The following is a 72,089-nucleotide window of genomic DNA, read 5'->3' as shown; positions in this document are numbered from 1 at the left end:
CTGTGCCGTGCGTGTGATCATGGCTTGTACAGCCCTCTCGCAGTGTCCGGAGCAAGTATGGTGGGTCTGACACACCGGTGTCAATGTGTTCTTTTTTCCATTTCCAGGAGTGTTTTTTGGGATTCGGAGGAGAAAGTTCGTGATTGAAATTTCGTGGGAAGATTCCGCCGCAACTAGAAAGTCTTTGTTTTAGTGACGGCCATCCCAAATCCTCTATCATGTCCGTGCACTCACTCTCTCGCCTATTCTTCGGTAAAATAAAAGGTGCTGGTCTTATTTGAACATTCCCAATGTATTCCGTCAGTCCTATTTGGTAAGAACATCGCATCGCGGCAGTATTCTAAATGAGGAAGGACAATCGTAGTGTAGGCAGTCTCTCCAGTAGTTCTGTTGCATTATCTAAGCCTTCTGCCAATAAAACGCAGTGTTTGGTTTGCCTTCCTCACAATGTTTTCTACGTGTTTTTTCCAATTGAAGCTGTTCATGATTGTAATTTCTAGGTGTTTTGTTGAGTTTGTGGTCTTTAGATTTGTTTAGTTGAGTTTGTGGCCTTTAGATTTGATTGATGCATCATGTAACCGTAGTTTAACGGATTAGTTTTAGCACTCATGTGGATGACCTCGCACTACTCATAATTTATGGTCAACTGCCTATTTTCTCATCGTAATGGTATCTAAATCGTTTCGCAATGTTTTTGGTCTTCTGATGACTTTACTAGACGATAAACAGCAGCATCATCTATAAACAACCTAAGACGTCTGTTCAGATTCTCCCCTAAATCGTTTAGATAAGGAACAGCAGAGGGCTTATAACACAAGGTTGGGGAGCACCAGAAATCATTTCTGGTAAAGTCGATAGCTTCCCGCCAATTACTACGAACTATGATCTCTCTGACAGGAAATCACGAGTCCAGTCGCGTAACTGAGACGATATGCCATAAGCACGTAATTTTGCTACAAGCCGTTTGTGTGATGCAGTGTCAAAAGCCTTCTGGAAATCTAGAAATACGGAATGAAACTGAAATGCCTTGTCACTAGCACTCAGTACTTCGAGTGAGTGACGAGGTAATTTCGTTTCCTAAATCAGCAAACCACTCTTTTAGAGGTAATTCATTGTGTTCGAACACGATGTATATTCCAAATCATGCTGCATATCCACGTTAATGATATGGGCCGGTAATTAAGTGGTTACTCCCTTCTTGTCACCTGTGTACATTTCGAATTTTTGGCGACGGACGCTACGTCGAGCTAGCGGTTGTATACAGGGTGATCCATTGATCGTGACCGGGCCAAATATCTCACGAAATAAGCGTCAAACGAAAAAACTACAAAGAACGAAACTTGTCTAGCTTGAATGGGGAAACCAGATGGCGCTATGGTTGGCCCGCTAGATGACGCTACCATAGGGCAAACGAATATCAACTGGGTTTTTATTTTTAAATAGAAAACCCTATTTTTATTACATATTCGTGTAGTACGTAAAGAAATGTGAATGTTTTAGTTGAACCACTTTTTTCGCTTTGTGATTGTGATAAATGGCGCTGTAATAGTCACAAACATATGGCTCACAATTTTAGACGAACAGTTGGTAACAGGTAGATTTTTTAAATTAAAATACAGAACGTAGGTACGTTTGAACATTTTATTTCGGTTGTTGCAATGTGATACATGTACCTTTGTGAACATAATTCTGAGAACGCATGCTGTTTCAGCGTGATTACCTGTAAATACCACATTAATGCAATAAATGTTCAAAATGATGTCCGTCAACCTTAATGCATTTGGCAATACGTGTAACGACATTCCTCTCAACAGCGAGTAGTTCGCCTTCCGTAATGTTCGCACATGCACTGACAATGTGCTGACGCTTGTTGTCAGGCGTTGTCGGTGGTTCACGATACCAATATCCTTCAACATCGCCATTCTGTCATGCAGTGAAACGTTGTAGTAACATCGGCAGAACATTACGTAGGAAATCAGCATACATTACACCATTTAGATTGCCATGGTTGAAATGGGGGCCAATTATCCTTCCTACCATAATGCCGCACCATACATTAACCCGCCAAGGTCGCTGATGTTCCACTTGTTGCAGCCATCGTGGATTTTCCGTTGCCCAAGAGTGCATATTATGCTGGTTTACGTTACCGCTGTTGGTGAATGACGCTTCATCGCTAAATAGAACGCGTGCAAAAAATGTGTCACCATCCCTTAATATCTCTTGTGCCCAGTGGCAGAACTGTACACGACGTTCAGAGTCGTCGCCATGCACTTCCTGGTGCATAGAAATATGGTACTGGTGCAAACGATCTTGATGTAGCATGCTCAACACCGACGTTTTTGAGATTCCCGATACTCGCGCAATTTGTCTGCTACTGACGTGCGGATTAGCCGCGACAGCAGCTGAAAGACCTAGTTGGACATTATCATTTGTTGCAGTTCGTGGTTGATGTTTCACACGTGGCTGAATTCCGTAAATAATGCAACTATCCTGCGAACGGTCCGAACACTTGGATGATGTCGTCCAGGACACCGAGCAGCATACATAGCACATGCCCGTTGGGCATTTTGATCACAATAGCCATACATCAACACGATATAGACCTTTTCCGTAATTGGTAAACGGTCCATTTTAACACGGGTAATATATCACGAAGCAAATACCGTCCGTGCTGGCGGAATGTTGCGTGATGATACCACGTACTTATACGTTTGCGACTATTACAGCGCCATCAAATCGAAAAAAGTGGTCCAAGTAAAACATTCATATTTCTTTACGTATATGTAATAAATATGGGAGTTCCTACTTTAAAAAAATGCAGTTGATATCCGTTTTAACTATGGCAGCGCCATCTAGCGGGCCAACCATAGCGCCACCTGGTTTCCTCCCTCAAGCTAGACGAGTTTCGTTCTTTGTAATTTTTTCGTTTGATGCTTATTTCGTGAGATATTTGGCCCGGTCACGATCAATGGACCACTCTGTATAATTGTTTAGTATGGAGTTACTGCATCAGGAACGTAATTGGTATACAATCTGACCTTCCTATTGACCAGTCAACACTGCGCAGTTCTTTGAGTTAAAATTAATATTTGATTAATCCCATTTTACGTTATGACATTATTTACTCGAGTTTTGTTTGAGATCATTTACAGTTACTTTTTACCTAGAAGTTTTATTTACTTGATCCGTATAATGTTTGAAGAGTACTTTTTCTTTATTATATTTCATACATCTCGGACCACATACTTGAGGCATGAAGATGCAGCAGTTTCTTCGGGACTTGATTCGTCTGCATTTTCAAGGCTCCTTACCTGTATGGCTCGGGCTCGCACTTGTATTTTCGATTTCTCGACTGGGAGAGACACTGTTAGCCACTGCGACATCAGAAATTCCTCTGTGTCCAACTGGCAAGCAACCTTTTACGTACAATATGACGTAGGGTGAGACAGAACATGTACGCCCTTGTGACGTAACTGTCACTGCAGGGGGACTTGTTTGTTTCAATGATTGATCACATATGAAACGCGCTGGTTTCTGTATGTCGTACTCCATCACCCTCACTACTTCAGATATCAAGGTGACTGTTTTACTGCAAACGGCACGGGGCTTAAAAGTAATCTGGTGCACATTGTCAAACTGAAATAAAATGCCGTAGATAATAGTTACTACGGCAGTAACATTAGAGCGGTTGTTGTTGTTGTGGTGTTCAGTCCAGAGACTGGTTTGATGCAGCTCTCCAAGCTTCTTCCTCTCCCGGTACCTATTGCGACCAACATCCTTCTGAATCTGTTTAGTGTATTCATCTCTTGGTCTCTCTCTAAGATTTTTAGCCTCCACGTTGCCCTCCAATACTAAATTGGTCATCCCTTGACGCCTCAGAATGTGTCCTACCAACCGATCCCTTCTCCTAGTCAAGTTGTGCCACAAATTTCTCTTTTCCCCAGTTCTAGTCAGTGCCTCCTCATTGGTTACGTGATCTATCCATCTAATCTGCAGCATTATTCTGTAGCGCCACATTTCGAAAGCCTCTATTCTCTTCTTGTCTAAACTACTTATCGTCCACGTTTCACTTCCATACATGGCTACACTTCATACAAATACTTTCAGAAACGACTTCCTGACACTTAAATCTATACTCGATGTTAACAAATTTCTCTTCTTCGGAAACGCTTTCCTTGTCATTGTCAGTCTACATTTTATATCCTCTCTACTTCGACCATCATCAGTTATTTTGATCCACAAATAGCAAAACTCATTTACTACTGGAAGCGTCTCATTTCCTAATCTAATTCCCTTAGCATTAACCGATTTAATTCGACTGCATCCTATTATCCTCGTTTTGCTTTTGTTGATGTTCATCTTATATCCTCCTTTCAAGACACTGTCCATTCCGTTCAGCTGCTGTTCCAGGTCCTTTGCTGTCTCTGGCATAATTACAATGACATCAGCGATCCTAATTTTTTTATTTCTTCTCCATAGATTTTAATTCCTACTCTGCATTTTTCTTTTGTTTTCTTTACTGCTAGCTCAATATACAGATTGAATAAGATCGGGGATAAGCTACAACCCTGTCTCACTCCCTATATCCCCAGAAACACACATCACACATGTTAATGCCAGCAACTACTTCTGGTCAAAAAACTCATAATTATATGTGAACTCAAATTACCTTTACAAATTTGTATGTCATAGCAAAAGCAGCAATTTTTAAATTTCTCTTAGTTTTGAAAACCCGGTTTAATTACAAAATAATAAATCATGATTCAAATCCAACAGAAGTGGCTTACTACGGACAACTTTTATAGTATAATACTGTATTTATTGCCATGTGACTTTGATCTTTAGTCAGACATAATGTTAATCACGAGAGATGAATCTTCATTTATGACTGATTACAAGCAGTTTGCTCTTTACAAAGAAACTCTTCACATAGAAATAACTGTTATTGCTACCTGTGTCTGCAATCATCATCTTTAGATGCCTCTTTCTCAAAGTTTTTAGTGTGGCATCATTACGTTTTGAGCCGTTCTCACTCCCAACTATGCGTTTTCGTGAACTTCGCTGTCTATCTGTGTTAGGTTTCCCGCCCTTGTCGCCGGTACATCGTGGTTCTTCTTCCTTCTCCGTGTGGCAGCGCTGTATGTGTATCGATATTTGCGCCGTGTACCATTTGGTGCATACAGTTTCCGGTTACGGGGTCTGGAGTGAGTCGGTCGGTTGTTGCGGATGAGGGAAGTTATTTCCACGCGGTGCAGTCGGCTGGGGCCGCTGGCAGTCCCTGCACAATGTCGGAGCGTGTGTGCAGCTGTCCGATCGCTACGAGCTTCGTGGTTCACCGACCCAGGACGTCAAAGTTGTGGTTTCAACTATCCAAGCCACGTCCATTCGTGTTGTGGTGGTTCGTTTCGGTGGTTTGCTGTTAGGGAGGTTTTCCTGTGAGCAACACTGAGTGTTTCTACTGCTGAAATTGAGCCGCCACGCGGTGCACTTAACTATTTTTGTTGATTACAATTCGAGTGCACCAGTGGAATTTTCTGGCTTGTGGCCGTTAGTGTTCCGGTTACCTGCCCTGGCCACTGACGTAAATTCAGTCAGTGTTCTTTTGGATGAAGTTAACTATATTACCGTGTTTCAAATTGCACTCTACCAGCGGAGTTTTCTGCCTAGTGGCCGTTAGCGTTCCGGTTATCTGCCCTGGCCACTAACGTAATTTCAGACAGCGTTCTTTCCTCACCTGTTGTCGCTGTTCAAAATGGTGTGTAATTTTGACATCTAATACATACTCCATTTTGGATTATCACGTTTGTAGCCTGTTCTGTTTGAGTTCTCATGTACTGATTGACAGGGTGCAAGTCGTTGTGTCGGTCGGTCCATGGCTGTCCCCTGGTTGGGTACCGACGGATCAAGTGTAGTTTGGCTCACCACCTGTCTATTCTAAGTGAACGAGGGCAGACCGACCTCCCTGGAGGCTTCTGAGTGCCACCGGAGTTTATCTGTTTCAGCTGCTTAAAATTTAAGGCTTATGTTTATTTTTTCTTTTTTCTTAAAAAATTTGCAAAATTAATTCTTTAATTTATCTTTCAAGCTTAAACATTGCGGCCTTCTGCCTTTAAAATATTATGGTGATATTTTTTTAAATATTGAAACTTAATTGTGGCCTTCAGCCATTGGTATTGCACCTTGCATACGTTTGGCCTATCTGCTTTGCCTTGAGGCTTTCTACTTAGCCGTGATATGTTTTTTTTTATTTGCTTTTCAATTGCATTTTTATCTTGATGATTTCTTGTTTTTAAACATTGTGGCCTTCTGTCTTTAAAAGTGTATGGTAATACAGGGTGATTTAAAAAGAATAGCACAACTTTAGGAATTTAAAGCTCTGCAACGACAAAAGGCAGAGCTAAGCACTATCTGTCGGCGAATTGAGGGAGCTATAAAGTTTCATTTAGTTGTACATTTGTTCGCTTGAGGCGCTGTTGACTAGGCGTCAGCGTCAGTTGATGCTAAGATGGCGACCGCTCAACAGAAAGCTTTTTGTGTTGTTGAGTACGGCAGAAGTGAATCGACGACAGTTGTTCAGCGTGCATTTCGAACGAAGTATGGTGTTAAAGCTCCTGATAGGTGGTGTATTAAACGTTGGTATAAACAGTTTACAGAGAATGGGTGTTTGTGCAAAGGGAAGAGTTCTGGACGGCCGAGAACGAGTGATGAAAATGTAGCACGCATCCAGCAAACATTTGTTCGCAGCCCAGGAAAATCGACTCGCAGATCTAGCAGAGAGCTGCAAATTCCACAATCAACTGTATGGAGAGTCCTACGAAAAAGGTTAGTTATGAAACCTGAACGTCAACTACCCGAGGCGATGGATCGGCCGCCAGGCAGCCCGTGACAGAGCACTTCATCACTGGCCTCCAAGAAACCCTGATCTTACCCCCTGCGATTTTTTCTTATGGGGGTATGTTAAGGATATGGTGTTTCGGCCACCTCTCCCAGCCACCATTGATGATTTGAAACGAGAAATAACAGCAGCTATCCAAACTGTTACGCCTGATATGCTACAGAGAGTGTGGAACGAGTTGGACTATCGGGTTGATATTGCTCGAGTGTCTGGAGGGGGCCATATTGAACATCTCTGAACTTGTTTTTGAGTGAAAAAAAAACCTTTTTAAATACTCTTTGTAATGATGTATAACAGAAGGTTATATTATGTTTCTTTCGTTAAATACACATTTTTAAAGTTGTGGTATTCTTTTTTGAATCACCCTGTATATTCTAAAATTTTGAATCTTAATGGTAGCCTTCAGTCTTTGGTATGGCACCTTGCATATGTTTGTTACATCTACTTGGCTGTGATATTTAAATTATTTTATTGCTACCTTAATTGGATTTTTATCTTGTTGATTTGTTAAGATTTCTCGTTTGGAGGCCTTCAGCCGTGAAAGAGTTTCATTCGGTAGAGGTGCGGCTATGTGCCGGTTTGGTTGTAACAGTGTTATTAATTTACAATAAATTACAATTATAAGTTCAATCGGACACCAAACTTATTTGGCGCTTTCCACAATCCTAATTACCTGTTCTGCACAGCGGGTTTAGCGGGCGCTTCACGTTTGTCACCGAGCAATTCTGTAAAGAGCTACTCTGAGGACAGTAAACCCTGGATAAACCCACAGCAACCGTAATAACAACACGCAAAACAAGAGCGCTACGAACTTATCCACCAACGTAATTAGTCTCGGACTGACGTAAAGATCGGAACAGCCGCGCGGGATTAGCCGAGCGGTCTTAGGCGCTGCGGTCATGTACTGTGCGGCTGGTCCCGGGGGAGGTTCGAGTCCTCCCTCTGGCATGGGTGTGTGTGTTTGTCCTTAGGATAAATTAGGTTAAGTAGTGTGTAAGCTTATGGACTGATGACCTTAGCAGCTAAGTCCCATAAAATTTCACACACATTTGAACATTTTCGAACAACGGAACTGAAACAAAGCGTCACGTCTTGTTTCAGGCACGGTGGCCCCACCTGAGGAGCGAGACGTCCGCATCGTGGACGGCAACCAGGCGGGGGTCGGTCAGTTCCCACACCAGGCTTCAGTCATCGCCGACGGCACGGCTGTGTGTGCGGGCTCGCTCATCACCAGCGCTGCTGTGCTCACCACGGCGCACTGCACGGAGGGGTGAGTCGAGACACCAGCTCCCGGAACACCTGTACAGGCCGTCCAGAGAGTGGCGTAGCTTTGCGACTCACAAGGGGAGTGTGGGGGACGCGTCTCACCCATTTGGCTATAAGCGGACAGGCGACCCTTTAAAGTTCTTAGAACACTTCGCCTAACTGGCCAGGAGGAGGGAACACGTTGATCCAAATATTTTCTAGTAGCCTACGAAGTACACTACTCTCCACTAAAATTGCTACACCAAGAAGAAATGTAGATGATAAACGGGTATTCATTGGACAAATATATTATACTAGAACTGACATGTGATTACATTTTCACGCAATTTGGGTGCATAGATCCTGAGAAATCAGTACCCAGAACAACCACCTCTGGCCCTAATAACGGCCTTGATACGTCTGGGCATTGAGTCAAACAGAGCTTGGATGTCGTGTACAGGTATAGCTGCGCGTGCAGCTTAAACACGTTACCGCAGTTCATCAAGAGTAGTCACTGCTGTATTGTGACGAGCCAGTAGCTCGGCCACCATTAACCAGACGTTTCCAATTGGTGAGAGATCTGGAGAATGTGCTGGCCAGGGCAGCAGTCGAACATTTCCTATATCCAGAAAGGCCCGTACAGGACCTACAACACGCGGTCGTGCATTATCCTGCTGAGATGTAGGGTTTCGCAGGAATCGAATGAAGGGTAGAGCCCAGCTCGTAATACATCTGAAATGTAACTTCCACTGTCCAAAGTGCCGTCAATGCGAACCAGAAGTGACTGAGACGTGTAAGCAGTGGTACCCCATACCATCACGCCGGGTGATACGCCAGTATGGCGATGACGAATACACGCTTCCAATGTGAGTTCACCGCGATGTCGCCAAACACGGATGCGACCATCATGATGCTGTAAACAGAACCTGTATTTATTCGAAAAAATGACGTTTTGCCATTCGTGCACCCAGGTTCGTTGTTGAGTACACTATCGCAGGCGCTCTTGTCTGTGATGCAGCGTCAAGGGTAACAGCAGCCATGGTCTCCGAGCTGACAGTCCATGCTGTTGTAAACGTCGTCGAACTGTTCGTGCAGATGGTTGTTGTCTTGCGGACGTCCCCATCTGTTAACTCAGGGATCGAGACGTGCCTGTACGATCCGTTACAGCCATGCGGATAAGATGCCTGTCACCTCGACTGCTAGTGATACGAGGCCGTTGGGATCCAGCACGGCGTTCCGTATTACCCTCCTGAACCCACCGATTCCATATTCTGCTAACAGTCATTGGATCTTGACCAACGCGAGCAGCAATGTCGCGATACGATAAACCGCAATCGCGATAGGCTACGATCCGACCTTTATCAAAGTCGGGAACATTATGGTACGCATTTCTCCTCCTTACACGAGGCGTCACAACATCGTTTCACCAGGCAACGCTGGTCAACTGCTGTTTGTGTATGAGAAATCGGTTGGAAACTTTCCTCATGTCAGCACGTTGTAGGTGTCACCACCGGCGCCAACCTAGTGTGAATGCTCTGAAAAGCTAACCATTTGAATATCACAGCATCTGCTTCCTGTCGATTAAATTTCGCTTCTGTAGCACGTCATCTTCGTGGTGTAGCAATTTTAATTGCCAGTAGCGTATTTTGGAACGACTAACTTGTCTGGCATGTCCTGCAATCGTTCTCACAACGTTAATCCATTAATTATAATATAAGTATATACAAACAGATGAGTTTGGAACCCTAGAAACCAATACCAAAAACAATTGTGACACTCTGCCAAAATACGTTGAAAAAAATCCTCAACACAGACCCCCCTATGGAAGATATGATGACAGAAACGAGCACGTACAATCCAGATAGTGAACCTCCAACGCTAGAAGAAGTTAAAGAAATAATCAAGTTACTCACGAATCGTAAAGCATCAGGAGAAGATGGCATCTTCGCGGAAATCTGGACGTTACAAGACCCAGAACTCAGCAAAATCATCCACAGGATCTTGTAAGATATCTGGAAGACCATGAAAATTCCTGACGGCTGGAAAACTGCCCTGACACACCCACTACACAAAAAAGGTGACAAGACTGACCCGAACAACTACAGAGGAATATCCCTACTACCGGTCACATACAAGATCCACTCTAAAGCTTTACTAAACAGACTAGAATAACAGACCGACCACTTGATTGGGGAATACCAAGTAGGCTTCCGTAAATGGCGGTCTTGTGCGGAACTAATTTGGAACCTGAAAATGATTTTACAACACAAACAGAACATGATCATTACCTTTGTCGACTTCAAAATGGCGAACGACTCTATCGACCGGAAAACTCTCTTCAAAATTCTAGCAGAATACAAAGAAGACAACAAAACACGGACTATCGTAGAGCAAACCTTGACCAACACGACTTCCGAAGTAAAGTTCTGTGGGGAACTATCAGAGCCCTTTGAAATTCGCACAGGTGTCCGACAAGGCGATGGCGTCTCACCTCTCCTTTACAATCTAGTGTTAGATAATGTAATAAAATAATGGGAAACATCACAACAGGGGATAACCTACAGATTAAATGCCTGGCTTTTGCAGACGATTTGGCGATTGTCACGAAAGGTATAAACGAACCAAAAGACGCTATTGAAAAACTGCACGAAATCGCTTCCAAAACTGGACTACAGATCTCTTACGAAGAGACACAGTTTATGAGCACAAAGAAACTCTCATCCCTGAACACAAAGTACGGTACGATTTACAAAACGGCAAACTTCAAACACCTCGGTGAAACACTACAAATGAGCGGACATAATAGAGACTCAAACGAAGAAAGGAAAATTAAACTGGACAAGCCATACAAAATAGTGTGGAATCATTACAACAAGAAGTCTATCTCACAAAAAGCCAAATTACGCCACTACGAGACGGTGGTGCTCCCCAAGGCACTATATGCAGCAGAGACCACACTAATCCTAGGGCATACACGTATCAGACAACTATAAAAAGTAGAACGGAAAATACTTAGGAAAATATTTGGGGCAACTTAGAACAATGGAATATGGATCAAGAAACCTACAGAGGAACTATACAAACATACGGAGACAATCACAGAAAAGATTAGAAAACGCAGACTACAATTCTATGGACACATTTACAGAAAGCCATCATACAGACTGACCCAACAGATGTTTGACTAGGTAAGCACTACATACACCAATTGGGTGGCAAAGGTGTAAAACGACCTGAACCAACTCAGCATAACAGCAGACACAATAAACGATAGAATAAAATTCAGAAACATCATTAAGAAAAGTAAACTACATGAGATACACTATGATAAACGAACAGGCGTAAAATGGACCGAAGAACACAAGCAAGATCACAGCCGGAAGGTGAAAGAGATATGGGCAGCCAAAAATGCTATCAAGATTAAGCTGAAGACACGAAGCCGACAACAAGCATGGACAGAGGACCGGAAACAGAAACACAGCGAGCGAATGAGGGAAGTTTGGGCAGAAAGGAAGGCAGTAAAAGGAATTGGCCATGTAGTTTAGTCCAACTGCGCTCTTAAAGGGCAAAACACCAATAATAATAATAAACACTTCAGTTTATATATGTAAAATCGGTAGGTTCTATTTAGTTATGATTGCTTTAACGTCTGTAATTAATCTATTTAAACAGTTAATGTACACAACAGTGTGAAGTCATCAATGAAAATAAAAGGTCAGGAAGTGGTTGAAATCGCAACTATCAGAAACGTATCATTTAAAACAATTCGTGTAAATACATTATATAATTAAATTCTAATAATCATAACTAATGTGAATAAATTAATTGTATGCATGTAAACTGAACTATCTAAATATATTAAGAATTTACAATTAACAATTTAAGTTAGTGGGAAACGAAACAAAATTAAGAAAAAAGTTGCAGTGAGAAGTGAACACAAGCCAACGAATTGCCACTGACTGCTCTTGCCCCTGCGCCACACCAGTTTTCCTCAATTTATTGCTATTTTCCCTCTTTTTATATTATTTTCATCTCTCATGATGAAATCACAGTATCGAAATTATGAAATATATATATTGTTTTCATTTATAATAACTGCAATGTTGTCATTTTTCTGAATTTGTAATCTGATAAAATTCCTTTGCTAAAAAAAGATGAGTAACTAAAAGTCAGCGCTTATTACCCTTGGTTGGATAAAATACGTTTCTTCAGAATAAAAAAAAAGTTAAGCCTATTCTGGACGTCACAGAAGATAGTAACTGTACTTGCAGTGACGTAATTTATTTCTTCTAAGTAAATAAAAGCAGTCTTCTGTAGTCGATTATCATGAAGCAACGTAAATTTCGTCGTCTTCCAAGTGAGTAACAGTCACTGTTCATTGTCTGAGGAAAATTGTAATTGAGGCATTTTCAGGACTAAAAATCATAGGATAAAATGGTTATTTGAGGTAGGACAGTTTAAATACTTCCTTCTAATAGTTTGATTAGCAACCTGATACGAACGCATATGTATGTTTGAATAGTGTGTGAACTACTACTAAGTAGATCTTTCCATAATACTCGATATTATAACTTATGTTTTAACGTAAAAAATAATATCTGTCATAAAACATGTGTAGGCCGTTACCCATACATCATTATCAGAACTTACGGTGAGCAAACGTTTCTCTCATCAACTTTTGTTTTAACCATCAGAACACATAAAAACATAACATTAATGTTATACTTAATAATACCTACGATCAGGAAACTGTAGCCGCGCTCCGTCTATCTGCTGTTGTCGACTTCTCTGACGTAAGACTTTGATGTTGTTATCTGCTGTATATTCCCGACGTTTCGTTATACACTCCTGGAAATTGAAATAAGAACACCGTGAAATCATTGTCCCAGGAAGGGGAAACTTTATTGACACATTCCTGGGGTCAGATACATCACATGATCACACTGACAGAACCACAGGCACATAGACACAGGCAACAGAGCATGCACAATGTCGGCACTAGTACAGTGTATATCCACCTTTCGCAGCAATGCAGGCTGCTATTCTCCCATGGAGACGATCGTAGAGATGCTGGATTTAGTCCTGTGGAACGGCTTGCCATGCCATTTCCACCTGGCGCCTCAGTTGGACCAGCGTTCGTGCTGGACGTGCAGACCGCGTGAGACGACGCTTCATCCAGTCCCAAACATGCTCAATGGGGGACAGATCCGGAGATCTTGCTGGCCAGGGTAGTTGACTTACACCTTCTAGAGCACGTTGGGTGGCACGGGATACATGCGGACGTGCATTGTCCTGTTGGAACAGCAAGTTCCCTTGCCGGTCTAGGAATGGTAGAACGATGGGTTCGGTGACGGTTTGGATGTACCGTGCACTATTCAGTGTCCCCTCGACGATCACCAGTGGTGTACGGCCAGTGTAGGAGATCGCTCCCCACACCATGATGCCGGGTGTTGGCCCTGTGTGCCTCGGTCGTATGCAGTCCTGATTGTGGCGCTCACCTGCACGGCGCCAAACACGCATACGACCATCATTGGCACCAAGGCAGAAGCGACTCTCATTGCTGAAGACGACACGTCTCCATTCGTCCCTCCATTCACGCCTGTCGCGACACCACTGGAGGCGGGCTGCACGATGTTGGGGCGTGAGCGGAAGACGGCCTAACGGTGTGCGGGACCGTAGCCCAGCTTCATGGAGACGGTTGCGAATGGTCGTCGCCGATACCCCAGGAGCAACAGTGTCCCTAATTTGCTGGGAAGTGGCGGTGCGGTCCCCTACGGCACTGCGTAGGATCCTACGGTCTTGGCGTGCATCCGTGCGTCGCTGCGGTCCGGTCCCAGGTCGACGGGCACGTGCACCTTCCGCCGACCACTGGCGACAAGATCGATGTACTGTGGAGACCTCACGCCCCACGTGTTGAGCAATTCGGCGGTACGTCCACCCGGCCTCCCGCATGCCCACTATACGCCCTCGCTCAAAGTCCGTCAACTGCACATACGGTTCACGTCCACGCTGTCGCGGCATGCTACCAGTGTTAAAGACTGCGATGGAGCTCCGTATGCCACGGCAAACTGGCTGACACTGACGGCGGCGGTGCACAAATGCTGCGCAGCTAGCGCCATTCGACGGCCAACACCGCGGTTCCTGGTGTGTCCGCTGTGCCGTGCGTGTGATCATTGCTTGTACAGCCCTCTCGCAGTGTCTGGAGCAAGTATGGTGGATCTGACACACCGGTGTCAATGTGTTCTTTTTTCCATTTCCAGGAGTGTATATGCACATCCGATGGAGCAGCCACAAACATCTTCACTGTAACGGCGACTAAATTTCGGGTTTTCATAATAATAATCAATGTTGACTTTTTGCACAGTCGATCACCCTTCATTTGTTGCTGCGTTACCGAAGACAAGATAGTTAATAACGTCTTTGGATGTTAGTTATTATTTCAGCTTCCTATTTCCGACATTACTATGTATGCGCACTGTTTCTGATTTTGTATTATTTCTGTCGAATTGGAAATGAAATGTTAAATAGCTTTTAAGTCACAATTTACGATTTGTGATATTTCATAATCGAACATTCCATCAACCAGAGATACACTTCGCAACTTTCCTATGATTATCGTTAACTGATACACACGCTATTGTGGAACTCACTTTAGTTTTTCATTAACAACTTTTAATAATAATTAAATTATCATGAATGACTGCTTTTTGTATACAGAGAAAAGGAGGGTCGATTCTACAATTACTCTCAGCAATTACGGCAACTAAAATGTCCGTGATTTTTATAGTTCGTTACTCATAGATATTAGAGCAAGGACTAGGGTCCATTACTATACTTCGTTATAGACATTCAAACTTCGTACGCTTTTACTTTCACAAAGCTTATTGTCCAGTTCCGTTCTTATATTCAATTTAACGTCCTTTCGTGTAGTCCACAGATCCTACTATTGGCTACTCGCCATGTGACAGAGTTTAACAACTGAGCGCTACTTTGTCTTGCGCACACACGCGGTGTGCTACCAACGAGCGCAGAGACCTGCACACCGCGTGTTGTACCCGTCCACCGCATCGCTCGGGGTAACAGAACCAAGTTACGACACCTGAAGATGGGCGTATAAGAGACCGAAACTAGTCGTGTGTTAAATAAAAGAACCTTATTGCTGTAGCGGTATTTTCAACCTCTGTTATAATGCTTAGTTACAGATGTTCCTCTGACAGGACTGTTTGAGTGACATAAGGTAGAATCATGTGGGAAAGCACATGCAATTAGCTCCCACTTGTATGATGGCCGATAGCACAAGTCTCTTTCCCAGTGAAACCCCCTGTTTTGTATCAGAGTTATACTGTATGATCTAAACCACTTCGTCTAATACCTTTAACAGATCAAAATATATAACAGTAGCCTGTAGTCTACATTCAAATGAATTAGGTATATTCATGCTGTTTGTGTAAATATCCTACTGACTTTCTAAACCCTCTGCAAATCCGAATTGTGACAATGAAAATGTATTATCTGATGTAGGTGGTTAAGAAAATGATGTATATTAGCATTCCTAAAATTTTCAAGAATGATGGCAACAGTGAAACTGAACAGAAATTTAATGGTATTCCTTCATTTATTTTCTTTTGCAAAGGGCTATCTTTGGAATAATTGAACCGCTCCGTAAATATACGACTGATAAGTGCTTGATTACAAAAAAAGTTAATATGTTACTAAAATCAGAAGAATACTGTTTAATTAAGTTCGTTAACATTGCTATGTGTTTGAGCGTATCTGTAGGTATACAAAAACACTCCTAATACAGCTTGACAGGGAGAGTTAAGTTTTAAGCTTCTTTTGAAAGTCCCTAGCAGTGACTAACATGAGGCACACACAAAAATTGGTAGCATCGCTAGTCTGCTTCGCAAATGAAGTAGGAAATTTGCTTCCGCAGGAGAAAGAGGTGGTCCATCCGCCTGGGAGGCATTCATCGGACGGCGGCCGAGACTACGGCCTGGATCGTGGAATCTATTTCGGCCGCAGTGCACCCAGAGTACGACGCGTGGTATGCCAGTTACAACGTCGCTGTTTTACTCCTGCCCACGGAAGCTCCTCTAAACCGTGAGTGTCACACAACAGTATTAACGTAGCGTTCGTGCTTCAAAGAGAAAGACATAGTGAGAGAGAGAGACGCACAGAAAGATAGATAGAAAGAGAGATAGACAGGGAGGGAGAGGGAAAGAGAGAAACAGAGAGAGAGGGTAGGAGAGAGAGAGAGAGAGAGAAAGAGAGAGAGAGGGTGGGAGAGAGGGGTGCGAGAGAGAGAGAGAGAGAGAGAGAGAGAGAGAGAGAGAGAGAGAGAGAGAAATGGAGAGAGAGAGATGGACAGAGGGAAAGAGGGAGAAAGAGAGAGCGAGAGAGTGTGTGTGAGAGAGAAAGAGAGAGGGAAAGATGGGTGTGAGAGAGACAGAGACAGAGACAGAGACAGAGACAGAGAGAGAGAGAGAGAGAGAGAGAGAGAGAGAGAGAGAGATGGATACTGCTGAGAGAAAGAGAACTCGAGAGAGAGTTCAAATGGTTCAAATGGCTCTGAGCACTATGGGACATAACATCTGAGGTCATCAGTCCCCTAGAACTTAGAACTACTTAAACCTAACTAACCTAAGGACATCACACACATCCATGGCCGAGGCAGGATTCGAACCTGCGACCGTAGCAGCTTCGCGGTTCCGGACTGAAGGGCCTAGAACCGCTCGGCTCCGAGAGAGAGCGTGGAGAATGAGTGACAGTCACATGATTGCAGTTATGGAAAGTGATGTATGCTGTCTGAGATTCATAGTTTGCTTTTAATATACACCATAGTTGCTTTTCTTTCTGTTCTCGGTTAATTTAATACATTGTATGCCGTTTTTTACTTACGTTACCTGGTTGACTGAAGATACCAGGTGACTTACACCATGTGATCCGGGCACCTGGCTGAAAATGACTTACAAGATAGTGGCGCCCTCCATCGGTAATGCTGGATTTCAATATGGTGTTGATCCGCCCTTAGCCTTGATGATAGCTTCCACTCTCGCAGGTATACATTCAATCAGGTGCTGGAAGATTTCTAGGGAAATGGCAGCCCATTCTTCAGGGCTTGCTGCGCTGATAAGGGTATCGATGTTCGTCGGTGAGGCCTGGCATGAACTCGGCGTTCCATAACATCCCAAAGGTGTTCTATAGGATTCAGACCTTGTGCATCCCAGTCCATTACAGGGATGTTATTGCCGTGTAACCACTCTGCCACAGGCCGTGCATTACGAATAGTTGCTCGATCGTGTTGGAAGATGTAATTGCCATCCCCGAACTGATCTTCAACAGTGGGAAGCAATAATGTGTATAAAACATCAATGTAGGTCTGTGCTGTGATGGTGCCACGCAAAACAACAAGGGGTGCAAGCCTCGTCCATGAAAAACACGACCACACCATAACACAATCCCCTCCGAATTTTACTGTTGGCACTACACACGCTGGCAGATGACGTTCACGGGGCATCCGCTATAACCACTCCCTGCCATAGGATCGCCACATTGTGTACCGTGATTCGTCACTCCATACAACGTTAACGTTTTTCCAGTGTTCAATCGTCCGACGTTTACACTCCTTACACCAAGCCAGGCGTCGTTTGGCATTTACCGGCGTGATGTGTGGCTTATGAGCAGCCCTTTTTGCCATTACTTGTCTGCTTTTGATGTCCTCCTTGCACCGTCCGTCACTCGTTATTTTACTGCCTAGGTAGCAGAAATCCTTAACTTCATCTCCTACTTCGTGACCATCGATCCTGATGGTAAGTTTCTTGCTCTTCTCATTTCTACTACTTGTCGTTACCTTCGTCTTTCTCCGATTTACTCTCAATCCATAATCTGTACTCATTAGACTGTTCATTCCGTTCAGCAGATTATGTAATTCTTCGCTTTCACTCAGGATGGCAATGTCTTCAGCGAATCGTAGCATTGATATCCTTTCACCTTGAATTTTAATTCCACTCCTGAACCTTTATTTTATTTCCATCATTGCTTCCTCGATGCACAGATTGAAAAGTAGGGGCGAAAGGCTACATCCTTGTCTTACACCCTTTTTTATACTAGCGTTTCGTTCTTGGTCGTCCACTGTTATTATTCCCTCTCGGCTGTTGTACTTATTGTATATGACCCGTCTCTCCCTATGGCTTACCACTACTTTCTTCAGAGTTTTGAATATCGTGCACCTTTTTACATACGTTCTTTCCAGGTCGACAGATCCTATGAACGTGTCTTTCTTTAGTCATGCTTCCATTACTAACCACAACGTCAGAATTACCTCACTCGTGCCTTTTCCTTTCCTAAAGCCAAACTGATCGTCATCTAGCGCATCCTCAATTTTCTTTTCCATTATTCTGTATATTACTTTCGAAAGCAACTTGGGTGCATGAGCTCTTAAGCTCACTGTCCGATAATTCTCGCACTTGTCAGCTCTTGCCGTTTTCGGAATTGTGTGGATCATGTTTTTCCGAAAGTCAGATGGTAAGTCGCCAGACTAATACATTCTACACACCAACGTGAATAGTCCTTTTGTTGCCACTTCACCCAATTATTTTAGAAATTCTGATGGAATGTTATCTATGCCTTCTGCCTTATTTGATTTTAAGTCCTCCAAAGCTCTTTTGAATTCTGATTCTAATACTGGATCCCCCATACCTTTTAAATCGACTGCTGTTTCTTCTTCTATCACATCAGACAAATTTTCCCCCTCATAGAGGCTTTCAATGTATTCTTTTCACCTATCCGCTCTCTCTTCTGCATTTAACAGTGGAATTCCCGTTCCACTCTTAATAATATATCACCCTTGCTTTGATGTCACCGAAGGTTGTTTTGACCTTCCTGTATGCTGAATCTGTCCTTCCAACAATCATTTCTTTTTCGATGTCTTCACATTTTTCCTGCAGCAAGTTCGTCTTAGCTTCCCTGCACTTGCTATTTATTTCATTCCTCGGCGACTTGTATTTCTGTATTCCTGAGCTTTCCGCATCATTTTTGTACTTCCTACTTTCATCGAACAATTGAAGTATTTCTTTTGTTACCCACGGTTTCTTCGCGGTTACCTTCTTTGTACCTATGTTTTTATTCCCAACTTCTGTGATGGCCGTTTTCAGAGATGTCCATTCCTCTTCAACTGTACTGCCTATTGAGCTATTCCTTATTGCTGTATCTATAGTCTTAGAGAACTTCAACCCTATCTCGTCATTCCTTAGTCCTTCCGTATCCCACTTCTTTGCGTATTGATCCTTCCTGACTAATGTCTTAAACTTCAGCCTACTCTTCATCACTACTGTATTGTGATCTGAGACTATATCAATTCCTGGGTGCGCCTTACAATCTGATTTCGTAATCTCTGTCTGACCATGATGTTGTCTAACTGAAATCTTCCCGTATCAACCGGCCTTCTCCAACTGTACCTCCTCCTCTTGTGATTCTTGAACAGAGTATTCGCTATTACTAGCTGAAACTTGTTAAAGAACTCAATTAGTCTTTCTCCTCTTTCATTCCTTGTCTAAGCCTATATTTTTCTGTAACCTTTTGTTCTACTCCTTCCCCTAAAACTGCATTCCAGTCCCCCATGACTATTAGATTTTCATCCCCCTTTACATACTGCACGACGCTTTCAGTATCCTCATACACTTTCTCTATCTCTTCATCTTCAGCTTGCGACGTCGGCATGTATACCTAAACTATCGTTTTCGGTGTTGGTTTGCTGTCGATTCTGATAAGAACAACACTGTCACCGAACTGTTCACAGTACCATACTCTCTGCCCTACCTTCCTATTCATAACGATTCCTACTCCCGTTACACCATTTTCTGCTGTTGTTGATATTACCCTATCACCTGACCAGAAATCCTTGTCTTCTTTGCACTTCACTTCACTGACCCCTACTATATCTAGATTGAGCCTTTGCATTTCCCTTTCCAGATTTTCTAGTTTCCCTACCACGTTCAAGATTCTGACATTCCACGACCTGATTCGTAGAACGTTATCCTTTCGTTGATTATTCAATGGCAACCTCCGCTTTGGCTATGCATACGAGTTGAGAACTGAAAATATAACGAACAAGAAGCACTACCAGTAAGCAAATAAGCATTGGTTTCGGAGTTCTAGATTCATTTGTTCTCGATACAGATATACTAAAAGTGGAATTAAATGGATTATGAAAGTATCCTTTTCACATCATCACTTACTGGTTTTTCGAAATATATCAGCAAACAAGTAGTTACTTTAACGAGACCTAATGTATCGTATTACTAGTGCAAGTACACATATAAAAACAGAAAAGCTTTCAAAATTGTCTTCCTAGAATTATATTATTCACACAAGCACTGTAATTTTCAGTATTTAAAACGGTTGTTGCGTGCACACGACAGAAGTAATGAACAAGAAGCAATCGTAAACAGCAGTCTGCTAATGTTTCGGGCTATTTAAGATGGCAGGAGGTCCCGTCCACTCTGGCTTCAAAACAACGTACAGCAAAAGTCCATAGCGCCATTTGCCTTCATTTTTTTTTTTACCACCGTGGTGTTACTCTATCAGAGAGTCTGCCTGCAACATTTATCGTCTCTGGGTCGGGAGCTGCGCTCTGTCGCAAATATTATACTGGTGTTGCGCATCTTATGTCGTCTCAGTTAGTCACAGAAATCGCCTCAGCTCGCGTCATTCATACCACAGAAAAAAAAGTTATTTTGTGTGCTGACATACATTCGTACCCATTCCCCTTTCTTTGCCAGTTGGTATTTCATTCAATGTCTTTAATTAAACATTCTTTTCCACATTTAGAGAATCCAAATAGAGCATGACTTGTAACTTGTTGTTCTCAAGGTTTCATCAACGTGGTGGCGCTACCTTCTTTTTCGGAAGTCAATGACACCTTCGCTGGACAGACTGCTTTGGTCAGCGGCTGGGGACTGATTGGCAGCAACGGTAAGTGTACTGCCGTAGTCATTTTGAGGCACCTGTCTAAATACAGCAGACTAGAAGGCTGTACCAGTAGGGCAGAGTACATATGAACACACCTGATTTTAATGCTCAATACTTCAGTCTAGAGACTGATTATGAAGGAACTCATACTGGACTCCGCTGTGAACAGATTTCGCCATTTTCTACAGTGTTTGTTGTTGCTGCACATGAGGTTGCTTTCCGTGCAGCATTTGTAAATATTTCTAGTACTATTAGGTTCGTGTATAAGTTCGTAGCATTTTTGTTTTCCATGTTGCGATGTCAGTTGCTATGTGTTTATTTGTTACTTGTTATTTTTTATTTGTAGTTCACCATTGTTATGTGCGTTTACATGTTATTTCCTCATTTGAAGATAGTGTGCGGAGCTGTGAAAACTAGAAAATGCAGTGCCAAGTGGAGAAATCAGAATATTTCCGATTTATTCTTCTGTTTCAATTCAGCAGAGGGGTGACAGCAGCAAATGGGCTAGGAACATTTGCCCCCTTTATGGGGATAATGCCATTGGACAGAGCAACACAATAAAATGATTATTTCGCCTTAAGGAGGATCGTTTTGACATTAGTGACTCTCCACGTTCAGCAAGACCTTCGGGGTATAGCATAAACGCACCAATCCACGTCAGTGTACTCGAGAAATGGCAAATGTGACAAACTGCGCTCATTCCAGCGTCGTGCGACATCTGCATTCGATGGGAAATGTTCAGAAATCGGGTGTATGGTCACCGCTTGTTCGAAGCCAAAATCACAAAAATAAGGAGGTGAGCATATATGCAACTCTGCCTGTTCGTCATCTGTTGGCTCGTTAACTACACCAACTATCCCTGTCCTCTACCATCACTTTTGACGAGAAATGGTGCCTTTATGGCAACATAAGGAAAAGAACCTTTATAGCCCGCCAGGGTAGTCGGGAGCCCTAATGCGCTGCTCCCTGGACTCAGGTAGACGCGCCGACCCCGGGTCGAATGCGCCCGGCCGCGTAACGACGAGAGCCGGTATGCCAGCCAGCCTGTATGTGGTTTTTAGGCGGTTTTCCACATCCTGGTAGGTGAATACCGGGCTGGTCCCCATGTTCCGCCTCAGTTACACGACTCACAGACCTTTAGACACGTTGGCACTATTTCGTGGGTTACATTAGACGCAGACAGCTGGGGTACACTACTTCCTTACCAGGGGGCTTGGGGTAGCTGCAGGAAGGGCATCTGGTCACACTCTGTCACTAATACCGCCACATCCATAGTAACAAGGCCGACCCCGCGTTGGTGCAGGATAAGGGCCAAAGAAAGAAAGAATGGAAAAGAACCTTTATGGTATCATAAGAGAAAGAAAGGAACGATTGAGCCCAAACAAAGCAGAAACTGTCCATACAAACACCTGCGCTGATCCACAAAAGGTAATGTTATGCCTCTAGTGGAACAGCAGCAGTGTGGCGTACTACTGATTGCTTACCCAAGGTGTAATCATCAATGCTGATATTTATGATCAATCACTCAGATCTCTTGCAGAGCAATCCAAGGCAATGACCAGGAAGACTGCGTGAAGTCACGCTAAAACATCATACGGGCGTTGGCTTGGGGAGTGATTGCACACTCACTTTATTCATCTGCTCTGACGCACTCAGATTTTCACCTTTCCCGCTCTGTACAGAACAACCTTCAAGGAAGTACCTTTCCGGATGAAAACGCGCTCCCAACATAGGTCGACATGTTCTTCACCTCACAACCACGTGATTTCTACAATAGCGTAATCGAAATGTTACTCCAACGTTGGCAGGCTGTTGTAAATAGTAAGGAGAATATATTACTGAAGACTAAAGTCTCTGTTATGTGTTTTTGTTGTGTTTTCTCAACTTATCAAAAACGCTACAAATTTATGCAGCAACCAAATATATATGTAAGCGATGTGTAATGTATTAAAGCTATTTGTAATATATAATTAATTCTTCAGTTATAGAATTTCGTGGCAAATAAAATTCTTAAATTTTGTGAAACTACTTACATAACGTGTGGGCGATTAAATCATATTTCTTCGGTAATGTACTACCTTGTATGTGGGAAGAGAAGAAGGACTGTTACCAGGGAACATGTGATGTTTACAAATTAATGAATTAATATTTTACCTGTCTTTGAAATGAAAATTTGTGTTACTTTTCAACATGATCAGTTTCAAATTATATTGTGGTCTTGATAATGCTTCTGCTCAGTTAAGTTCTTTCACGAGTGTCAGTCTTGAAATTTTGGCAAGAGTGCGTCTGTGAAGTTTGGAAGGTAGGAGACGAGATTTGGCGATAGTAAGGCTGTGAGCACAGGGTGTGAGTCGTGCTTGGGTAGCTGGGTCGGTAGACTTCTTGCCTCAGAAAGACAAAGGTCCCAACTCGAGTCTCAGTCCGGCACACAGTTTTAATCTGCCTCTATGTTTCATATGAGTACACACTTCACTGCAGAGTGACAATTTTGCTCTGGTACTAAATACAGCATTGACAAGCTTTTGTATGTCGAAACGCTTTCAAAATTTCGGTAGAATATTTGTTAATAGGTACATGACAATGTTGTACTTTTTTCACACTTACAAACACCTTTATTTTGCGGGGCAAATTTTGTAATTTCAATGAAAACTGCAGCAAATACAAAGCGAATGCCATTATTTAAAAATGGAGTAGGAAGATATATTAAACTTTTATATCAGGGCTGCCTAGAGCCGAAAGTCCGAAAATTGTTCCACTCTCCCCTACAAAAGTAATTGTGTTTTCTATCGTTTGGAAGCTTTTGTGTTCCATGCCAGAGTGAAATTTTTGTTGTGTACTTGTGTATACTGCAAAGCATGACACTGTTGCGCATGTCTGATTGACTTTCATGACGAAATATGGCTGACAAATGTCATATCTACAGTGATGATCGTCTGCACGTTAGTAACAACATTCATGTATCGATTAGCAGCGTCACCCAAGGCGGAGTGCCCTAAAGTTCACTTTTTGTGGAGTTAGTAGTTATTTGATGTTCTGTAACTAGTGTATAGAAGTACTGTCGGTTTCGCCCGCATGTATCGGGTGAACGTTAATAAAACCGACAAACTGCAGGAACGGTTGGAGGAAAAAAGGTTCTATGAACATGTGTCCGGAAACAGACGTTATGCATGCAACGACAGAAAATCGTCCGGGGACACAGTACAGAGCTGCATCGCGTCCACGTCACGACAGTGAGGTGGGCTATGCGAGAAACGTTCAATGAATTCGAAAGTAAAGTTCTATGTACTGACTTGGCAGAAAATCCTAAGAAATTTTGGTCTTATGTCAAAGCGGTAGGTGGATCAAAACAAAATGTCCAGACACTCTGTGACCAAAATGGTACTGAAACAGCGGATGGCAGACTATAGGCCGAAATACTAAATGTCTTTTTCCAAAGCTGTTCCACAGAGGACGACTGCACTGTGGTTCCTTCTCTAGATTGTCGCACAGATGACAAAATGGTAGATATCGAAATAGACGACAGAGGGATAGAGAAACAATTACAATCGCTCAAAAGAGGAAAGGCCGCTGGGCCTGATGAGATACAGTTCGATTTTACACAGAGTACGCGAAGGAACTTGACCCCCCTTCTTGCAGCGGTGTACCGTAGGTCTCTAGAAGAGCGTAGCGTTCCAAAAGAATGGAAAAGGGCACAGGTCATTCCCAGTTTTCAAGAAGGGACGTCGAACAGATGTGCAGAACTATAGACCTACATCTCTAACGTCGATCAGTTGTAGAATTTTGGACCACGTATTATGTTCGAGTATAATGACTTTTCTGGAGACTATAAATCTACTCTGTAGGAATCAGCATGGGTTTCGAAAAAGACGATCGTGTGAAACCCAGCTCGCGCTGTTCGTCCATGAGACTCAGAGGGCCATAGACACGTGTTACCAGGTATATGCCGTGTTTCTTGACTTCCGCAGGGCGTTTGATACAGTTCCCCACAGTAGTTTAATGAACAAAGTAAGAGCATATGGACTATCAGACCAATTGTATGATTGGATTGAAGAGTTCCTAGATAACAAGTCGCAGCATGTCATTCTCAATGGAGAGAAGTCTTCCGAAGTAAGAGCGATTTCAGGTGTGCCGCAGCGGAGCGTCGTAGGACCGTTGCTATTCACAATATATACAGGGTGAGCCACCTAACATTACAGCTGGATATATTTCGTAAACCACATGAAATACTGACGAATCTATTCCACAGACCGAACGTGAGGAGAGGGGCTAGTGTAATTGGTTAATACAAACCATAAAAAAAATGCACGGAAGTATGTTTTTTAACACAAACCAACGTTTTTTTTAAAATGGAACCCCGTTAGTTTTGTTAGCACATCTGAACATATAAACAAATACGTAATCAGTGCCGTTTGTTGCATTGTAAAATGTTAATTACATCCGGAGATATTGTAACCTAAAGTTGATGCTTGAGTACCACTCCTACGCTGTTCGATCGTGTGTATCGGAGAGCACCGAATTACGTAGGGATCCAAAGGGAACGGTGATGGACCTTAGGTACAGAAGAGACTGGAACAGCACATTACGTCCACATGCTAACACCTTTTTATTGGTCTTTTTCACTGACGCACATGTACATTACCATGAGGGGTGAGGTACACGTACACACGTGGTTTCCGTTTTCAATTACGTAGTGGAATAGAGTGTATCCCGACATGTCAGGCCAATAGATGTTCAATGTGGTGGCCATCATTTGCTGCACACAATTGCAATCTCTGGCGTAATGAATGTCGTACACGCCGCAGTACATCTGGTGTAATGTCGCCGCAGGCTGCCACAATACGTTGTTTCATATCCTCTGGGGTTGTAGGCTCATCACGGTACACATTCTCCTTTAACGTACCCGACAGGAAGAAGTCCAGAGGTGTAAGATCAGGAGAACGGGCTGGCCAATTTATGCGTCCTCCACGTCCTATGAAACGCCCGTCGAACATCCTGTCAAGGGTCAGCCTAGTGTTAATTGCGGAATGTGCAAGTGCACCATCATGCTGATACCACATACGTCGACGCGTTTCCAGTGGGACATTTTCGAGCAACGTTGGCAGATCATTCTGTAGAAACGCGATGTATGTTGCAGCTGTTTTGGCCCCTGCAATGAAGTGAGGACCAATTAGGTGGTCGCCAATGATTCCGCACCATACATTTACATTCCACGGTCGCTGTCGCTCTACCTGTCTGAGCCAGCGAGGATTGTCCACGGACCAGTAATGCATGTTCCGTAGATTCACTGCCCCGTGGTTTGTGAAACCCGCTTCATCGGTTAACAGGTGGAACTGCAACGCATTCTCTGTTAATGCCCATTGACAGAATTGCACTCGATGATTAAAGTCATCACCACGTAATTGCTGACGTAGCGACACATGAAACGGGTGAAAGCGGTGACGATTCAGTATGCGCATGACACTACTTTGACTCAGTCCACCGGCTCTCGGAATGTCCCGTGTACTCATGTGTGGGTTCATGGAAACAGCAGCTAACACACCAGCTGCACCCGATTCTCCTGTGACGGACTTGTTACGGACCCGTTTGCGTGCTACGACCATACCTGTTGCATACAGTTGGCGGTAGATGTTTTGCAATGTGCGGCACGTTGGATGCTGTCTGTCCGGGTACCGTTCTGCATACACCCTGCAGGCTTCAGCTGCATTTCGTCGACACTCGCCATAGATGAGTATCATCTTCGCCTTTTCAGAGTTCGAATACATCATGGTCACAGTTCCTACAACACTACACTATCACAGACGTCTGGTAACACGGTGTACTACAGTTGGTCTGCGTGCGGAGACGAATGCAGAATAACAATAGCAGCAAGCGCTACATGCGGACACTGCGACAGCTAGACCAAACCACAACAGTGCACTACAGCCACACTCGTAAACACGGTCGTCATCGTAAACATGTCCCTGCAGATGCTGCTCGCCGACCGTGGCCCGCGTTTGTTACAACACGCAACTGAACGTCGGAGGTTTCAAGCGTCAACTTTAGGTTACAATATCTCCGGATGTAACTAACATTTTACAATGCAACAAACGGCACTGATTACGTATTTGTTTATATGTTCAGATGTGCTAACAAAACTAACGTGGTTCCATTTAAAAAAACGTAGGATTGTGTTAAAAAACATACTTCCGTGCATTTTTGTATGGTTTGTATTAAACAAATACACTAGCCCCTCTCCACACGTTCGGTCTGTGGAATCGGTTCGTCAGTATTTGATGTGGTTTACGAAATATATCCAGCGGTAACGTTAGGTGACTCACCCGGTATAAATGACCTTGTGGATAACATCGGAAGTTCACTGAAGCTTTTTGCGGATGATGCTGTAGTATATCGAGAGGTTGTAACAATAGAAAATTGTATTGAAATGCAGGAGGATCTGCAACGAATTGATGCATGGTGCAGGGAATGGCAATTGAATCTCGATGTAGACAAGTGTAATGTGCTGCGAATACATAGAAAGAAAGATCCTTTATCATTTAGCTACAATATAGCAGGTCAGCAACTGGAAGCAGTTAATTCCATAAATTATCTGGGAGTAGATATTAGGAGTGATCTAAAATGGAATGACCATATAAAATTAATCGTCGGTAAAGCAGATGCCAGACTGAGATTCATTGGAGCAATCCCAAGGAAAAGCAGTCCGAAAACAAAGGAAGTACGTTACAGTACACTTGTTCGCCCACTGCTTGAATACTGCTCACCGGTGTGGGATCCGTACCAGATAGAGTTGACAGAAGAGAGAGAGAATATCCAACGTAGAGCAGCACGCTTCGTTACAGGATCATTTAGTAATCGCGAAAGCGTTACGGAGACGATAGACAGACTCCACTGGAAGACTCTGCAAGAGAGACACTTAGTAGCTCGGTACGGGCTTTTGTTGAAGTTTCAAGAACATACCGTCACCGAGGAGTCAAGCAGTATAATGCTCCCTCCTACGTATATCTCGCGAAGAGATCATGAGGATAAAGTCAGAGAGATTAGAGCCCACACAGAGGCATACCGACAACCCTCCTTTCCACGAACAACACGTGACTGGAATAGAAGGGAGAATCAACAGAGGTACTCAAGGGATTTTCCGCCACACACCGTCAGAACACATTGACACCGGTGTGTCAGACCCACCATACTTGCTCCGGACACTGCGAGAGGGCTGTACAAGCAATGATCACACGCACGGCAAAGCGGACACACCAGGAACCGCGGTGTTGGCCGTCGAATGGCGCTAGCTGCGCAGCATTTGTGCACCGCCGCCGTCAGTGTCAGCCAGTTTGCTGTGGCATACGGAGCTCCATCGCAGTCTTTAACACTGGTAGCATGCCGCGACAGCGTGGACGTGAATCGTATGTGCAGTTGACGGACTTTGAGCGAGGGCGTATAGTGGGCATGCGGGAGGCCGGGTGGACGTACCGCCGAATTGCTCAACACGTGGGGCGTGAGGTCTCCACAGTATATCGATGTTGTCGCCAGTGGTCGGCGGAAGGTGCACGTGCCCGTCGACCTGGGACCGGACCGCAGCGATGCACGGATGCACGCCAAGACCGTAGGATCCTATGCAGTGCCGTAGGGGACCGCACCGCCACTTCCCAGCAAATTAGGGACACTGTTGCTCCTGGGGTATCGGCGAGGACCATTCGCAACCGTCTCCATGAAGCTGGGCTACGGTCCCGCACACCGTTAGGCCGTCTTCCGCTCACGCCCCAACGTCGTGCAGCCCGCCTCCAGTGGTGTCGCGAAAGGCGTGAATGGAGGGACGAATGGAGACGTGTCGTCTTCAGCGATGAGAGTCGCTTCTGCCTTGGTGCCAATGATGGTCGTATGCGTGTTTGGCGCCGTGCAGGTGAGCGCCACAATCAGGACTGCATACGACCGAGGCACACAGGGCCAACACCCGGCATCATGGTGTGGGGAGCGATCTCCTACACTGGCCGTACACCACTGGTGATCGTCGAGGGGACACTGAATAGTGCACGGTACATCCAAACCGTCATCGAACCCATCGTTCTACCATTCCTAGACCGGCAAGGGAACTTACTGTTCCAACAGGACAATGCACGTCCGCATGTATCCCGTGCCACCCAACGTACTCTAGAAGGTGTAAGTCTACTACCCTGGCCAGCAAAATCTCCGGATCTGTCCCCCATTGAGCATGTCTGTGACTGGATGAAGCGTCGTCTCACGCGGTCTGCACGTCCAGCACGAACGCTGGTCCAACTGAGGCGCCAGGTGGAAATGGCATGGCAAGCCGTTCCACAGGACTACATCCAGCATCTATACGATCGTCTCCATGGGAGAATAGCAGCCTGCATTGCTGCGAAAGGTGGATATACACTGTACTAGTGCCGACATTGTGCATGCTCTGTTGCCTGTGTCTATGTGTCTGTGGTTCTGTCAGTGTGATCATGTGATGTATCTGACCCCAGGAATGTGTCAATAAAGTTTCCCCTTCCTGGGACAATGAATTCACGGTGTTCTTATTTCAATTTCCAGGAGTGTAGATGTAGATGTTCAAAGTGGCCTCCATGGGATCACAAGTGACAAGGACAGTGGCGGTCGTAATGTGGGATACATATAATCATACTTTGGCTTATTCCACGCTAGCGAGCCACTTGCCTGCAGGTTGCACTAGGGCTCGTCTCAATATTCTGCAGAACCCGGTGCTCCAGATACGGTTCTAGGGGCTTCAGTCTGGAACCGGGCGACCGCTACGGTCGCAGGTTCGAATCCTGCCTCGGGCATGGATGCGTGTGATGTTCTTAGGTTAGTTAGGTTTAAATAGTTCTAAGTCTACAGGACTGATGACTTCAGATGTTAAGTCCCATAGTGATTAGAGCCATTTGAACCATTTGGACCAGACATGGTGTACGCACAGTCCGCCTCCACCCTGCAGTTACTGCGCCAATCATCTGACATTTGCTGCTCCTCCGGCAGTTCTCTACTTACTGCCGGCGCTGTCATCTTTCTATAGATAATACTATCGTTCGCAGAGAGGCTCACTTAGCTGCTGACATTACTCAGCATATCAGGTGTAATCAGGGCGAACATTAATGAAACCGACAAGGTTCAGGGATGGATTCCTGACTGGTAATGGAGAAAAAACGTCCTATGAACATCTGTCGAGAAACGCACCGTTGCCACGGTAGATGGCACTGACGACTTAAAGATCCTCTGACCACGTGCCGTGTCTTCGTTGTGTGCTGCAGGCTGTGTCATTGACGCAGCGTAATGCAAGCAGCAGAATGGTCCGGTATTCATGTCGGGAACAAGCCGAGACTGTGTTTGTGTATGGCCAAGCAGATGGAGACGGTTGAGAGATAGCACGGCTATACGATCACACTTTTTTTCCGTTTCAGTTTACTAATACACAGCGTCACCGATCCAACTGTCTCGGTGGACAAGTGAGAGGAGACTCAAAGCAACGGCTGAATGACAGCTGAGCATAGCAATTTGAAGGTGTGGCGGTGGAACTTTAAGTTCCGTGCCACCCTCCGATGGTGGAAGGACAGAGGAGGGGTGCAGTAATGCGCCAACTCTACAGTCAAGGAAAAAAGTGGCTGGACAAGAACAGGCCACTGCTAGTAAGAAAACGGACCGAAAATCGTGGTCGTATAGGGCCTATCATAGCCCGAATCCGAGTCCTCCAGGATTGTGGGTGTTGTGTCTAGACAAGACAGTCTAGACACAAGACGAGGTAACCGAAATGCACGCGTACACACACACCGGCTGGCGTGAGTTCTGGAACAGGATACGTATTGAATGTTATAAAGAAAAGTACGTAGCTGCGTTAATACTTAACTTTAATTCATACTTGTGGTACATCGCTCCTGACGATACAAATGAGACACTTTAAATATGGTTAATGGCGCCTTGCTAGGTCGTAGCCATGGACTTAGCTGAAGGCTATTCTAACTATCTCTCGGCAAATGAGAGAAAGGCTTCGTCAGTGTAGTCGCTAGCAAAGTCGTCGTACAACTGGGGCGAGTGCTAGTACGTCTCTCAAGACCTGCCGTGTGGTGGCGCTCGGTCTGCAATTACTGACAGTGGCGACACGCGGGTCCGACATGTACTAATGGACCGCGGCCGATTTAAAGCTACCACCTAGCAAGTGTGGTGTCTGGCGCTGACACCACAGTGGGCGGAACGGGGTCTCGGTGGCAACGCCGTGGAACTGTGGTACCGATGGTTTGTAGTGCAACTGCCGTGTCACGGAGGGCATCCACTTTACTGTATAGTTGGCGAGCCTTACGGAGAATGGTCGTCTTGAGAAGGGCCGTATTTGTCTCCTCATAAAGAGTGACAATCCTGGTGAGAGGAGGGGCGTGAAGACTCCACCTGAGAACTTTATTCTGTAGGAGCTGGAGCGTCAGCATCCGGGACTTACTAATCGTGGCCCACGCAGAGGAACCATACGTTAGTGAGGGTAGGATGATGGAGTGATATAGCCGGAGCTTGGTATCGAAATTCAGCTCTCGGCTGGAGAAGAGCGGGCACAAGGCCTTTGCCAACTTTAACCCCTTATGGGCGATGTATTCTGCGTGGCGGTGGAAGAAAAGTTTCTTACTCAAGCAGACCCAGAGATACTTGGTAGCTTGGGCCCACGACCCAGACGCTCCCGATTGAAATGTTGTGGCGGAGTATAGGGCGCCGTTTATTGAAATAAACTGCCGTAGTTTTGGCGGCATTTAGGGCCATCTTATTGGAGTGACACCAGGTGACCGTTGCATCCACTTGCCTTTAGAGGCGAGCAATGAGTTGATGACACCGATGAGACCTATGCCTACTTCGGTGGCCTTGGAATCACATGGAACCCCTGATGTCGCTGCGTCTTCCGGCAGTGAGCATCTTACCGGTCAGCCATCACTCCAGGGTGAATGGCGGACAGTGGTGGGCTCGCGCGTGCCTGGCCGAAAGGCGAAGGTGGGATCTGGCCGCGTGGCAGCTGCCTTACCCCTTTCCAACAGATACGGGGTGCTTCCTAGTGGTGATGACATCGTTTCCGAGCCACCACAGGATGCCTCGCCTGTTGGGCCAGTGGCCGATTCTCCGGCAAGGTCCCGACAGTCACAGAGGGCGGGCCTATTAGTTATAGGGAGCTCCAACGTTAGGCGGGTTATGGAGCCCCTCAGGAAAATAGCGGGTAGGTCGGGGAAGAATGCCAGTGTGCACTCGGTGTGCTTGCCGGGGGGTCTCGTCCGTAATGTGGAGGAGGCCCTTCCGGCAGCTATTGAACGCACTGGGTGTGACCGGCTGCAGATAGTAGCACATGTCGGAACGAATGACGCCTGCCGCTTGGGTTCTGAGGCCATCCTTGGTTCCTTCCGGCGGCTGGCTGATTTGGTGAAGACAACCAGCATCGCACGCGGAGTGCAAGCTGAGCTTAATATCTGCAGCATAGTGCCCAGAGTCGATCGCGGTCCTCTGGTTTGGAGCCGTGTGGAGGGTCTAAACCAGAGGCTCAGACGACTCTGCGACTATAATGGTTGCAAATTCATCGACCTCCGTTATTGGGTGGAGAACTGTAGGGCCCCCCTAGACAGGTCAGGCGTGCACTACACACCGGAAGCAGCTACTAGGGTAGCAGAGTACGTGTGGCGTGCACACGGGGTTTTTTTAGGTTAGAGGGACCCCCCCTTGGGCGAAACGATAAAATACCTGACGGCTTACCAGAGAGGACATTATCATCGTTGATAAAGAACGTCCGTCCTCAGAGACCAAAAACAGGAAAAGTTAACGTAATATTGGTAAACTGCAGGAGTATCCAGGGCAAGGTTCCTGAATTAGTATCTCTTATTGAAGGAAATAGTGCGCATATAGTATTAGGAACGGAAAGTTGGTTAAAACCGGAAGTGAACAGTAACGAAATCCTAGACACAGAATGGAATATATAGCGCAAGGATAGGATAAACGCCAATGGTGGAGGAGTATTTATAGCAGTAAAGAATTCAATAATATCCAGTGAAGTTATTAGCGAATGCGAATGTGAAATAATCTGGGTTAAGCTAAGTATCAAAGGTGGGTCAGATATGATAGTCGGATGCTTCTATAGACCACCTGCATCAGCAACCGTAGTAGTTGAGCGCCTCAGAGAGAACCTGCAGAACGTCGTGAAGAAGTTTCGTGATCATACTATTGTAATAGGGGGAGACTTCAATCTACCAGGTATAGAATGGGATAGTCACACAATCAGAACTGGAGCCAGGGACAGAGACTCTTGTGACATTATCCTGACTGCCTTGTCCGAGAATTACTTCGAGCAGATAGTTAGAGAACCAACTCGTGAAGCTAACGTTTTAGACCTCATAGCAACAAATAGACCGGAACTTTTCGACTCCGTGAATGTAGAAGAGGGTATCAGTGATCATAAGTCAGTGGTTGCGTCAATGACTACAAGTGTAATAAGAAATACCAAGAAAGGAAGGAAAATATATTTGCTTAACAAGAGTGATAGGGCACAAATCGCAGAATATCTGAGTGACCACCATCAAACGTTCATTTCTGAGGAAGAGGATGTGGAACAAAAATGGAAAAAATTCAGAAACATCGTCCAGTACGCCTTAGATAAGTTCGTACCGACTAAGGTCCAAAGCGAGGGGAAAGATCCACCGTGGTATAACAATCATGTACGAAAGGTACTACGGAAACAAAGAAAGCTTCATCATAGGTTTAAGAGTAGTCGAATCATAGCTGATAAGGAAAAGCTGAACGAAGCGAAAAAGAGCGTAAAGAGAGCAATGAGAGAAGCATTCAACGAATTCGAACATAAAACATTGGCAAACAATCTAAACAAGAACCCTAAAAAGTTTTGGTCATATGTAAAATCGGTAAGCGGATCTAAATCCCCTATTCAGTCACTCGTTGACCACGATGGCACCGAAACAGAGGACGACCGAAGAAAGGCAGAAATACTGAATTCAGTGTTCCGAAACTGTTTCACTGCGGAAAATCGTAACACGGTCCCTGACTTCAGCCGTCGCACGGACGCCAAAATGGAAAATATTGAAATAAACGATATCGGAATTGAAAAACAACTGCTATCACTTAGTAGCGGAAAAGCATCCGGACCAGACGAGATACCCTTAAGATTCTACAGTGATTATGCTAAAGAACTTGCCCCCTTTCTATCAGCAATTTATCGTAGATCGCTGGAAGAACGTAAAGTACCTAGCGACTGGAAGAAAGCGCAGGTCGTTCCCATTTTCAAGAAGGGTCATAAATCAGATGCGAATAATTATAGGCCTATTTCGCTTACGTCAATCTGTTGTAGAATAATGGAACATGTTTTGTGTTCTCGTATTATGACGTTCTTAGATAATACAAATCTCCTTCATCATAACCAACATGGATTCCGCAAACAGAGATCATGTGAAACTCAGCTCGCCCTATTTGCCCAAGAAATTCACAGTGCCGTAGACACTGGCGAGCAGATTGATGCCGTATTCCTGGACTTCAGGAAGGCATTTGATACGGTTCCGCACTTACGTTTAGTGAAAAAAATACGAGCTTACGGAATATCGGACCAGGTTTGTGATTGGATTCAGGATTTCCTAGAAGAAAGAACACAACATGTCATTCTTAACGGTTCAAAATCTGCAGATGTAGAGGTAATTTCGGGAGTACCGCAAGGAAGCGTGATAGGACCTTTATTGTTTACAATATACATAAATGACTTAGTTGACAACATCGGTAGCTCCGTGAGGCTATTTGCAGATGACACGGTTGTCTACAAGAAAGTAGCAACATCAGAAGACTCGTACGTACTCCAGGAAGACCTGCAGAGGATTAATGCATGGTGCGACAGCTGGCAGCTTTCCCTAAACGTAGATAAATGTAATATAATGCGCACACATAGGGGCAGAAATCCATTCCAGTACGATTATGCCATAGGTGGTAAATCATTGGAAGCGGTAACGACCGTAAAATGCTTAGGAGTTACTATCCGGAGCGATCTGAAGTGGAATGATCACATAAAACAAATAGTGGGAAAAGCAGGCGCCAGGTTGAGATTCATAGGAAGAATTCTAAGAAAATGTGACTCATCGACGAAAGAAGTAGCTTACAAAACGCTTGTTCGTCCGATTCTTGAGTATTGCTGATCAGTATGGGACCCTTACCAGGTTGGATTAATAGAAGAGATAGACATGATCCAGCGAAAAGCAGCGCGATTCGTCATGGGGACATTTAGTCAGCGCGAGAGCGTTACGGAGATGCTGAACAAGCTCCAGTGGCGGACACTTCAAGAAAGGCGTTACGCAATACGGAGAGGTTTATTATCGAAATTACGAGAGAGCACATTCCGGGAAGAGATGGGCAACATATTACTACCGCCCACATATATCTCGCGTAATGATCACAACGAAAAGATCCGAGAAATTAGAGCAAATACGGAGACTTACAAGCAGTCGTTCTTCCCACGCACAATTCGTGAATGGAACAGGGAAGGGGGGATCAGATAGTGGTACAATAAGTACCCTCCGCCACACACCGTAAGGTGGCTCGCGGAGTATAGATGTAGATGTAGCTGTAGATTGTGGCAGGTCGTATAAAGCGCAGTGTCATCGGTGTATTGCGCCAGATGGCAGTGACGGATGACGGGGATGCCACTGACATAGACATTAAAAAGAAGAGGGGACAGCACAGAGCCCTGAGGGGTACCCATCGATGTGTGGCGTACGCTGGAGCGCTTTCCCCGCCGAGCAACGAGGAAGGTCCTCTGGTGCAGGAAATCATCCACAATCTTAATGCAGATGTCAGGGATCGTCGTTTGCGTCATCAGGTTGTCCTGCCAAATCTGATCATAAGCATTCTGCACGTCCAAGAAGACCGCTGCTGTCGACATGCTGGAATTAAAACCCTTGCTGATGTGCTCCGACGATCACACAAACGCCCAACGCTTGAAATGTTGTGTAATGTGGTTGGCGATTGTGAGCGTACTTGTTTCGGTATAGCCGTGCTGCCTCTCGACCGTTTCCGTCTTCTTGGTCGTACACTGACACCATTTCGGCTCGTTCCCGACATGAATACCGGATCATTCTGCAGCTTACAGTACGCTGCTTCAATCACACAGCCTGCAGCACATGAGAAACACACGGCACGTGGTCAGAGGAACTTTCATTCGTCAGCGACGTCTACCGAGGCAACGATGCACTTTCGGACACGTGTTCAGAGGTCCTTCTTCCTTCCATTGCCAGTCAGGAGTCCGTCACTGCTGTTTATCGATTTTATCAATGTTCACCCCGTATTTCGTTAACAGAAGCATCACCTTTCCACCACAAGGCAACACGCCAGATGTATTATCGACTTGAAAATGTAGAAGAACGAACATCCACAGACCGGAGTTGTTTAAGAATGACTGTTTTGGCACATAAAATCCGAATGGTGCTCGTACAAATAGTGATGTTGGCTAAGCATTAATTTCTGCCCAATTAAAATCTTTTCCAAAAGGAATTAATCGACTCGCACAGTTTGCCTGGGCACCAGCTGCGGTTCATCATTTAAATCGTGCTTAATATGGTGTAACATGGCTATAGTAATATAGGTATCAAAAAGGCTGTGCAAATGGCTGGTGGTTCGGGTTAGACCAAAAGCTTTGAACCACACGTGTCTAGCTCAGAAAGGAACCGAGCACCAAGACCCACACAAACAGTGATTCTGTGCTTAGCTCTTTCATACATACTTTTTAACCGCGTAATGATACAGGACACTTTTATACAAGGCCAGTTTTATTAGTTTGTGATCATTATTTACAGAAATGTAATTGAGCTAGCTTTGCAAGATGAAAGCAGTGGTCTTGTTGTGGTCTCCAATCCAAAGACTTGTCTGCTACAGCCCCGAAAGCCAGTGTTTAGATTAGATTAGATTAGTTTTTCGTTCCATAGATCCGTGCTGAGGAGATCCTCGTGGATATGGAATATGTCAATTTTTTTACCAATAATATGATAATATACAATACATCATTTGTTTCTATTAAAAAATTCGTCAGTGGAGTAGAAGGAGTTGGCCACCTCTATCAGGCTCCTTTTCAACTGATCTTTATTTGTAACTAAATTTTTTATGTTTGCTGGAAAATTATTGAAGATGAGTGTTCCTCAGTAGTGGACCCCTTTTTGAACTAAAATAAGTGCTTTTAAGTCCTTGTGAAGATCATCTTTGTTCCTGGTATTGTGTGTATGAACTGAGCTGTTTGTCGGAAAAAGAGGTAAATTATTTAGGATAAATTTCATTGATGAGTAAATATACTGAGAGGCAGTAGTTAGTATACCCAGTTCTCTGAAGAGGTTTCTACAGGACGTCCGTGAATTTACTCCACAAATAATACGTATTACACACTTTTGGACTCTTAAAACTTTTGTTTGACTTGAAGAGTTACTCCAAAATATTATACCATATGACATTATGGAATGAAAGTAGGCAACGTATGCAAGCTTTTCCATTTTTATGTTGCCTATGTCTGCTAATACTCGAATTGCAAATACAGATTTGTTAATGCATTTCTGCAGTTCTGTGGTGCGCTCCTCCCAACTGAATTTTTTATCAAGTTGTAATCCCAGGAATTTAAGACTGTCAACCTCTTCTATCTGCTCTTCTTCATACTTTATGCATATACATATGTGTATCCTGCGCAAGTCTGTCCTTCTCTGAGTGACCTATGCGACCCGCATCTAAATGGCTCTGAGCACTGTGGGACTTAACATCTGAGGTCATTAGTCGCCTAGACTTAGAACTACTTACATCTGACTAACCTAAGGATAGCACACATATCCATGCCCGAGGCAGGATTCGAACCTGCGACCGTAGCAGCAGCGCGGTTCCGGACTGAAGCGCCTAGAACCGTTCGGCCACAACGGCCGGCCACCCACATCTATTTGGATCTGCTTCAGCAATCAAGCTATGATCTGCCTCTACAATTTTTACCCACTCGCCCCAACCCACACTTCCTTCCATTGCCGAAGTCATAATTCCTTGATGCCTCAGGATGTTTCCTGTTTATTGGGCCCTCGTTTTTGTCAGGTTCCGCCATGAATGTCTTTTCTGTCCGATGCCATTCAATAGGGAGGCTTCATTAGCTGTCCGTTCGCCTCACTCAGTCTTCGGCATTCTTCTGGAGCGCCGCACTTAGAAAGCTTCTGTTCTCTTCTTGTCTGAATTGTTTACCTCCCACGTTTCACTTTCGTAGAGGGCAACACTCCTGTGTAGTACGTTCGTGAAAGACGTCCTAAATTCTAAATTGATATTCAATGTCAACATATTTTGTTTTATTAAACGCCATTTTTACTGTTTCGAGACTGCAAGCAATCCTAGCACAGCCTGATCGATTAGATAAAATAACCTTTTTTTGAAGACATAGCCATTCTTATCAGCCATTCTTATCTTTGTCCTCCCTGACAGACGCGGTGCGGTCTCTGTTCGCTACCGGACCCAGCCCACCTGCGTCTGCTGGTGCAGGCAGACTGATCCCAGCGATGGTGTTGGGTCAGGAGGATCCTTTCCTCCACAGTGGGGTGCTAAGGACATAAGGTGGAAAGGTCTAAACTTAGAGGAGAAGCAGGCTTACAATGTTGTATGACGCACGAGCTGAGAAGCAGTACGCAGTGAACACACATCTCTGAGTGGATGTTAGGCCGGGAAACATGTAGGTCAGCAGACTGGCATACTTTGTCCCGCAGACAGGCCTGGGCTTGCAAAAACACCTTCTGTCTCAGGAAATCTCACGCCATAGAGTATGTTGTAGTACTGCAAGTCTTCGATTCTGTCATCATAGAACCTGTCACAGTATTCTACATCAGCCATCTTAGATTCTGACGTCATAGAGCCAGTCTGCCAGGTCAGCGATCTTGGACCGCCATCTTGGCTTCGGATATCATACTAACGCTGTTCTACGTAGTTCTCATGTGTCTGGAGGCATTACAGCTGTGACTAGTGTAGTGGCAAGAGAAACTCGCGTCATGGGCCATTTACTGACAAAGTTGATCTCCCCAAAATGTAAAGATTTACTACCGTACCGTTGTCCAGATTCTAATGAGAACCTTCATTACTGATACTGTTGTGATCTTCCGTCGAAAGTATGGTTTGATGCAGCTCTCCGTGCTACTCCATCCTGTAATAGCCTCTTAATCTCCGAATAACTACTGCAACCTACATCCTTCTGAATCTGGTTGCTACGAGGGTTGACTGAAAGTTATGCCTCCACCTTCGTAACTCTTCAACAGTTGGCAGTATTGGTATGCGGCAAGTACTGGCTTTTTCCGTAGCGTCTTCTCTACAGCTCCAGTTGGCGGGAAGCCTTAGCATTGGACGATTCTGTTGTTACAGTGTAAAGTATGGAGCCCTGCGCAGACTGTCGGTCAATGCGATGTAAGCAACTTGCAGTCATTAAATTCTTGACAGCAGAAGGTGTCATCCCAAAGGAGATTCATCAGAGAATGAAAGCAGTTTATGGTGATTGTGTTGATGTGAGTACTGTGCGTCGTTGGGCGAGTATGTTTAAAGATACTGAGGCGGGAACATCTGACCTACGTGACACACAAAGAGTTGGACGTTCTGTGACAGCAACCACCGAGTTTCACAAGCAAAATGTTGACACAATGATTCAGGACGATCGTCGTATCACTCACTGAGAAACTGCAAGCACAATCGGCATTTCACAAGCACGTGTGGGTCACATTATGTCTTTGCTTGGCTATCGGAAGATCTGTGCAAGACGGGTACCCCGGATGCTAACTCCTACAATGAAAGTGCACAGACTTGAAATTTGTCGGGAATTGCTCTCGCGTTACAGGTATGGAGTGACGCCTTTCCCCATTCAATTGTGACAGGAAACGAAAGGTGGGTACACCATTACAACCCGGAGACAAAACGTCAGTCTATGGAATACCGACACAATTTTAAGACAAAATATGCTTAGGACAATAGTCCTGCTTCAACAGGAGTGGCCGCGCGGTTTGAGGCGCCATGTCACAGATTGCGCGGCCCCTCCCGCCGGAGGTTCGAGTCCTACCTCGGGTATGGGTGTGTCAAATGGCTCTGAGCACTATGGAACTTAACTTCTGAGGTCATCAGTCCCCTAGAACGTACAAATACTTAAAACTAACTAACCTAAGGACATCACACACATCTATACCCAAGACAGGATTCGAACCTACGATCGTAACGGTCGCGCAGTTCCAGACTGTAGCGTCTAGAACCGCTCGGCCACTCCGGCCGGCATGTTGTGTGTGTGTGTGTGTGTGTGTGTGTGTGTGTGTGTGTGTGTGTGTGTGTGTGTGTGTTGTTCTCAGCATAAGTTAGTTAAGTAGTGTGTAAGTCTACGGACCGATGACCTCAGCAGTTTGGTCCACTAGGAATTCACACACATTTTCGACAGGACTGGGAGGAAATACACTAGCGATATCGGGGTTATATTTAAATTTCCCGCCGTCTTTGAATTTATCGTCAAAATTCGGTTTTACACCCATTTTATTTATTGGGAAATTAGCTTTTGTTTTACAATGGGGACGGCTGGGGAAACCTCGTCACTCGTTGGTGATGTCATTTGAACCCTCCGTCGGTTTGCCACAGTGTACAGCATGAATCAGTATTACAAATCACTTGTTTCCAGTCATCCACTTCCCAGTAGCGAAGCTCTTATTTTTTTTTTTAAATACTTCATTGATACAACAACATTATTATAAAACAATCGAAAAGAAGGTATTGTGATACAAATTATTCATAAACAACAAACATTGTATGATACACACTAACACACCACCTTTTCTAATTAGTGGGTCCAATTATTATACTTGAAAAACAAGCAGCTTATACTACTTAATTAATGGCACTTACTATGGACAGGGTTAATCTAACTACTTGACTACTCTGGTTATTCTAAGTCTAACTACTCTGCAGCGTTACAGGTGTGCCAGTCGAAATACAAACCTACTGAAAAACGGCCTGCTCACTGAGCTAATCCCAGTGAGCGTGCCCCTGGCACTGGGCTGGCCTACTACTTTTGGAATCGCTGCAGTCCCTACCTATGTTAGTGATGTTAGTATTCTAATTTTACCTTATTCTAGTATAACTACTTCCTATCAAATCTTAGTGCATATGTCAAGTCCGGGAATGGTGCTCCTGCTCCCCTGATCCGACAGCGCGGCGGATTCTAGGTGTGAAACAACCGGCCAGTACCGCGCTCGGCGGAAATTGCAGGTGCACCTAAGTCTTCATCGGGTTATTTTTTTTTTATCTCTAACCGTGTTGGTTACTAATAAAATCCCTCAAGATCTTTTGGGATATTTCATTTGCCAAATTGTTGAGGACATTGAAGGTCTCGCCACGTCGCAGTAGGTTGTATGTGTCTCTGTTTGGCAATTGATTCCTGAGTTCGAGCGCCACATCGTCATACAACGTGCAGTCATAGACGACATGTTCGGGTGTTCCATCCGGAGCATCACAGTCACAGTCGGATATGGCCCGTGACCTGTAAGAAAGTGCAGCAGACCTCTGCTCGGCTCAAAGTGGCTCATTTGAGGCCTTTCTCTGATGTTCGGTAGTAGCTGGAATACCCTTCTTCCCGTTTCCTCAGTTTCCCATTGCTGTTGCCATAACTCTTCGCCCCTTCTCTTTATTGCATATCTATCCCCAACTTGTACCCCCCATGATTTCCCTGGTCTTTTCTGTCTTTCCTTTAGAGACCCAGTACCACGCTCCCTGTTCTCTAATTTTTATGTCTAAGGGACATAATCCTATTATTGTCAGTAAAGCCCCCCCAGGTGTTGTTCGGTATGCCCCGACTGAACGCAACAGCATGTTCCGCTGCACCCTTCTCACGGTCACTGCGGGCACCACCCTCGTGAGCCTGTGTGCCCAAACCCCGCTCGCATATCCTACTAAGGATGTTAGGATACTGTTGTGATAAAGTTTGATCAAGTTGGGAGGTAGGTGGAATCTTCTATGGCCTATACTGATTAGATTATTTAAAATTTCTAATGCTCGTTGCGTAATGTTTTCTATATGAGTATTGTAATTCCATTTTTCGTCTATTGTGACTCCTAGGTATCTAGCCTCTCGACGCCGAAGAACTGGAGTTCCCTCAATTCTGACGGTTGGATTTCTGACGAGACTGCCTTTCAGTAATATATATGTGGATTTGTGCGGTGCAACTTTCATTTTTGCTTCTTGACACCATTTCTGAAGCACTATCATAGCTTGCTCTACCTTAGGCTCTAGTTCCTCTCGGCTGCAGCCGCCTACCAGCAGGAGGAGGTCGTCAGCATAAGCTATCACGTCTAGCACGTCCTCACTTAGTTGTAATTTCTCTAGGAGGGGTTCTATGTTTATATCCCAAAAGAGTGGCCCCAGAACTGATCCCTGGGGACACCCCTTCGTGATGGTTTTACTTGTTCTTCCGCTAGGCGACGATAGCCATACCTCCCTGTCCATGCAATAGCTCCTCAGACAGCCATAGAGGGGCCCTGGGCACTCCTTCTCACGCAAGCGGGAGAAGAGCGAGGGCCACCACAGGTTGTCGAAGGCGCCACTGATGTCCACCATGATGCCTACCACATACTTGTGCGGGGTTGAGCTGCAGACCTCAGCTGCCAGGGCAATTGCGTCAGACGCCGATCGCCCCGGCCGCAAGCCGAACTGCCTGTCGCTCATCCCGCGCAGTATCCTGTACGCTTTCAGTCTGTCAGCTAGTAGCTTCTCCAACAGTTTTCCTAGATTATCAAAGAGACAGATTGGCCTGTAGGATTTGGATTCTATGGGGTTCTTGTCCTTCCCTTTTTTAATGATTATTACGTTGGCCCTTTTCCATATTTTGGGGAAACTTCCTGTTCTTAGACACTCATTGAACAGTCCCGTGAGAGACGCCACCAGCTGGGGGGCGAGGAACTGCACCACCTCCGCGATTATGCCGTCTGGCCCCGGTGCTTTGCCCTTTTTTAGTGATTTGATTTGTGCAGCCACTTCTTCCTCTGAGAAGGGGTACACCATGGTGTTATTGGTGTATTCATTTAGATCCTCCCTGCGAATTTGTTGTTGGAGGTCGTCCTCCTCATTTGCCTCGTCATCTGGCAGCAGAGTGCACAGGAGAACTTCAGCGGTTTCCTGCCACGACTCTGTCATTCTGTCTCCGTCTCTGATTGTAGAGAGAACCGCAGGGGACCTGATTTTTTCCCTGACCAGTTTGTATGGTATTCTCCAAGGATCTGTGGCTAGCTGGCTCAGAACGTACCTCTCCCAACTTTACATTCTTACTTGTTTTAATTCTTTTTGGAATCGTTCTTTTTCTTCCCTGTACTGCTGCAGCCAGAACTGTTTTTCTTGCCAGACGGCATTTCGCTGGTAGTACCTCCTCGCCCGTCTCACAGACTGACGCATATGTTCAAGATCGGTAGACCATGGCGATGGGGAAGCCGCCACGGCTCTCCTCCTGGTTGGCACAGCGGCCTTGACCGCGCTGACTATCGACCCTACCAGCTCTTCGGCGTACCTATCTATGTCCAGGTCACCTTCCGGCAACGGCGGAATGTCACACTCCCAAGCCAGGCAGTCCCAATCGGTTTTATTGTAATTTAGTTGGATTTCCCATCCTAGGTCCCAGCGGCACCCTTCTTCTCTGAGGCAGAAGGTAATTATGATCACTTGTAGTGGCGTGTTCAATAACTTTCCAGCCTTCAATGATGCTGATGGCGTTAGCAGTTGCCAGGGTGACATCGATGTTTGTTCCCTGCCCTCCACCTCTACTGTAGGTGGGGGGATTACCAGGTTTATTTGCCACTACAAGTTGGGAAGCCATGATTAATTCTTCATCCTTCTCACCATTAGCATCCCTTGTGCCGCTGTACCACATAGGGGACTTCGCATTGATGTCTGCTGTAACAATAACTCTACGTCCGCGTAGTGTCGTGATGATTCTCGCAAGGTGGTCTGAGAAATCTTCAAAATTTCCTCCATATTGGAAATACATGTTCACGAGGTGTATTCATCCTACTGGTTTCCAGAATGAGATTTTCACTCTGCAGCGGAGTGTGCGCTGATATGAAACTTCCTGGCAGATTAAAACTGTGTGCCCGACCGAGACTCGAACTCGGGACCTTTGCCTTTCGCGGGCAAGTGCTCTACCATCTGAGCTACCCAAGCACGACTCACGCCCGGTACTCACAGCTTTACTTCTGCCAGTGTCTCGTCTCCTACCTTCCAAACTTTACAGAAGCTATCCTGCGAAACTTGCGGAACTAGCACTCCTGAAAGAAAGGATATTGCGGAGACATGGCTTAGCCACAGCCTGGGGGATGTTTCCAGAATGAGATTTTCAGTTTTAATCTGCCAGGAAGTTTCATATCAGCTCACACTCCGCTGCAGAGTGAAAATCTCATTCTGGAAACATCCCCCAGGCTGTGGCTAAGCCATGTCTCCGCAATATCCTTTCTTTCAGGAGTGCTAGTTCTGCAAGTTTCGCAGGAGAGCTTCTGTAAAGTTTGGAAGGTAGGAGACGAGATACTGGCAGAAGTAAAGCTGTGAGTACCGGGCGTGAGTCGTGCTTGGGTAGCTCAGATGGTAGAGCACTTGCCCGCGAAAGGCAAAGGTCCCGAGTTCGAGTCTCGGTCGGGCACACAGTTTTAATCTGCCATGAAGTTTCATATCAGCGCACACTCCGCTGCAGAGTGAAAATCTCATTCTGGAAACATCCCCCAGGCTGTGGCTTAGCCATGTCTCTGCAATATCCTTTCTTTCAGGAGTGCTAGTTCTGCAAGTTTCGCAGGAGAGCTTCTGTAAAATTTGGAAGGTAGGAGACGAGATACCGGCAGAAGTAAAGCTGTGAGTACCGGGCGTGAGTCGTGCTTCGGTAGCTCAGATGGTAGAGCACTTTCCCGCGAAAGGCAAAGGTCCCGAGTTCGAGTCTCGGTCGGGCACACAGTTTTAATCTGCCAGAAAGTTTCAGTCCTACTGGTGTTTGTAATTCTACTACACTGCAATGACTGTTTGATAGCTGTGTTAGTGTAGTGGCCCTTAGGGCCTTGTTTGTGACTATTAAGACTGCCTTCGGCTCTTCTCCGGTAGAGATAGTCTGCAAAGAGGCAGACATGAAGGAAATCTGCCCCGCCCTGGAGTATGGCTCCTGCAGACAGACTACATCCAGTCTCCTCTCCTCCACTACCTTCCGAAGCTCCTGCATGACCAGCCGACTGTTATGGATGTTTATTTGTCCTATTACAATTTCAGATGTTATGGGAAGTAGGTGTGGAAATAGCAATCAGGCCATGGTTTGTTGTAATCTGAAGCAATTCGGCCGTTCGCAAGTACAGATTGCACATAGATCTCTTGCAAGTTGAATTCCTCACCTCTTCTCTCGAAAACCCTTCTGAGCAAGTCACGCAGAGCTCCGAAATCTGTGGGAAGATCCATTGACTTTAACTGTATTCTATCCACAGCCTCCATTGTCGAGAAGGTGACCTTTCTGCCATATTTATGCCCTATACGTACGACGTGCCTAAGTGCTGTGGTAAGGACAACCGGCTGCTCCAAGCGTGAAAGTTGCATCGCAAGCTCCAGGTTCGGGTAGATTCTTCTAAGATCCGGATCTGGGGCTCTCGGAAATACTTCCATATGCATTGTAGTTGTGATTGTATTATCTTGTACAATAGTTTGGAGAGATCCTTCCTGAAGCGGAACAATGCTATTACTTTCTACCGGTCGCAGACTGTCTTCTGTTTCGTCTTCTGGCTCCGTCTGTATGCATAGGTCAACCATGATTGTCTGTTTTGGGCTTGTTTTTTCATAACTGGTGATGAAGCTTTCTGCCTCTGGGTTGAGTGTCGAGTTGACACTCAAATGACCCAGAGTCTTGGGCTCTGTCGAAGTATCTGAGTCAGCCGTTTCTTCTATTTCTTCTATTTCTATGTCTGGTTCGGTTTGGGTGCTTGAATCAACAACAGTTGTCTCCATTTTCTTTGTCTCCTGGACATTTCAGAAATTCTTTGAATTTCTCTGCTCTTTCTGCGTCCCTTCTCTTCTTACTCGGAGACTTTCTTTTATTGGCTGATCTGGTTTTGTTGTTGTCATCAGCCATAATCCGTTCTGGAGATTAGGCGTTGTTCGGGTAATTTATATGTTGGGCAATTCCCTCCGGTTGTGCCGCACGTCTTTTTGCCCCTTCGTATACATGGTATGCATACAGCGGATTTCCTAGAATCTTTTCTTGCATGATCGTCCTCTCCGCATCTTTATGAATATGGTCAATGTCCCCACAATTGTGACAACGGGGTACGATTAGGTAGTCTTTCACGTTTATGGCGTGAAAACCTATGTACACCCTGCCCATAGCTGTCAGTGTTCTCCATAGTCCACCTGTAACTTCGGCAACATGGTGAACTACGTCTCTGTCCCTAGGTCCTGTCTTGAATCTGAGTTTAAAATCTTTTAGAAAGGTTTCCATACTAATATTTGAGTTGTCAAGGTTTTGTTGATACAGGGTGTCACATAGGTCTTCGTCTGTCATTGATTTTGGGACGTCATACAGAATGTCTAGTGGATTCCGCTTTCGGGGGGGTTCACATTTTACTGACTTACATAATTTTTGGTTTTCTAAAAGCTTATTTTTATCTTCCTCTGAAGCTACATCTACAATAACTACATTTTTTGTTACCTTTACCTTGTTTATCCTGATCTTTTCTCTTACGGGATTTACTGTGGTAGCAAACACTTCCTGCACCTTCTTAATGTCCTGGCCGGGTAATGGTCTTAAGAAGACTGCTGTATCTGGTCGTTTAGAGACTTTTGCAATAGTCTCTTTTGTTGTTTGGGCCTTTGGCGCAGCTTGTGCTGCGACGTCGGCCCATGTCCTCCCTGGTTGTTTCCTGAGCCGTTCGTTTTCCTTTTCCAGCTCTTCAGTTCTTCCTTCTAGTTTTGCGTTGGCTATCGCCCATGCCGCCAGTTCATTTTTAATTGCCTGCACTGCGACCTGATTAATTTTCCCATTTTTAGTGTTTTGATCTAAAAGCTGTGTAATCCTCATATGTCTCTCGAGATTGCTTTCGTCCGTGGTTTGACCCAGGCCTTCCTGTGGCGAGGGATCAGATAGCATCGAAGCCCCTATGGGCGCACTTAAGTCGCTTGTCTCTTCAGTGGCCATCATTGTTAGACAAGCGAAAAAAGGTTGGAAGCCCGTCTCTTACCCCGGACTGGCTCCTCTGGCATGGGGGGGGGGGGGGGGGACTAAGATGCAGCTCTCCCACAAACCTCGTCCCTAGGTCAAGGGCATCCCTGAGCCGCCGAGTTCAGTACACCGTTGCCAGTGTCCTGGTCCCCTTCAGTGGCCTCGTCACCGACGATTTCTCCCAGCGTTTATCGGCAAGTGCACCCCGCACTCCGGAGAAGCGGATGCACTTCTCGTCCTTCGCCGCCTACTAGCCCGAGCTCCCACCTTACAGGCCAGGGACCGGCTCCTATTCAAGTGGCGGGCCGGTCACCCAGTCGTTCGACGGTCTGGACTCAGCTAACCTGGCCCAGGCGATGTCACCACCCCCTGGGTTTGGCAGAACACGCCCCGGTTACCCACGGGCGCGGCGAAGCGCACTTGCCGACTCGCGCCGAGGTCCCACGCCGACAAACGAGGTCGCCGGCATGCAGAACACCAGCTGGTATTGTGCCCTGCAAAAATAAAGAAGGGACAGATGGATAGTCCCTCAGACACAGCTCCCCCTGTGCCATGCACTCTTCGCTTTTGCCTTGGGTTGGGGGCATTTAACGTCCTACGTTGACGGGAGTTTAACGTCCTTCCTTGACACAACGACAACCCTCACCGTTCCACAGCCCGGAGGTGGTATGAGAGTGATGATGTGATATAAATGATGGTATGGCCCGGGTCTTATGTTGTGGATTTTGACATCATCGAGACGGTGCGGCACTCAAACCCTAGTTACTTTTCCCGGAAGGCCTCCACACGTACTGGGGGATCATGGCCGACCATGTCTCACCCACCGCTTTTGATAATTCACGGTGGGCCAGTGCGGTTCAGTGAGGATTGCACCCAGTTAAGGGCTAGCCTTTTAACGTCATGCATGGACGGCCCTTCCCGTGTTAGCTTCACCCCATCTAAGGGGGTTACTGAGCGCCGGGGCCACGTCAAGGCCACGGGATAGGACATTACGGTACCTGCCCCACTCAGGTTCCTCTGAGCTACAGAACACTTCAGACATTCTGAAGGTTTCCGGGAATCAGAGGGTCTCCTGGCGGTTTTAACCCAGTTTCGGAAGGCAACACACCTTCCCCAGGTGGCGCCACGCAGACCGCTTTCCCGTGCGAGCGAAGCTCTTTGCACCACCTCAAGATCATCTGAAACTTCCTGGCAGATTATAACTGTGTGCCGGACCGAGACTCGAACTCGGGACCTTTGCCTTTCGCGGGCAAGTGCTCTACCATCTGAGCTACCCAAGCACGACTCAGGCCCCATCCTCACAGCTTTACTTCTGCCAGTACCTCGTCTCCTACCTTCCCAACAATACAGAAGCTCTCCTGCGAAGCTTGCAGAACTAGCACTCCTGAAAGAAAGGATATTGTAGAGACATGGCTTAGCGACAGCCTGGGGGATGTTTCCAGAATGTGATTTTCACTCTGCAGCGGAGTGTGCGCTGATATGAAACTTCCTGGAATATTAAAACTATGTGCCGGACCGATACTCGAACACGGGACCTTTGCCTTTGACGGTCAAGTGGTCCACCAACTGAGCTACCCAAGCACGACTCACGCCCCGTCCTAATAGCTTTATTTCTGCCAGTACCTCGTCTCCTACCGTCCACACTTTACAGAAGCTGTCCAGTTTATCACTCATTAAAGATTTCTACTGTTTATCAGGACCTGTTCTACCGTTGTACCCCACTATTTTTAGTTCTCTAAACCCAGTCACTCTGCTATCTAGACTGCTGATAGCGCTTTTAAGCTCGCCAGTGGTTCTTTCCGTTTATTTCACGCGTTTGTTTACAACCAGCCTGCACAATGCTCGACAGTACGCGATGTCTAACTGGTGTTTGTTTGGCGGTGGCTTTTCCTTCGCGTTTCCACATCGCAATAATATTACCATCCGATTTTGGCGTCTTTAGATGGGTTCAAATACCCTGATGGATTTTTTTCTCAGATGATACCCAACGACCAGCCTATGTTTACAGTCTGAGTTTTCGTAACCGAACCATCTTGCTGTTACTGCTTATCTCCTCTCAACACTCTCTGCTACTTTTCTACTGGCGTGTCTGCTTCTCGTGAAATCCAGCGGTCAAGTTCGCATTGCTTTTGATGATACTGTGTAGATTATGCAGAACATAGAAGATAGGGCTGTCTCGCACTGCAGACAATGAAAACGACTACGCGCGTAGAACTGTTTATCATACGGAGCTGCGAATCAACAAGGTAGCCCTGGCAGAACTCAGTGGCTGTTGATGAAGAGTTCCATCTCTCATATTCACTCTTTTATACTTCGTCCCTCGTTACTATCCAATCTTGATCCAGTTACCTTTCTCTGAGTCTGCAATGCTCGTACTATACCATATTCTATCGAAGCAACAGCTTGTCTTCGTCCTTGGCAACTGAATCTTTACTGTCCATCACTTTTCTCTCAACTATTGATCGTATTTTTATTCACCCTCATCAATGTTTAGTTGTAAAACTCGAAGTCTGCATGCTTATACGTCCAGATCTTAGTAAGACAGGCTGCCTTACATTTGCCATGCCACACACAGAGCCACTTTTACTTCTTCCGGGATACAGTCCAATGTTGTGAGTCTACTGGACAAACACATACTGGCATAACAATGTTGACTGTGACTCGAGTAGATTTATTTGCTCTTAAAGTGAAGTTATCTTTCCCCTAGTAATGCGGCAGCGTTATAGCGAACACATTCTGCCTCGTTATAGTTTTCTGTCAAATACCGTAACACTATTTTCATCAAACGAAGGAACCAGTAACTGATCGTCACCAGCTACTGTCTTTCGAAGTAAAAACGTAAAGTCTAGTCCCATTTACACACTATTGGCCATTAAAATTGCTACACCAAGAAGAAATGCAGATGATAAACGGGTATTCATTGGACAGATATATTATACTAGAACTGACAAGTGATTACATTTTCACGCATTTTGGGTATATAGATCCTGAGAATACCCATAACAACCGCCTCTGGCCGCAATAACGGCCTTGATACGCCTGGGCAACAGAGCTTGGATGGCGTGTACAGGTACAGCTGGCCATGCAGCTTCAACACGATAACACAGTTCACCAAGAGTAATGACTGGCGTATTGTGACGAGTCAGTTGCTCCGCCACCATTGACCAGACGTTTTCAGTTGGTGAGTGATCTGTAGAATGTGCTGGCCAGGGCAGCAGTCGAACATTTTCTGTATCCAGAATGGCGCGTACGGGACCTGCAACACACGTTCGTGCATTATCCTGCCGAAAAATATGGTTTCGCAGGGTTCGAATGAAGGATAGAGCCACGGGTCGTAACACAGCTGAAATGTAACATCCACTGTTCAAAGTGCCGTCAATGCGAACAAGAGGTGGCCCAGACGTTTAAACAATGGCACCCCATACTGTCACGCTGGGTGAGACGCCAGTATGGCGAAAAAATGACGTTTTGCCATTCCTGCACCCATGTTGGTCATTGAGTACACCATCGCAAGCGCTCCTGTCTGTGATGCAGCGTCAAGCGTAACCGTAGCCATGGTTTCCCAGCTGACAGTCCATGCTGCTGCAAACGTCGTCGAACTGTTAGTGCAGATGGTTATTGTCTTGCAAACGTCGCCATCTGTTGACTCAGGGATCGAGACTTGGCTGCACGCTCCGTTACAACCATGCGGATAAGATGCCTGTCATCTCGACTGCTTTTGATACGAGGCCGTTGGGATCCAGCACGGCGTTCCGTATTACCCTCCTGAACCCGCCGATTCCATATTCTGCTAACAGTCATTGGATCTCGACCAACGCGACCAGCAATGTCGAGATACGATAAACCGCAATCGCGATAGGCTACAAACCGACCTTTATCAAAGTCGGAAACGTGATGGTACGCATTTCTCCTCCTTACACGAGGCATCACAACAACGTTTCACCAGGCAACCAGGCAACTGCTGTTTGCGTATGAGTAATTGGTTGGAACGCCAGGCAACGCCGGTCAACTGCTGTTTGTGTATGAGAAATCGGTTGGAAACTTTGATCATGTCAGCACATTGTAGGCGTCACCACCGGCGCTAACCTTGTGTGAATGCTCTGAAAAGCTAATCATTTGCATATCACAGCATCTTCTTGCTGTCCGTTAAATTTCGCGTCTGTAGCACGTCATCTTCGTGGGTTTTAAGGGCCAGTAGTGTATTTTGATATGCAAAGTCATCTATACTCAATAATACCCGTTAACAGCAGCAGCTAATCTAAGAAGCAATGCTGTACTGTTGCGTGCACTTAAAACACCCCTCCCGAATGTAATGTCTCTGACGAGCTAGGCCGGTTGAGAAGATAGTGGCGGAGTCTTCCACCTATGTTGTGGTGCATACGGATGCCGCGATTTCCCTCAAAACTGGCAACTGACTGAAAACAGGACCTTAGGCGTAATCAAACTCTCGTAACTTTGTAAACACAGGCTTCCGCGGCCGTTGTCACAGTCAATAAATTTCTTCTAGGTTTCAGGCCGCATTGTTAGCTATAAAATTCCGACGTTCCGGCGACTGTTGCAAGACCCCTTCCTCACAGTGTACTGTTAGCTTTGACTGAATTCTCCGAGCGAAGGCCACAGTCTGGCGTGATTGTTCAATTCCATCCCGGCAGTGCGGCGCCACTGTCGTCCTTTGGTGATGCTCTGCACTCCAGCACAGCTGCTCCCTGTTCTGTTTAACTCTTGCCGGCTAACGACAATGTTGCACCCCCCCCCCCCCCCTCTCTGGACTGAGAAGCTTTGTGATTTTTTTATGTCATATACTGCTCACTTTCGTTAACAAAGCAATCCCTTACATAGTTCATTCTCATAAAAAGGCTTTCCTCTTGTTCTTTTTCCTGCACTGGCGCGGGGTCAGCATAGTTATTAATAGACATTGTTATAAACGTATTTGGCTTTGTTATTTGAAGGGGACCCCTTTCTGCAACCACTCCGTTACACCCTGGGATAGAATATGTGTACCCCAACTGCCTGCATGTAAGTGAGCGAAAGTTTAAAAATGTTTGTGAAGCGTTTAATTGAGGCAGACTTGTGTACCACTTCGGTATTCATCTAGTAGGATGTGATAAACCACCTAAAAACCACATCCAGGCTGGCCGTCACACAGACCCTCATCATTTATCCACTGGGTGGATTCGATCTGAGTCCGCCCTCCCCTTTCCGAAAGCAGTGCTTTAATGTGCAGGGCTATCCAGGTGGGTTCACACGAAGACTAAGTAACTTAAATCTGGACTTAAGCAGGTAATCAGACCTATATTTACTTTTACTTAAATACTATTTAAATGTCAGAAAGAAAGTTAGACTTTTGAATTTGCTTTCCAACACCTCCACAAGTAAGAGCTTTCTTCTAGGGTTGAGTGAAGCTGTTCTCTCTGTTCCAGGGCTCTACACGTAAAATGCTCGACTACGTCATTCTAGGCACGTATTAAGTGATGTTGTGCAATATGAAGTAATTAAAATTTGTACCCATTCATGACAATAACGTTACAAAGTCTATCAGTGCTTTATCAAATGCTTCGTTGAGTTTCCCTTTTCTCATCTACCTCATCATTTTCCTGTTCTCATTCCATGGCCTCAACTCCCTCCAGGCTTCTCTCCTTTGGTTAGTATTGCCTTTCTACCTGAACTCATGATGATTAGAAATATATTTCTCATCTGTCCAAAGATTTCTTTAATTTCCTTATACGTTACATTTATGTTTCTTATAGGTAGGCAGGATTATACAGATTAATATTTCTTCCCCAGCCATTCCTGCTTTGCCTTTCTGCCCTTTGTACATAGGCAATAATATCAAACATTGCTGTAGCAAATAAAGAGGAGTATATGAAATAGCAGAGTATTAGAAACTATTTCGAAATAGATATTGATCTGACTTTTGCAGTGCAATACAAAAATTATTCCGATTTTCTTATTTTACATCATTCTCAGACAAGGAAAGAAACCATTTAGTGTCGTTTGGTAAAATGTTTTTGCGTAAATGGTCCCTAGAAATGAAAGTGTATACGAGTTGGAGAATTATAGTAAACATTGGTACTCATTCACGATGATTTTGAACATTCTTCTAAAAGGAGTCACTGAAATCACATCACTGGCGCACATAATTGCTGATTAAAATTAGTTATAAGTATATCACAATGAATTTGGAAAAGATAAAGAAACACAATGCATGGAAACTTTTCATATTCTTCAAAAAATCTCTCCTTAGGCATGCAAGGAGCGCATCACAATATCACAAAAATCCATACCAAATGCAAAGAGACATCAAGAATTATGAAAGACAATTTTCATTTAATCTGCAATTGCTTGTTTTGGATAAATTCTTTGACTTCACCGATAAATTACCGATTGAAAATAAAGTCAGTTGCAGTGAAGAGGAGTAAGATCTTAATCTCTTCCTTTACTATTAATCTATCACCAGTGTCATAAGATTTGCTGAAAACTAATGAGTATACACCTGATGATAAAATTCAAGTGCGTTTCTCTGTGTTGTCCATTCATCTGTGAATAACCAGTATGTAACTATGTACACAAACGAATAATTTATTCGAGAGGTGGAAAATGATTCAATCTCTAGCACAATGAAACAGGCTGGATAAATGGAGGCAGCGTTCACTGATACTTGCAAAAATTACTATTGCGCTTTTAGCAGTTAGTTACTCAGAGCCTCCTACATTTCGAATGCCTTGGAACTGACATTGTTTTATGTTCCTACTAATGGGTGCTATAACTGGATCTTCATAATGAAAAAGAGACAAGATGACATGAAGAAATTCTTTGGTTACAGAGGCTTGCTGCCCAGAGCTTCTTCAGTGGACTGATGTGACGGTACTTAGCAACGAAATATGCAGTGAGTTCTACAGTGCAGGTACCATTATCGAAAGTACGCTGTGCGCCGCAAACGAGAAGACCGGCATATGCAACGTGAGTAGAAGCTGAGGTTTTTCTTGAGCACTAAACCATTAGCAACTGCTTTTTCTGTGACTTTTCAAACATTCTGTGTATAGCGAAAACGTTAATTCTTCGTACAAAGCAAACTTATAATTAATTAACGTTGTTTCAATGTATTACATCGAATTAACAGTATTTGCTATTACCTAGTAACTAAGTCACTCGTTCTTGCACGATTTTATAACCTGACAACATATTATGTAACCATGCCAAAATTGACAGCTACACTATTGGCCATTAAAATTGCTACACCAAGAAGATGACGTGCTACAGACGTGAAATTTAACCGACAGGAAGAAACTCCTATGATATCCAAATTATTATCGCATTCACACAAGGTTGGCGCCGGTGGCGACACCTACAGTGTGATGACATGAGGAAAGTTTCCAACCGATTTCTCATACACAAACAGCAGTTGACCGGCGTTGCCTGGTGAAACGTTGTTGTGATGCCTCGTCTAAGGAGGAGAAATGCGTACCACCACGTTTCCGACTTTGATAAAGGTCGGATTGCAGCCTATCGCGATTGCGGTTTATCGTATAGTGACATTGCTGCTCGCGTTGCTCGACATCCAATGACTGTTAGCAGAACATGGAATCGGTGGGTTCAGGAGGGTAATACGGAACGCCGTGCTGGATCCCAACGGCCTCGTATCACTAGCAGTCGAGATGACAGGCATCATATCCGCATTGTTGTAACGGATCGTGCAGCCACGTCTCGATCCCTGAGTCAACAGATGGGGACGTTTGCAAGACAACAACCATCTGCACGAACAGTTCGACGACGTTTGCAGCAGCATGCACTATCAGCTCAGACACCGTGGCTGCGGTCATCCTTGACGCCGCATCACAGACAGGAGAGCTTGCGATGGTGTACTCAACGACGAACTTGGGTGCACGAATGGCAAAACGTCATTTTTTCGGATGAATCCAGGTTCTGTTTACAGCATCATGATTGTCGCATCCGTGTTTGGCGACATCGTGGTGAACGCGCATTGGAATCGTGTATTCGTCATCGCCATACTGGCGTATCACCCGGCGTGATGGTATGGGGTGCCATTGGTTACACGCTCGGACACCACTTGTTCGCATTGACGGCACTTTGAACAGTGGACTTTGCATTTCAGCTGCGTTACGACCCGTGGCTCTACCCTTCATTCGATCCCTACATTTCAGCTGGATAATCCACGACCGCATGTTGCAGGTCCTGTACGGGCCTTTCCGGATACAGGAAATGTTCGACTGGTGCCCTGGCCAGCACATTCTCCAGATCTCTCACCAATTGAAAACTTCTGGTCAATGGCGGCCGAGCAACTGGCTCGTCACAATTCGCCGGTCATTACTCCTGATGAATTGTGGTATCGTGTTGAAGCTGCACGGGTAGCTGTACCTGTACACGCCATCCAAGCTCCGTTTGACTCAATGCCCAGGCGTATCAAGGCCGTTATTACGGCCAGAGGTGGTTGTTCTGGTTACTGATTTCTCAGGATCTATGCACCCAAATTGCGTGAAAATATAATGACATGTCAGTTCTAGTATAATATATTTGTCCAATGAATACCCGTTTATCATCTGCATTTCTTCTTGGTGTAGCAATTTTAATTACCAGTAGCGAATAAGTCCATTGCGTTTATGTTTTTCGTGTTGGTATTCTCATTGCTATGGTTTTATTTACCGATTGTCATTTTTTTGTGTTTCACTGTTCCTGTTTGAGTTTACATATTGTAATTTAGTTATTTGGAGATTGTGAAATTGGGCGCTTAGAAAATGGACTGCTAAGTGCCGAAATCTTAACATTTCCGCCCTATTCTTCTGTTTGAGTTCAGCAGAGAGGTGACGATGGCGGAGGCAGCCTAAAATATTTGCGCCGTGTATGGGGATATCGACAATGGACAGAGCACGGCAAGAAAATGTTTTTGTCGTTTTGAGGAGGAGCGTTTGGACATTAGTGATTATCAACGTTCTGACTTTGGGGTTTGATGGAGATCCTCGAAACGCGTTAATCCACAATGATCCACGTCAGTGTACTCGAGAACTGGCAGATGTGATGAACTGTGGTCGTTCCAGCATCGCGCGACATTTGCATGCAATGGGCAGGATTCAAAAATGAGGTGTTTGGTTGCTGCATGCTCCAAGACAAAATCACAAAAATCAGCAGGTGGCCGTAAGTGCATCTCTGCGTGTTCGTCATCACTTGGCTCGTGAACAGCACCGGCCACTGCTATCGTGGTATCGTTACCGGTGACGAGAGGTGTTGTCTTTGTGGTAACACAAGGAATAGGGAGAGCAGGAACAAAAGCAGCAGCTCCCCGTAAAAAGGCCGGCGTGCATGCACAACAGGCAGTGTTATGCGCCTGGTGGAACAACGATGGCGTGGTGTACTGCTAATTGCTTCCCAGAGGTGTAACCATCACTGCTGCCATTTATTGTCTGCAACAGAGACGTCGTGCAGACGCAGTGCGAGAACTATGACCAGGAAGACTGCGTGAAGTGTTACCATTCCACGCTAAATCCCGCCCGCATGTTGCTAGACTGAAAAAAAACCACCTTATTCCCGTCATATTCCGCCCTCAGATTTTTACCTTTTCCGCTCACTCTCGAACAACCTTCCTTTCTAGATGAAAATGCGCTTCGAATATGGCTTGACGAGTAGGTCTCAAAACCACGTGATTTCTACAGTTGCGGAATCTAAAAGTTAGCTCAGCGTTGGCAGATCGTTGGAAGACTGATGGAGAATGGATTATTAATGACCAAAGTCTCTGTTGTGTCTTCTGGAAAAACGCTTCGAACTGATTGATCAACGTAATAACTATGTGTTGTTGTTATCAATGAAGAACAACAGATGCTGCAGTTTATGCTGTAACACACTACTTTTTGCCAAATTTCATGATTACAAAGAAAAAAAATGGCTCTGAGCACTATGGGACTTAACATATGAGGCCAACAGTTCCCTAGAACTTAGAACTACTCAAACCTAACTAACCTAAGGACATCACACACATCCATGCCCAAGGCAGGATTCAAACCTGAGACCGTAACGGTCTCGCGGTTCCAGACTGAAGCCCCTAGAACCACTTCGGTCGGCTTCATGATTGCAGGTCAACAAGAATAACCTATACGTTCTGATGAGAAAATTCACTATTATCAAAATATATGACCTGAATGACTGCATCCATTTAGAAGCTTCAGTTTTATGTACCGCAGAACCGCATCAATCTTTAGTACTTCACGCAAATTCGAACGTGATAGATCTACTCGTTCTTTGGAGAAAAAGTTCTTAATAGCCAGAGGCGATCAAAGATTCAGTCCTTCATCAAACGACAAAAGAAATATTTTTTCGTGTAATGTAATTATATTCATATTTTTGTCCTATACTGTGAATCCTTTCTTCTTGCTATCAACATTCCATGTCAACGGGAAGTACTCTACAGGTTTTGATGAGTGAATTTGCGAATATCTTTTTATACTGTAAAGGGAAGGGTTCTCACCGTTGCTGTTCAATTGTGCGCTTGAGAAAGTAGTCAGAGAATGGTATAAGAGTGGGTTGCAAAAAGAAGAACCTTAAAGTAAACTGTATTGCTTTTGCAGCTGATACGGCCATGTTTGCTGAAACAGTGGAAGAAGCACGGGAGCAAATCCTTGAACTAAAGAAACCAGCAGCTAAAATAGGCCTTCTCATCTCCTTTGAAAATACTAAGATATTGACAAACATCAAGCATTCATGTAGATACCTCAAAGTTCAACAACAAAAGATTGAAATAGTAAAAGAATTCAAATATCTCGGAGATTGGATTAGTTGGAATGCTGGGGAAAGCCAAGCAATGGAATCTAGAAAAAATAAACTTGAATTGGCCTTCCAACTAACAAAAAATACATACAACAAAACATCCCTTTCATGGGGGTCCAAAATTACACATTACAAGACAGTGATTAAGCCACAAGCACTGTATGCAGCAGAAACACTAAACATGAATTTCAAAGGCCAAATGGAGAAACTTGAACTAAAGGAAAGAAAACTTTTAAGAAAAGTCATAGGACCAAAATTTCAAGACCATAAGTTTATATACATTAAAAAATAAACTCACTACAAGAAAACTGAAAAACTTTCAGATACTATGGGAAAAAGGAGGATACATTTTTATGGTCATATTCTCAGAATGAATTCCAACAGATTAAGTAAACAAATCTTTCACTTTTTCCGTAACCGCAAAACGAAATCCAACTGGTTTAAAGAAACTGAGAAAGACCTAGTAAAATTAAAGATTTCAGAAAATTCACTTATTGATGGAACAGCTAAATTAATTACTAAAGATGAAAACATAAGGTACCAAGACAAATCTACACAAAAGTCCAAACCCTGCATCTCGGAAGAAGAGAAGAAAAGAAGATCAGAAAGAATGGAGAAATACTGGGCCCTAAGAAAAGAACAACGAGCAAAGAAATGATTGATCCAGCGTACCCCAAAGGGGGTGAAACGAAAGAAGAAGAAGAAAGGGAAGTTTGACTTTAGTATGTGATATAAATATCAACTTGACACGTTTGTCTGTCAGTGACTTAAATGGTTCAAAACAGACCTACACACAGGCAGACAGACGACAAATAAAAATAATTTTTTTTCGTGTTTTATGATTAGAAATTAACAAATTTCAGATTGTTCTTTTCCTTTACGTGTGCTGTGAAGCCTTCCGTCCTTACGTATTTAATGATCCTAGGTCAATGGTAAGTACCCTATAGGTTTTGATGAGTGTGTCTACAAGTGTCAAATTATATGACGCTGATGGCCGTGTCTATTGACTTCATATTCTCTTTACTATGAGACGTAAATGTCAACTTGGTGCATCTAATAGCATATTTGAAGTAAAGCCCTTGGTAGAAATGATAAGTTCACAAAGGTACATGTATCACACTGGAACAATCGAAATAAAATGTTCAAACGTACCTACGTTCTGTATTTTAATTTGAAAAAACCTACCTTTTACCAACGGTTTGTTTAAAATTGTGATCCATATGTTTCTGACTATTACAGCGCCATCTACCACAAAGCGAAAATAGTGGTCCAACTAAAACAGTCATATTTATTTACGTATTACTATTTAAATAAACGCAGTTTATATCCATTTGACCTATGGCAGCGCCATCTAGCGCCATCTGGTTTTCCCTTTCAAGCTAGACAAATTTCGTTCTTTGCAGTTTGTTTTGTTTGACGCTTATTTCGTGAGATATTTGGCCCGGTCACTGTCAATGGACCACCCTGTATATGATGCCATTTGGGTGTCAGGTCACGATACCGACTCATGGCGTGATGCAATTTTAATTCCTCTTTTAAAACCTGGGAAAGACCGTACATCCCCGAGTAGTTACCGTAGTGTTGCCTTCACTAGCTGCGTGGGAAAGTCCTTGGAGCGGATGGTCAACCGCCGCCTTCTCAGGATCTTAGCATCGAGACAACTCCTTAGTCACTTTCAGTGTCGGTTCAGAAGGTATCACTCCACCTTTGATAGCGTGGTCCCAGTGGAGGCGGCTATACAACAGGCTTTCCTGCGCCGGCATCACCTTCTAGGTATGTTTTTGACACTGGGTAAGTCTACGATACTACTTGGAGACATCTATCATCGAGCAGCCTCACGAATGGGGTTTGCGTGGTTGTCTTCCCATTTTTGTTCAGTCCTCTCTCTAGCCTCTGTACGTTCGGTACCGAGTCGGTGACGCCCTGTCTGATCGCTTTGAACAGGAGAACAGTGTCCCTCAAGGTAGCGTTTTAGGTGTGACTCTCTTTGCCACGGATATTAATAGCGTTACATCAGTAGTGAAGAGTCCAACCCAGCATTCATTGTTTGTGGATGACTTCTCTGTGTTTTGCTCGTCTTCAACCCTTGCAGCGACCACACGTAAATTGCAATTAACTCTTCGACATTTGGATGAATGGGTGCAGAAGAATGGTTTTAAGTGTCCAACTAAGACGTCAGTGTGTGTTCTTTTTAAGTGTACTCGTTTCATTATAAACTTTCCTGAATTGAGGACGAGGGACACTGTTCTTAATTTTAAAGACACAGTGAGGTGTCTGGGCCTCATATTGGGGCACTCCGTCTTCAGGCCACAAGTCGCTCTCGGGACCATCCGACCGCCGTGTCATCCTCAGATGAGAATTCGGATAGGAGGGGCATGTGGTCAACACACCGCTCTCCCGGTCGTTAAGATGGTTTTCTGTGAACAGTGCCGCTACTATTCGGTCGAGTAGCTCCTCAATTGGCATCACGAGGCTGAGTACAGCCCGAAAAATGGCAATAGCGCCTGGCGGCCCGGAAGGTCACCCATTCAGGTGCCGGCCACGCCCGACAGCGCTGAACTTCGGTGATCTGACGGGAACCGGTGTATCCAACGCGACAAATCCGTTGCCCTCATATTGGACTGTATACTTAAATGGTGCCACATATTAAGGACCTGAAGAAAAGGCTCCTTAAACCTCTATTTCAAAGTGTCTTAGCCACAGTACACGGGGAGCAGACAGCACATGTCTATTCCAATTTTACACGGCATTTGTGCGATCCCTGATAGGTTGCGGGTGCACGGTGTATGAGTCTGCGAGACCCTCTTACTTAAGGATGTTGGCTGTGGTACACAGTGAAGGGATTTGGTTGGCCACTGGGGTTTCAGAACAAGCCCCATACCAAGCCTCTGTTCAGAGGCTGGTGAACCGCTACTCCATATCAGGCAACAGCTACTTACGGTGCTCCAGGCATATAAAACACTACCCACATCAAACACACCTGCATACCATACTGCTGCTCGGCCTCCAATGGAAAGGCTTTTTCGTAACAGGCAACAATGCTCTGTGAAACTTCCTGGCGGATTGAAACTGTGTGCCGGACCGAGACTCGAATTCGGGACCTTTGCCTTTCACGGGCAAGTGCTCAACCATCTGAGCTACCCAAGCACGACTCACGCCCCGTCTTCACCGCTTCACTTCTGCCAGTAACTCGCTCCTTTTCTTTTTTTAATCTGCCAGGAAGTTTCATATCAGTGCACACTCCGCTGCAAAGTGAAAATCTCAATATGGAAACATCCCCCAGGCCGTGTCTAAGCCATCTCCTTTCTTTCAGGAGTGCTCGTTGTGCAAGGTTCGCAGGAGAGCTTCTGTAAAGTTTGGATGGTAGGACACGAAGTACTGGCAGAAGTAAAGCTGTGAGGACGGGACGTGAGTCGTGCTTGGGTAGTTCAGATGGTAGAGCACTTGCCCGCGAAAGGCAAAGGTCCCGAGTTCGAGTCTCGGTCCGGCACACAGTTTTAATCTGCCAGGAAGTTTCATATCAGCGCACACTCCTCTGCAGAGTGAAAATCTCATTTGGCAACAAGGCTCTGTGGCACAGTATTGCCTTTTAGAGATAGGTGTGACAGGTCGTAATGTTTTACATCGCGGTTGGAGCAGATTTCCACCTTGTCTCCCATGGAGGCCCAGACTTATTTTAGACTTGAGCACTAAGACAGTACGCCAGATTTTACATCTGAATCTCTCTTTTTTAATCTTTTAGATATGCATCACTGTTTTAAAGTAGTGTACACCAAACAAAGGAATTCCCTTGGATACTCTGTCGTGTTTCCCAATCATGTCACCAGGATTCACCTTTATGATCAGTATACTGTTTTCTAGGGAGCTCCACGCGATCCTGAAGGCACTGGAGAAAATGCGGCACATTCAGAGCAAACGGTTTCTCATCTGCTCAGATTCCCTTATTGCCTTACAATTGTTACAGATCTTGTACGCGGCAGAGAAGTTGGCCCAGTTGATACATGACCGAATATACTTGCTCCTGTGGCAGGGACAGCAGGTGACATTCTGCTGGGTGCGAGGTCATGTAGGGTTACACGGAAATGAACAGGCAAATTGGGCCGCAGAGGAGGCCTGCAGAGGACAGTATGCAGCACAGTGTCTTGTTGCCTTGCAGGCTGTCGTTTCTGCACTACATAAGAAGTAGTTGTGGGATGAGGAATCGCTGGCAGTGACGGACAATAAGCTGTGAAGTCGACTATCTGGCTGCGGCGTTTCTCCTGCCAGGTTGCTCAGGCGGGATGAGGTGACCCTCACACCTCTTTGCATCGGACATTGGCCTCTTTCTCATGCCTCTTTAGTACAGCAGGAGGATCCCCTTTTTGTGATGCTTGTGGCGTGCACATCTCTGTATGCCATATTTTAACACAGAGCATTTATACCATGATGCAAGAGCAGAATCAAATATTTGTGTGGATCTGCCCTCTATTTTAGCTAATGATGAAACGAGTGTGACTAAGGTTTTAAGGTTTTGTAATTTGTCTGGACTCAGCGATAAACTTTCACGCTGGAGGTTTTAGTGTGTTGCAGAGAGGCTGCCCCACATTTTTTATTCTTGTGGTCAGTCAGTCACATCCATCTGTTACGTTGTTTTAGCTCCTTACACCACTTAATTCCTGTTTAAGTAGTGTTTTAATATTGACGTGATACTTTGTTCTGTGTTTCTGTTTGGGTATGCACATAGTTTTCCACCTTTCGTTACCTTTATTTTACAGGCTATTCTTCTGTTTAGTGCATTTTATTGACCCTCGTCTGAAGCTGTTTCTGCACAGGTGCTGAAGACCTTGCTGTCATGTGTCCATACTGACATATTCATCAAAAAATGGTTCAAATGGCTCTAAGCAGTATGAAACGTAATATAGGAAGTCATCAGTACTCTAGACTTAGAACTACTTAAACCTAACTAACCTAAGGACATCACACACATACACGCCCGAGGCAGGATTCGAACCTGCGAACGTAGCAGCTTCGCGGTTCCGGACTGAAGGGCCTAGAACCACTCGGTCATCCATCTATCCCTTCACTGGGGAGCCAGCGCGAAAGACGTTGATGAACGAAGGCAGATAACCAATCACGCAAGGCTGCCGATGACGGTCTGGCGTGGCCGACGTGGTCATGGGGTCCAAGTGACCCAGCGGCAGCAGCTGCTGTGGCAGGTTGTCGACAACTGAAGGTGATAGAGTGCATCTCCATTGGCTCGTCTGAACTCGAAACGGCGTCACCATTAAGAGGATGCCCCGTCAGAGGCCTTCAGCCCATTGGAGCATAGGACCAGTAACGGCCCAGAAAATAACGAGCCTGGAGCGGTGAAGACCCTGCAGGTAGCGACGACCGATCGGATGATGGCAGTTTTAGATTACATGGTTGAGGGTCCCCTGATGGTGTAGCTGGTTGTGATGGCAGGAGGAGGATACTCCGTTGGCATTCACCATGAACATCCGCTGACTAGGTGGCGCACACACCATTGCTGGCCCCCACCCAGGCAGCTGACAAAAATTGATTGCCATACAAGGTCACCCAGAGTGCAGTGCAAAGGACATAAATCCACCTCAGTCGCAGCGCAGGACAGAGCAGATGAAGTACTGTGTGCCACTGACAGCTGTAGACTGTGGTGATTCTACTTGCTGTTCAGTGCACTGCTTCCAAGTACCTAAATCAATTCCATGCCTGTAGAGAAATCATAGTGCAAGGACCTTCATGTAGGTCATGTCCCAGTCGCCACAGTGCAGGAAAGCAAGTACATGAGCTTCCATGACTGGAGTGACAACGAGACAGGAATCATCAGTCAATACTGAGGAGGAGCGTTCCATTGATGATTGTCAGCAAATGGCACAGGAGGAAATAGTTCTGGGCCAGACCAGACACCTTGGCTGGCAATTGGACCTACCATCACACACAAACTAAACTGTCTCATGAAACACAGGATCCTGATGCGTGGCCTATCATATGCAATGGGCGATGGGCGATGCAGATGTTCATCTCTTTGAAAACCAACATCAGCTTTCTTGAAGGCTGGATCAGGGCTTACAAGCAAATGCAACAATGCCTCTACATATGCATGCTGCACTGTCAACCTGAAGTGAATGTCATAGCGATAAATACTCAGAAATAAAGGCTAATGCTGCCGGCACTGTGCAGTCGTGTTGGAAAGGTGAAAACGAGGGCTGAAAAGTGTCGCAAAAGGGTTATGGTCGGTGTTGAGATGGAATTTGTTGGCATCTTTCCGACTGCATACACCATGAGGAAACTCTTATTTTCGGTTTGAGAATAGTTGCATAGTGCAGGTGTCAATGTCTTTGAGGCATACGTGATAGCCTTTTAAGAACTGTCGACATTTTTGTGTGCAGAGACTGCCTCAGTCCTGTGTGGGGTGGCATCTGTTGCACGGTTAAGCTGTTTGCCACGTGTAAAAGTATCGAGGTATGGCGATGCCTTTAGCAGCAGCTTGATGCAGGTGAATGCTCTGGCGCAATCCACCATCCAAACGCAAGGAAGACCGTTTGACGCAGCTTGTAGAGGGGATGAATGATATCTATTTTGTTGGTGAGAAATTTAGAATACTAACTGACTTTACCCGGAAACAACTGGAGTTCTCTGACGTTCCGTGGTGGAGGCAACTGGGCGATCGCCACCACTTGGTGTGCCATTGGTTTGAAGTCCGCCATCGAATGAAGGTGGGCCAGATATTCGATTTCCGTCTGAGAATACTTCGACTTCTGCAAACTGATGTGAAGTTTAGCGCTATGTTCCGTCCGTGAGGGATCGTGATAATGATGTCATCATGATAGTTTCTCCTACATGGTATGTCCCACATTGACTGTTCCAAAAATCTCTGGTAAATTGTGGGGGCGCTCGCAATGCTGAAAGGCAGATGCATGTATTGCCTGGAGGAACGATCATAATTTGGTTAGAGGTGAAATCAAGATGAAGCTGCAGGTACGCATCTGCCAGGACAGTATTCGAGAAACACTTACCACTTGACAGCTTCGTGAGGATTTCATCAGTACTTTGAATGGGATAACACTCGACTATCGATTGGGCTGCCAAGGAGGCCTTCAGAAGACAGGATGTGGCACAGTGTCCTATTCTCTTAGAGGCTGTAGTTTCTGCACTACATAAGGAGTTCATGCAGTTATGGGACGAGGAATGGCTGACGGTATCAAACAATAATCTGAGGTGGGTGAAGCCAACTATCTGGCTGTGGCGTTCCTCCTGCCAGACAGCACTGGCCACCGCCCCCTTTGACATGCCTTTTTACTTCGACGGGAGGAATCCCCTTTTGTGTTGATTGTAGTGTGCATCATGGTGGATTTAAAATTTCTGCACATATGAAGTTGCCACATAGGCTTACAAATAACCACCAGATGTATAGCGCACTGTGTAGAATGAACTGGTTCAACGACGCCCAAATTTTCCAGCTTGTCCAGTTCATCATCAACAGCCTGTCACAGAGCAAACGGCATAGGCCGAGCATGACAAAACTAGAGAATGGCCTCTGGTTTAAGGGTGATGCGGACCACATATTCCTTTGCAGCGCCCAGACCTGGCGAAAACAAGAGACCCGAACTCATGGCGGGACTCGTCCGATGCCTGAAATGGAATGAATTTGGAAACCAGATGCACAGAATGCTAAATATGAAATTCAAAATCCGTGAATGCGGTGAGACCAAAAACCGTGAATGTGGGGAGACATAAAACGCTTTATGACGTCACACTGTCGACTGCCATAAATCTCATCATCCTCATGACATGCTGACACGCAACATTGATCCTGAACAGGTCGCAAAGAGGAATGGTTTTTTCACCATACTAGACCGCACAACGATATATTGAGGAAAGAGTGGGGTGACCCAAGTGATGACAGGTTTCAAGATTCATGAGAGACACAGTGGCCTCAGTGGAAAGCACAAAACAAGACAGTTGTAGCTGAATTTTCAGCGTAATATACACACATGCTCATAAATTAAGGATAATGCTGATACATGGTGAAACAACGCTCGGGTCGGCGGTTTGCGGGTTTAAATCACCTCGAGGTATGACCATGTGGTGCATTTGACCTGCGGTAGTCGCACGGTGGCTCTGGCAGCAGTCCACATACGCAGAGGTGTGTTGGTGTATGTCACAGTACGGTGCAGCAAGTAAGTGTGCAAACGTTTCGAGATGCGCCAATGGTGACTGTGTGTTGAAAATGGCTCAAAAAACACATATTGATGACGTTATGAAGAGTGGAATACTAGGGCGACTGGAGCCTGGTCAAACACAGCAGGTTGTAGTATGCGCCCTGTGTGTGCCACAAAGTGTGATCTCAAGAGTATGGCTACGATTCCAGCAGACAGGAAACGTGTCCAGGCGCTACGGGACGTCCACAGTGTTCAACACCACAAGAACCGATATCTCACCATCAGTGCCCGCAAACGGCCGCGGAATACTGTAGGTAGCCTTGCTCGGGACCTTACCGCAGCCACTGGAACAGTTGTCTCCAGACATACAGTCTACAGACGAATGAACAGACATTGTTTATTTACCCAGAGACCTGAAAGTTGCATTCAACTGACCCCTGGTCACAGGAGAGCCTATAAAGGCTGTTGTGAAGAACACACTACATGGTCATTGGAACAGTGGACCCAGGTTATGTTCACAGACGAGTCCAGGTGTAGTCTGAACAGTGATTCTAGCTGGGTTTTCATCTGGCGTGAATCAGGATCCAGACACCAACCCCTTAATGTCCATGAAGGGGACCTGTATGGAGGTCCTGGCTTGAAGGTGTGGGGTGGGATTATGATTGGTTCACGTACACCCCTGCATGTCTTTGACAGAGGAACTGTAACAGGTCAGGTGTATCGGGACATTATTTTGCACCAGTATGTCCGCCTTTTCAGGGGTGCAGTGGCTTCCACCTTCCTCCTGACGATAATGCACGGCCCCACTGAGTTGTCGTTGTGGAGGAGTACCTTGAAACAGAAGATATCAGGCGAATGGTGTGGCCTGACTGTTCTCCAGACCTAAGCCCCATCGAGCACGTCTGAGATGCTTTCGGTCGACGTATCGCTGTACGTCTTCAAACCCAACTTCAGGAACTTCGACAGGCACTGGTGCAAGAGTTGGAGGTTATACCCCAGCACCTGTTCGACCACCTGATCCAGAATATGCCAAACCGTTGTGCGGCCTGTGTACGTGTGCGTGGTGATCATATCCCATATTGACGTCGGGGTACATGCGCAGGAATCACTGGCGTTTTGTAGCACATGTGTTTCGGGACGGTTTTCTCAACTTATCACCGTGGACTTACAAATCTGTGTTGTGTGTGTTCCCTATGTACCTATACTATTAGAGCCAGTTTTGTGTTCTGTCACGTTGTGTGGCACCACATTCTACAATTATCCTTAATTTATGAGAATGAGTGTAGATCTTGCTGGGAATACTGAGCTCCAGCGCATGCACTAAGCGCTAGTGTAGCGCTATGGACTTCAGCGACCGAGAACTGGCTGCATGGACATCTACGACAAACAGTTGCCACACGGCCTCGTTAATGGCAAGTCACGCAACATGCCTGCCGGTGCGGGCAGCTGCTACACGCTTGTGCACAGAGTCAGTCAGGAAACGAGAGGAACCTTCATCGAAAGGGGGCTCCGTACGATTGCGAAGCGCGTGAACCTGTTGGACATGATGAGGATGTTAGTGAATGACGTCTGTGCTGTGGAGAGGTACGCACTCACGTAACTTCCTTGACTCCTTCAGTCTCTACCACCGCAGCATGAGACTGTAAGAACTTTTAATGGCGCCTTAGGAAGTACCTCCCTGTCCAGAGCACAGCACACAACAAAATCACATGTTAGAGAGTCGGCATAGGACTGTTGACAATGGGCTCAAATAAATTTGCATTTTCTGCTTAAACTGCAGACAATCACCTGCTAGGGCTGCCCAGGTTTCCTTTGTCTGGTCAAACTCATTAGGGAAAGCAATGATATGGATTTGCTTAACGTAATACGTACTGAGCAGCTCACTCATTTTAGGAAATGGTAACGCTGCTGCGTCCTTTAACCCCTTAATACCTGAAAAATTTCCACTTGAAATAAAAAATCATATTTTGTAACCAGTAATGAAGCGTTATAGGGTATATAAGAAATCTTCTACTTGGCAGGCACAGTGAGAATGTCATATATGTGCGACAAGAGGGCTTTAAGACATTGAACCCTTACATTTCATTTGTACTGTATTAAACTGGGACCTAGAAACGACGGAGAGCCTTCATCCCGCCGTAGCCCTCAGTGGTTCATAATTCCACAATTAGCCACAGCAGTCCACCCATCCCACCACCGCCACACAGAACCCAGGGTTATTGTGTGGTTTGCCTCCCAGTAGCCCCCCCACCCTCCCACCCCACAGGAACGTCTCATACCAGACGAGTGTAACCTCAAATATTTGTGAAGTGTTGGCAGAAGTGCCAACACCTTGTATCTACAGGAGGCCGAAATGCACGCGATAAGCTCACGCAGACTGGCGTGAGGTCTGGAACATTACAAGGTTATTAATATAGCAAATAAAGTACGTCGTTGAAGTAATACTTAACTTTATTATATAATTGGAGAACATAGGTCGCGATTTTACATAAGTGCAATCTCCATCAATTGGTAATGGCGCCTTGCTAGGTCGTAGCAACAGACGTAGCTGAAGGCTATGCTAACTATCGTCTCGGCAAATGAGAGCGTATTTGTCAGTGAACCATTGCTCGCTAAGTCGGCTAAACAACTGGGGCGAGTGCTAGTGCGTCTCTCTAGACCTGCCGTGTGGCGGCGCTCGGTCTGCAATCACTGACAGTGGCGACACGCGGGTCCGACGTATACTACCGGACCGCGGCCGATTTAAAGGCTACCACCTAGCAAGTGTGGTGTCTGGCGGTGACACCACAATGTGTGTGGTAGAATAATTATGGTTTACACGTACGTGGAAATGGTGTTCGCTCGGCAATCGCCGACACAGTGTAACTGAGGCGGAATAAGTGGAACCAGCCCGCATTCGACGAGACAGTTGGAAAACCGCCTTAAAAACCATTCACAGGCTGGCCGGCACACCGGACCTCGACACTGATCCTGGGGACCGGCACGCCTCCCCTCTCGGGAAGCAGCGCGTTAGACCGCGCGGCTAGCCGGTCAGGCCTACACTTCATTTACTAAGAGATTTAACGAAACGGAGCACTTGTTTGATGATTAATGCCATTACGCGTATTGTGTTCGAGTATAATGACTTTTCTGGAGACTAGAAATCTACTCTGTAGGAATCAGCATGGGTTTCGAAAAAGACGGTCATGTGAAACCCAGCTCGCGCTATTCGTCCACGAGACTCAGAGGGCCATAGACACGGGTTCACAGGTAGATGCCGTGTTTCTTGACTTCCGCAAGGCGTTCGATACAGTTCCCCACAGTCGTTTATTGAACAAAGTAAGAGCATATGGACTATCAGACCAATTGTGTGATTGGATTGAGGAGTTCCTAGATAACAGGACGCAGCATGTTATTCTCAATGGAGAGAGGTCCCCGAAGTAAGAGTGATTTCGGGTGTGCCGCAGGGGAGTGTCATAGGACCGTTGCTATTCACAATATACATAAATGACCTGGTGGATGACATCAGAAGTTCACTGAGGCTTTTTGCAGATGATGCTGTGGTGTATCGAGAGGTTGTAACAATGGAAAATTGTACTGAAATGCAGGAGGATCTGCAGCGAATTGACGCATGGTGCAGGGAATGGCAACTGAATCTCAATGTAGACAAGTGTAATGTGCTGCGAATACACAGAAAGATAGATCCTTTATCATTTAGCTACAAAACAGCAGGTCAGCAACTGGAAGCAGTTAATACCATAAATTATCTGGGAGTACGCATTAGGAGTGATTTAAAATGGAATGATCATATAATGTTGATTGTCGGTAAAGCAGATGCCAGACTGAGATTCATTTGAAGAATCCTAAGGAAATGCAATCCGAAAACAAAGGAAGTAGGTTACAGTACGCTTGTTCGCCCACTGCTTGAATACTGCTCAGCAGTGTGGGATCCGTACCAGATACGGTTGATACAAGACATAGAGAAGATCCAACGGAGAGCAGCGCGCTTCGTTGCAGGATCATTTAGTAATCGCGAAAGCGTTACGGAGATGATAGATAAACTCCAGTGGAAGACTCTGCAGGAGAGACGCTCAGTAGCTCGGTACGGGCTTTTGTCAAAGTTTCGAGAACATACCTTCACCGAAGAGTCAAGCAGTATATTGCTCCCTCCTACGTATATCTCGCGAAGAGACCATGAGGATAAAATCAGAGAGATTAGAGCCCACACAGAGGCATACCGACAATCCTTCTTTCCACGAACAATACGAGACTGGAATAGAAGGGAGAACCGATAGAGGTACTGAAGGTACCCTCCGCCACACACCGTCAGGTGGCTTGCGGAGTATGGATGTAGATGTAGATGTAGATACGTTCACAAAACTGCTCAAAGTCACGTGAAGTGAACTGTGGACCACTGTCCGATCCAAGTACTTTTGGCAAACCTTCTATGCAAAATATGGAGGACAACACTTGAATGGTGCTACGTGATGTGGTAAAGTTCATAGGCACTGCAAATGGAAACTTGCTAAAGGAGTCTACCACTATGAGCCAACGAGAGTTTCAAAAAGGTCCTGCAAAGTCTCTGTGCACTCGTTGCCATGGAGCTAACTGTTTAGTGCGAACAATTACCAAATTTCCTTGATGAAGCATTTGCAACATCCTGTTGCAACACTTTGGGCATAAGCGCACACGATGGCCCACTGTCATTCTGAACTAGAATCATACCTTGTTGTACCGAAAGGTTATGCCAACAAGCAAAGTATCCGCGCTCAACTAAGTTCTGGATACCGTGCAATGAACGAGGCCATACGAACGAATGTAATGCAACATAATCTTGAGATCTGGGTCTGCTTCTGTGGGCTGTGCTATTTTTCTGTAGTGCTAGCGCGCATTGATTTGGCAACAAGATGCGGTAGATGAATCAAAATCAGAGTCTGTGGCAATTGGAAGGCGAGATAGGGCGTCTGCATTGCCATGCTTTGCCATAGATCTGTACGCAATTTCATACCGATACTGCGAAAGCAACAAACACCCAACGTTGCAGCTTTTAAGCAGTGCGTGTAGCAACCGGCTTAGACGGATGAAACAAGGACTGCAAAGGCTTGTGACCTGTCACTAAATAAAACTTGCAACCATACAGACGGTGATGGATTTTGTCACACTATACACATAGCGAGAGCCTCTATTTCTATTTGAGAATAAGTGCACTGAGTTAACAACTTTGAGGCAAAAGCAATGGTCTGTCTTGTGCACCAATTCTGGGTGAAAGCACAGCGCCGGTTCCGTAGGAAGAAGTGTCGACTTTCAAAACTACTAGCTTGGCAGGATCAAAATGCGCTAAGCATCCGGCACTAACAAAGCATTTTTGAGTTTCTGAAATGCGTCTTGCCAGTCTCTAATCTACACAACAGGTTCACTTTTGCGATGCAAGCGAGCCGCGATCTTTGCGTCATTCGGTATGAACCGTATGTAGTACCGGGTGATCAAAAAGTCAGTATAAATTTGAAAACTAAATACATCACGGAATGCTGTAGATAGAGAGGTACAAATTGATACACATGTTTGGAATTACATGGGGTTTTATTAGAACCAAAAAAATATAAAAGTTCAAAAAATGTCCCACAAATGACGCTTCATCTGATCAGAATAGCAATAATTAGCATAACAAAGTAAGACAAAGCAACGATGATGTTCTTTACAGGAAATGCTCAATATGTCCACCATCATTCCTCAACAATAGCTGTAGTCGAGGAATAATGTTGTGAACAGCACCGTAAAACATGTCCGGAGTTATGGTGAGACATTGGCGTTGGATGTTGTCTTTCAGCATCCCTAGAGAGGTCGGTCGATCACGATACACTTGCGACTTCAAGTAACCCCA

General features: G+C 45.2%; 1 long non-coding RNA gene across 1 annotated transcript; it reads left to right on the top strand.

Annotated features, from left to right (window-relative positions):
- The first annotated feature begins 16,169 nt into the window (after nucleotides 1-16,169).
- LOC126106313 (uncharacterized) lies at nucleotides 16,170-54,201 on the top strand. Its single transcript, XR_007523329.1, has 3 exons — nucleotides 16,170-16,240; nucleotides 21,011-21,112; nucleotides 54,121-54,201. It is a non-coding gene; the product is annotated as an uncharacterized LOC126106313 (long non-coding RNA).
- The last annotated feature ends 17,888 nt before the right edge of the window (nucleotides 54,202-72,089 follow it).

The sequence above is a fragment of the Schistocerca cancellata genome, chromosome 10 (genome assembly GCF_023864275.1).
Source record: "Schistocerca cancellata isolate TAMUIC-IGC-003103 chromosome 10, iqSchCanc2.1, whole genome shotgun sequence".
NCBI lineage: Eukaryota > Metazoa > Arthropoda > Insecta > Orthoptera > Acrididae > Schistocerca > Schistocerca cancellata.
This window is presented reverse-complemented; position numbering and strand designations above follow the sequence as displayed.